The following is a 69,703-nucleotide window of genomic DNA, read 5'->3' on the forward strand; positions in this document are numbered from 1 at the left end:
TTTTTGGGGTTTTTTTGTTTTTTTTGGTTTTTTTTCTTTTTTTTCCCTTTTTTTTCCTTTTTTTTCTTTTCTTTTTTTTTCTTTTCTTTTTCTTTCTTTTTTTTTTTCTTTGAGGTGCGAGAGCATTAGTAACTGCCCTCCACGGCTTCATCAGCTTTTTTGCTGTCTTGTTGTCACTTATTACTTCATCAAACAACTTGTCCCCAAATTTTTTCCATTCAGTTTGTTCGAACATGGTATCTGGGTTAACAAAACACCCCTTAGCCACTCCGTAAGCTAATAGCCCTGGGAGTTCCTTATGACATTCTATTCCTTGAGTACCTCGCTTTTCTAAAAAGCATCTTAATAAATAATAAGCCGCTTGTCACTCCGTGGTTACTCACTTACCGTTGCAACCTTTGCAAGACCTGCGGCGAGACTTTCTGGCAGGACCCCGTCTCGTCCTGGGCACGGACCCCCTTTGTTTGTGTCCTCTCCACCTCCTCTGTAACTCTGGCACGTAGACCCCCTTTTGTGTCTCGTCGCCTTTAGCACAGCAGGACCAGCTCTCTCTAGCATTCTGTCGACTCCTGAGTTCTTGATCACCGAGTCCCTGACCGGCAGGGTCCCTGTTCGGGCGCCATTTGTTGGAAACTTGCACGGGAGGAGCCGACGGAGGGAAGACCCAGACGCTCAATATGAGTGATCAGCGTACTTCAACTTTATTAGGCGTGGTCTTTCTTTATATAGTATAGGACTAATCAGGCTCATACATATTGCAAAAGCTGAGCTCCTTATTGGTAACAGCAATTTTGTTTACCCAGCAACTTCTGCATTACATCACCCGCAAGTTCCCAGGACTAATCATTGATAACACATTGAAGCCAAGGACAATGTGTCCTTGGCTCTAGCTGTTTTTACTCTCATACGGGACTTGGCTCACATCAACTGTGTGCGATATGCACTTAGTTCTGCTTCCTTTATTTGTTCAATCTTCACATGACCTCTGCCCTCAAGCCAGTCCTCCACAGAGCCAAGATCGAGGAGGGAGAGGTTGAGGAGGAAGAAGTACATGGGGGTGTGGAGGCGGTGGTTGCAGGCTACGGCTGTGATGATGAGGATGTTGCCCAGGAGGGCAGCCAGGTAGATGCCCAGGAAGAGGGAGAAGTGCAAGAGCTGCAGCTGCCGGGTGTCCACAAATGCCAGGAGGAGGAACTCATTGAGGAAACTGCTGTTGGGCATTTGCTTCCTCTCAGCTTTGGGGACTGTCCAAGGAGGAAAAGGCATTGACAAGTTAGTTTTCTCTGAGCCAAGCCCAAACTATTCTAAATAGAAACCTCCACATTTCCTCTCTTCTCTCCTTTCATTCAGATCCCTTTTCTCATCTCTGGTTTATGCTGTCTGAGTGTGCCATGCACAGCAGGGCCCTCGGGGTGTGGGCTCGAGAGGAGACGGGTGCGACAAGCTGAGTGAAGGGGATTCAGTCCAGTGACCCAGTGGGAATATCCTCTTTTAATCCTTGTGAGAGACGAATACAGCACTCATGGCAGCTGTCTCTGAAAGAGAAGACCCTTGCGAGGGATTCATCTCCCCCAGCCTTGCCCTCCTGAACACAGGTGTCTGTATCAGAATCAGCCCCACCAGCTCCCACTCCAGCAAGCCACAGAAACACTGAAGGGAAGGCAGGGGATGACCCGACCCCTTCTAGACATCTCTGTTCCAGTGAGATGGACCCTCTCCCCACATCAGTTTACCCTCTGCACTCTTTCCCCAGGCACTGCAATGGGAGTGGGACATGACTAGCTCTGATGTACACACTCTGCAGCAGATTACAGCCACCCATTTTATGGAGAGTTCATTGAACAGTTTATTAAGAAAATGGGCTGCAGTGGAGGGATCTGATTCTTGAGTTTTCAGATGCCTCCATCGCACCGTGGGAGCATTCTTTGATGCAGTAGAAATCTTTGGCATTTCCGTTTCTCTCAGCATTAGAACTTAAGTGTCCCAGCAGGAAAAGGGCTCACGGTGTCTATATACTACAGACAGAGTCAGGGGATCTGGACTGTGCAGGAGTCTTGCTGCCCGCTGCCCTGTGCTAGCACCTCTCCCAGCTAAAGGACAATCCCACTCCCAAGTTACTCTAAGAAAGGACCTGGGCTGAGGTGAGAGTGGAGGAATGTAGCTCCAGAGGGAAGATTTCCCCATTCTTCCCTCTCAGAGCAGACATGGAGAGTGTGCTCTGGAGAGCTCGTCAGAGCAGGTGAGGAGGTTTCTGACTTGCATGACCAGCACAAAGACTCCCTGCTCTCACAGATATGCTATGGCAGAGCTGAGGTCTTGTGGAGGGCAGCTTGCAGCCTGGCAGGACACCCCAGAGAGACAGTCAAGAGATCTGAAGAAGGGTGAGGGGGGGCAGCCTTAAGCGAGAGTCAGATCACTCCCCAATCAGATGAAATGCATTGCCTAGAAGGTTAGAAGGGGCCTTGGGCACATCACTGCCATGAAGACAGCTCCACGCAGGACCCACAGGGTCAGTGCCTTAACTGCAACTGAACCCCTCTCCTTCACCCCAGAGAGCAGGGCAGCAAGAAGCAGAGCAGCACAGAGAGGAGAGGAAACAAGCAGCAGTACCATGACCCTGCCAGCAAAGGGAAAGCCAGGAGGGAGAGCCAGACGGGCAGTTAGGAAAGCCTTCCCGTCACCCAGCTCTGCACACCACCTCCCAGGCAGCGGCATCGCAGCACAGTCACTCTCAGCCCCTTTGCCGTGCAGTGGGAAATGGGCACGTCACAGCAGAGATGCCCCTCTGCTCTGCTGCAGCTCAGGCTGCTGAGGAGGGGGCTCCTGCCCTGCAGCCCATGGCCTTGAGGGCAGAGGCTGTGCTGGGTGGGAGAGGAGACACGGGGGGCTTGCTGAGAGGAAGATGTCTGCATTGCAGGGACTGACCGGGAGTTTTCCTAATTCCCCCTCCCACAGCATCAATGTTTCTACTTTCCCCTCATGCGCTGATCCTGTCTCCCCTGCCTGGAGCTTTTCCTCCTGGCAGCTGTTTCTCTGCCCCATCTCTTTTCCCTGCCAGCACTCACAGACCCCATCCCACCCTCTGGGCCCTCAGTCCTGCCCTGCAGAAACCTCCCAGCAGCAGGGCACTGCCCAGGGGCATCTCTGGCTTTGCAGGTGCTAAGGAGCAGGTCAGACAAATGCTGGTGAGGCCAGGCAAGGTGATGGTGGTGCTTTCTGTAGGCAGAGCTCTGGGTGAAAGGATGCAATGAGGTCCCTCACAGAACTACTGATCTCTCACTGTAATGGTCTGGGAGCATCAGCCTCTTGTCCAAACCTCACAGCTCCTTTCCTCCCCCGTTGCCCACCTCCACCTCTCAGCTCCTGCAAACAGTGGGAAACTGGAAGCAGAGCCTCAGGAAAGGTCCTTCTCTTTCAGGGAACCCCGGCCATGGCTGTCTGCTTGAAAAGGTCCCCTGCAAATATCCTGGGGGTGAGCGAGAGCTGAGAGCAGCCCTGACCCCCGCAGCACCCTCTCAACAGGAGGATGAAGCCACCCTTCTCGGGGTCGCTCCTTCCACCCAGAGCTTCTCCCTGCAGCGCCCTGGGCAGCTCCCTGGGCAGGCTGAGTGCTGACCCTCGCAGGCGGCAGAGTCCCTGCCCCGGGCACACAGCACCCTGGGTCGCAGGGACACTGCTCTCAATTACAGCCCGCGCACACCTGGGGGCACTCCCTGGCTTCACACCCCAGCACCGTCCCTGGCAGAAGGTAGCCGTGATGGCCTGTCCCTCTGACGGTGTGGCTGGGAAGCCCTGCTCTAAAGCACCACCCGCTCCAAACAGGAGGAGCTGGCAGAGCCGCCCTGACAGACCCTCTCAGCTGTGGAAGGTGCCAGCTTCAGAGGAACCCTCCGGCAGCCACAGCAGCAATGTTGCCCTGCAGCCAGAGACTTACTGTGTTAGGGGCTGGGAAGATTTCTCGCTGCAGGCAGCTCTCAGCCATCCTCTGATGCCCCACTCTCTTCAACTTCCGAGATGTCCATCTCATTCTGGCCCCTGCAGGCAGTGCCCGGAGTCCTGCTTCTCCAGGAAAAGGAGCTGCACTTGGACAGAGCTGGCTCTCTGCAGCGCCTGCCAGGTTGCCATGGGCTCCGGCAGCCCCAGGAGCCATGCCCAGCTCAGGAGCAGAGGCCCAGCTGACGACATGACTTTCTCTGTCCCCTGGGCACCCTTGGGACCTTCCTGGGGCTCCAGGGCTGACAGTTCCTGGAAGGCAGCAGGATCATCCCTGGGAAATAGCCACGGAAGTAGATGAAAATAATCACCGAGGGTCCCTCTCGAAACAGTGCAGAGACTGACTCTAGCATTGCAGTTGGTCTCACCAGAGCATGGCTGTCTAAGAGAGGTGGAAACGTCCCACTCTGGAAAGCCCTGCTCCCATCTCAGAAGAGCACAGGCACAAGAAGGGAGTTGGTTTGCTCATGCTTCAGGGATGATTTAGAGGAGTTAATCAATACATCTAGTGCTCACTGAGAAGCCCCGGGGCAGAATACAGTTCCCTCCCGTGCTCTCCACAAACTCACAGGAGGTGGGATTCCCCTTGCCCAAGTTTAGTGTGCACAAAATGCCTGTCTGCATGGCAGGTCCTTGTTTAAGCTCCCACTGGAATCAAGGGAGATGGAGGGAGGCACTCAGCTGGACACGCACACACACACACTCCGGACATCTGAAGGGCCAGAGGTGGTCCAAGACATGTACCACTTTCTCCTTCCTCTGATGGAAGAATTATGAGACCCATATCCTTCCAGGACATCAGCTGGTTGCCAGGTGCAGAATCTCCTTGGCCATCTGAAATGACACTTGATGCCGACTACTGCAAGAGCTCCGCTCACTCGGAAGCCAAGACATATGCAGATCCCGACATTTCAAACAGCTCATGCAGGGCCATGTCAGATGCACGGGGTGTCCAGCACAAGCACCAGGTTTCTAGCAGGTACAGCACAGGACCTGCAGGAAAAGTCCTTGCCTTTTTGGAGTGGTTGCTGGGCAAACACCCCAGGGCATCTCGCATTTCCTGCCTATTCCCAAACAAGGGATTCCCACCACTGCCTTTAGGCAAAGTCCATCCCATCTACATCTGAGCATGCTGCAAAGATGGAAGGCACATCACACCAAGGTCTCCACGCATGCCGACCCTCTCAAACCCCACTAGTTCGTCTCTCCCTAAACCTTTTCTCAGCTCTGATGCTATGAACAGGGACGGTGCTAATGCTGCAGCCACAGTGTGCCTGGCTTGCAGGCTGTTCAGGCCCAGGGAAGTTCTCAGTGGCACCTTGTCTTTCCTGGAGATCTGGTCACCTCCATTACAGGCCCCAAGGTGCTGCAGAGTCATCTCAGGGACCAAGCACCTCTCCTGCCACAGCTGCATGGCCAGCTCTCTTTCCTTCTGGCTTGTGAACAGGTATCATCATGACAAGTCTACGCTCAGCCCTGGTGCCACAGCTGAGGTTCTGCAGCCCAGATGTACACAAATGCACAAAGCCTGGGGCACAAAGAAGAGGAAGTGGAGATGCACAAGCTGTCGCAGAACTGCAAAGGCTTAGAGCAGCCTGAGGAAGTCTGTGGATCACAGACCCCAGTTCTTATGGGGGCACTTGAATCTCCCAGACATTCAGTGGGAGGGCAATGCAGCAGGCTGCAGAGAGTCCTGGAGGATTCTGGGAGGTGTGGAGGACAACTTCTTAGCACAGCGAAGCCTGATAGGTCAACAACGGTGACCCTTTCCTGGACCTGGAACCTGCCAACAAGGAACCACTGATGAGGGCTGCGATAATCAGTGTCAGCCTTGCCTGCAGTGGCCATGAGACAGTGGAATTCCAGACCCTGAGCAACATGAGGAGGAAGAGTAGCGGAGTGCACACTCCACACTGTCAAATGAGAGATGGGGACCAGGGAGAGGCTGCAAAGGAGGAATTGAGAAATGTTATCCAGGGAAGTAGGGAAGCTGTTTGGAAAGCCAAAGATCCTTTAGGGCTGATGCCTGCAAGGGATGTCAAGGGCAAAAAAGATGATCTGCTATTGCTTCAGTAAGAGTAAAAGCATGAACAAGGAAAATGTGGGCCCATGGCTGAGGACTGGGGCAGGCAATTTGGTAACAGCAGAGGTAGATAGGTCTGGGGAACTCAGTCCCTTGGCTTCAGGCCCCACCAGCAAGGTGTCCTGTGTCTGTCTGATTCACGGACTCCGATATGCTGGATCAGAATCAACTTTATTCAAGAAAGCAAGCCCTTTATATATCCTCTAGCCCAGGTCGGTGCTTTCCCGAAGGTCATGTTCCCATCATCACTCCTCCTCATTCCGTGCGGCTACTTCCTTATCTACATACTGCTATTTATTCCTCCCAAGGCTTTCGGCTCCTTAACTCTATCTTGTCCAATCCCTCGCTGTCTGCTCCTACAGCTTCAGGCTTCACCAGCAGTCTCCTAAGCTGTTGTGCATAGTGTCAGGACTCCAGACAAGAAAACCCACCCAAGGGATGAGTGAGGGGTGACTTGCAATAACTCAACCCATACAGATCTACGGGACTGGAAGGACTGCATCAGAGGGCATTGAGAGAGCTGGCTGCTGCCATAGCAAGGCCACTCACTATCACCTTGGAAAGGTTGTGGAGATCATACGAGGTCCCAATGACCAGAAAAAGGAATATGTTGTGCCCATCTTCAAAAAAAGGCTGTAAGGACAACAGGGGGAGTTCCAGGACATTCCGCCTCCCTGGAGTGAGGAGTGTGTCACGGAGCTCTTCATCTTGGATCACCTTTCTGAGCACATGAAGGAGAAGAAGGTGCCTGGGAACACTCAGCATGGATTTCCTGAAGGGAAATCATTCCTGACCAACCTGCTTGCCCTCAGTGATAACAGAACTGTGCTTGTAGCAGAGCAGAGAGCAGTGGAGGTCATTTACCCTGTTTTTAGGCAAGATGTTTGACACTGTCTGCCACAATGTTCTCATATACAAGTAAGGCATGTCAGTAGGCTGGGTAGACATCCAGATGGGTGTAAAACTGGTTGGATGATGGAGGTCAGAGGATTTTTGCAAATAGGCTGTGCTTTCCCAGGAAGCCAGTGACAAGTGGAGGGTGCAGGGGGGGGGGGGTCTATATGTGACCTGACCTGTCTAACAGCTTCATCAGTGACCTGGAGGACACACCCCTTGTCTCAGTTGAAGCCGACAGCTAATAGGGCAGAACTGTCATGTGCTTGAGGGCTGCCATTCAGAGGGACCTCAGCAGGCAGGAAGAATGGGATGTCAGGAACTCTGTGAAATGCAACAAAGAAAAATACCAGGTTCTTCACCTGGGATAGACCAACACCCCACAGTGGTATGGGCGGGAGTGTTTGGGTGGGCAGCAGCTCTGCAGAAAAGGACGTGGCAGTCTTTGTGGGCAGGGAGCTCAACATGAGCCAGCAGTGTTCCCTGGAAGCAGTGGAGGGCCCAGCAGCCTGGGTTGCATGAGCAGCAGCACTGCCAGGAGACTGAGGGAAGTGATTATCCCCCTCTACTCAGCACTCCTCAGTGCACATCTAGATACACCATCAGTTCAGGCCCCCTATAGAAGAACGCTGTTGGTCACTCAGAGTTCAAGATGTTTGGGGGCTGGAGCACTTGCCCTGTGAGGAAAGGTTGAGGGAAGGGGGCTTGTTCAGCCTGGAAAAGGGAAGGGGTTTAGGGGGACGCGTAGCAGCTTCCCAATTCAAGGTTACTGCCAAGAAAGAACCAGGCTATTTGCAGAGATTCATGGCAGGAATCTTTGTCTCTGTGGAAGCATAAGGGAGCTGGGCTTGTTCAGCCTGGAGAAGGGGAGATCTAATAACAGGCTGCCCATACCTACCAGGAGGTCATCAAGAAGATGGAGCCAGCCTTTTCACCACTGTGCACCATGGGAGGAGGAAGCCCAGTGGGCATGAGCTGAACTGAGGTTCAGACTGGGGATAAGCAAAAACATTTTACCCATCCACACAGTGAAGCACTGGGGCAGGTTGCCCAGAGAGGTTGTGCCACCTCCATCCTCAGAGGATCCTCTAGTCAGAGCAGTTCAGATTCAGGGCTGCTTGGCAGGTACCCCCAGGTGGCCCTGATTTTTCATTGGCTTCACCTTTTATTGCATTTTTCACTCCTGTCCACCTTACAAGGCCTTTTCTTCTATCATCTTTATCTCCTCCCATGCAACCAGCACACCTCTGTTTACCCTGTCCCCATTGACCCAGGTTTTGCTTGCTTTGTACCTGCCCTTGGCTTCTCTGAGATGGTGCCATGCTCATTTCAACTGTTTCTGGCAGTTCCTTTAAAACAGTACAGTTCTTATTGTCTGTAGTGTCCTGCAGTTGGTCGGGGTACAGCCTTACTTTGATGAGGAGAGTGACATGAAACTAGCCCCCTCTGATCACGTTTCCAGGTAAAGGAAGGAGAATGAGGTGCCTGGGAACAGTCAGCACAGATTTCCTGAGGAGACATCATGCCTCACCAACGTAATGGCTTTCTATGTTAAAAGAACTGTATTTGTGGATGAACAGAGAGCAGTGAACATCAGTTACCTCAACTTTCAGAAGGCTTCTGACACTTTCTCCCACAGTATACTTGCACACAAACTAGGCCTCTATGGTCTGAGTGGCTAGACAAGCAAATGGACAAAGAACTGCCATCATAGTGGGATGATGGGGCTCAGAGGGTGGCAGTGAATGGGTAGCGTTGTTCCTGGAGGCCTAAAGAGGAATGGAGCACCACAGGACCTCTCCTGGGACCTCTCCTGTTTTACACCTTTAGGAATGAGCTGCAGGGGCCAACTTTCATCATGGTTGTGGATGACCCCAAACTGAGTGGGCACCAGTCTCCATCTTGAGGGCTGCCACTGAGAGGGACCTAGACAGGCAGGAGCAATAGGCTGCCAGGAGTCTCGTGAAATTCTGCAAGGACAAATGCCACGCACCTGTGCCTAGGACAGACCAACTCCCTGCAGACATACAGGCTGGGCACTGTGGGGCCATGGAGCAGCTCTGTGGAAAAAGACATGAAGATTTTGGCAGACAGAAGGCCAAATATGAGACAGCCGTGTGGCCAGGCAGCAAAGGCAGCGAACAGCACCTTGGGCCGTATGAATAGGAGCATGGCCAGGAGGTCAAGCGAAGTGATCAACCCCTTCTCCTCCACACTCGTTGGACAACATGTACAATACTGCACCCGCTTTTTAGCCCCCCAAGACAAGCCCCCCCCCCCCCCCCCGTACAAGGAGATCCTCAAGAAGACAAAGCCAGGCTCTTCATAATGGTGCATGATGGAGGAGGAGAGACCACAGCCATAGGTTAAAACCAGAGAGGAGCACGCTGGAGGGAAGCAAATCTTTGCTGCTGAGAAGACAGGCAAGCACTGGAACATGTTGCCCAGAGAAGCTCTGCTATCTGCAGCCTTGGAGGTTTTCAAGCCTGTATCAAGCCCTCGGCAACCTGCTCCAACTCCAAAGCTGATCCTGCTGTGAGCACAAGGCTGGGCTACAGGCTGCCTCAGGTCCCATCCACCTGGAAAGATTCCTCCTGCTCTACTCTTGTTGATGTTAGGGAAAGCCCTCAGGGCTCCTTGACCATGGAAGCAACTCAGGCACAAGTATGAGCCAATCAACTAGCTTTCCTGTCCAGCTGCAGTCAGAGATGTCCAGATGCAGGGCTGCTTGGCAGGTACCCCTGAACAGCCCTGATCACTCCTTTGCTTCACCTTTTATTGGGGTTTTCTCTCCTTTACCCCTTCCATGTTTGACCCTCTTACCATCTTCATACCTGCACAGAGAAAGAGCCCACCTGGAGCTACCCTTTCCCCAAAGGCCCTGGCTGTGCTTGCTTTGTACCCTCATCTGCCATTTCTGAGAGGGTTGCCAGGGTCATTCCTACCTAGCTCAGCAATTCCATGAAACTAGGGCCTCCTCTTTTAGTACTTGAAGTAACTTGCAATTCTCCCTATTGTTATCTTGCTAGAGGCACCACAAGTCAGTGTGAGCCATCTACACACACACATTAACAGCTGACACAATGAGCTTCAGTGCGGGGGACCCTGAGCAACCTGGGGATTCAGCCAACAGGAACCTCATGAAGTTGTGCAAAGACAAGTGGCAACTCCTGCCCATGGGAAAGAAGAACCCTGTGCATCAGGACAGGCTGGGGCCTGACTGCCTCAGGAGTGGCCTGAGGAGAAGGGCGTGTGTGTTGTCATATGAGTCAGTGGAGCATGCTCACTGTGAATGAGTGAGCATGGAAAGGCCCCCTTGGAGAGAGGTCACTGCCTTTGGCACCGTCTGCAGATGTTCCTGATCAATTTCTCAGACAGTTCTTGAACAGAACTGGGGGGAAGGGAGGGGACTGCTTTGCAGGACAGGAGGGGAAATCGCTCTGCTGTCTCCCTGCCTCTGCCATCTCCATGGGGATGATCTACTGAGCCCCCAGATGACACCCGCTGAGGTCACAGTGGCACGTGCTGCCGCATCACGGGCAGGTCTCCCTGGTGCCACGGCAGAGCCCTCACTTCCCTGCGAGGCCCCGGAGCTGCTGGGCATTGCTCACGCGCTCCCCACCGCTGCCCTGCGGAGCCGCTCCACAACCAGGAGCGGGGACAAGAGGCAGCAGGGCCACGTTGGGGCCCCTCGCCGACAGGCAGAGGAGAGGGGCACCTTGGAGAGTTTTGGGTGACGAGACGCCAAGAGCGTCCTTTGTCCCTGGATGGACAGGAGAGCCAAGGGCAAGGGGGCAAGCGAGATGGAAGGCAGCTGGATCGAGACCATCAGCCCCGACCGCACTTCAGTGACTCTCCCTGGTGAGAAGGCAGTGGCCACTCTCCTCTGTTTTCTGAGAAGAAGCCTTCTTTAATGAAGGACATCCTAGAACTGCTAAAGCCCTGAAGAAACACTAAATCAAAATGTCTTATTTTCTATGTTAATATTGACACTTTGGTGAAAGAATTCAATGTCCATGTATCCCTAACTGAACTGTCCTCATTAGAATACAAAAAATCATGCCCAAAGCTCAAAAAGACCCGTGCCTGGGCGAGGACCCCTTCCCTGAGCATGCACAGTAGTAAAATGGTGCATAAGCAATATAATTGTATGTAAATCACTAAGCAATCAGTGTAAAAGGGAAAGTTGCAACCCTTGCAATTTGTTTGCATAAATGCTACTTGGAAAGCAGGCCAGGGTATGCTGGATTTGTGGGAAACCACCGAGCACCCAGGCTTGCGCAACTCTGAAAGAAATAAGCAAATGTCTCTCCTGAGTGTGTAATTATTGGCTTATTGCACACCGGGCAATGAATCCGCTTTCGGAAAAACAGAGGGAGGGAAGGAAAAGGGAAGGAGGAAGAGAAGAAGGGAAGGAGGGAGGGGAGGAGCAGAGGAGGCCAGGGCAGCCCTGGGGGCCCAAGGGCTGCTGTTGCTAGGCAGCACCTGGGGGGAGGGACAGGAGGAGACCACGTGACCTGCAGCCAGCACTGTTGCCAGGCAACGCTGGGCGGGGCTTCCCTCGGCCCTGGGGGAGGTGTCCCCACCCTGGGGTGGTTGGGCCTGGCCAGGGCAGCCGTGGTGGGGCAGTGTGTGGAGCCGGGAGTGTTGGGGAGCCGGGCCCTCTGCGGCCCCCGGCCCCGCTGCCCCGGCGGTCTGCCCGGCAGGAAGGGGCGGCCGAGGGCCCTCGCTGGGCGCCACAGGCCGGACCCGGCTCCTCCCAGCAGCTCTGGCGCTGACCCGGCTCTTCAGGGCAGAGCTGAGGCTCTTCACGTGCCTGGTCTTCCCCCTGGGGGCTCCTCGGGAGTGGGATCCCCAAATCCCCGTGGCTTGTGGTGCGGCTCCTGCTGCTGCCCTTAGACCTCCTCCGCACGCCCCGTGCACACGGGCTGGGGAGCCCCTGGGCCGGGAGCACAGTCAGGAGCGGGGCTGGAGGAGGAGACAGGCTGGGCTGCGCTGTCAGGGGCAGGGTGGGGAAAGAGCAGTGTGTAAGCAGCTGCCTGTCCACACGTGACCGGCCCCTTTTATCCCCTTTTCCTTCTGCTTTCCCTCACCTGTTCCTCCCCAAACCACCCTGATGCCTCCCTCTCCCTGCCCTTGGTTCCTCCCCTGAACATCCCGTACCAAGTCCTGCACCATCCCAGGCTGCTCCTCCCTCCATCATGTCCCGCTGCCCCGCGGGCAGTCACTTTCTGAGCCTGGCCAGAGACCCGGGGGCCTTTCTGGTGAGGCGTCGGGATGGGTGTCACCCATCACCAGCAGACCACATTAAAAAATACAATACTTGGCCCTGTCCCTGCTGGGAAGATCCTACTGCCTGGCAGCCAGGTGCAGGCCAGGAGGCAATGCGCGGCCCGGCGACCCTTGGCCTCCCCCGGCACCTTTGGCTCAGCTCTCCCTGGCCAGGTGCCAGCAGCAGCCTGGTCTTGCTGGGGGGGCCATGCCCCAGCTGATGGGGAGCAGGGGGCCTCCTGCCAGGCTAGGGCCTCCTTCTCCTCTTTGGTCCCTGGGGGAGGGCAACCGGGTGCGGGGTGGGCTGCCCCTCTGGGGGGTCCCCCTCCATGGGCTCCTCCTCCTCCTCAGGGGGGTCCAGCTCCATGGGCTCCTCCTCCTCCTCAGGGGGGTCCAGCTCCATGGGTTCTGGGGTGGCTGCACTGGTCTGGAAAAGGGTGGTGTGTTGGTCCCAGATGGTTGTGCCTGCCTTTCTCCACTCCCACAGCCGCTTTGCCTGGTTCATGGCTGGAGCTCTGCTGGCAGGCAGGAGTGGAGAGCTCGATCCTGGGCCCTCTCCCACCATCGGCCTCTTAATGGCTCTGGAACAGCGGTGCTGAGGTCACTGCTGACACGAGGAGGCCATGGTGACAGCATGCCTGGCTCGGTCCCCACCCGCAGGGGCCCTGCCTGGCTCTACTGCATGGTGGGGTGCTGGGGGCTGAAGGGTGCCTCCTTGGGGAAGGGGCTGTGGTGCTGGGGGCTGCTCTCCTGGAGACCCTTCCCATGGACCATCTCGCCTGGCTGAGGGAACGGCTGCTCCTGTGCCAGGGAAGTGCCTGCATCCTGCCCAGCGTGGGCCATGGGCTCCAGCCCCGTCCTGTGCTGGGCACCTCTGCTGCAGTCGCTCCCGGGTGTCCCTGCCTGTCCCAGAGCCCTGGGCAGCCCCTGCTGGGGGCCAGCCCTCCCGGCATGGTCTCACCAGTGCCGAGCAGAGGGGCAGCCCCACTGCCCTCGACCTGCTGGCTGTGCGCTGATGCCTCCTGGGAGGTGGCTGTCCTTCCTGCAGGGCATTAGCAAAGCCTTTTCCCACAGCTCTTTCCTCCTCCCCACAATCTTCTTGCTAATGGGTCAGTGCAGGAGAGGACTTTCCCCTCCCTTCAAGCCTGCTCAGCCCCTGCAGCAACCTCCTCTGTCGGGAGCTGCCTTTTCTGCAGAGGTGAAGAGCTTCTCTGCCAAGGAGTTTCTGGGTCCTGCCATGCTGTAGCTACTGCTGTCGATGTCTTGCCCAAAGGAAAGAAGTGGGGAAGTTGTGTAATAGAGACTATTTTCTTCCCCTTTCTCATTCTGCTGGTATCTGGTAAGATGAGCTGAGCAAGTGCAAAAGGCTTTTTGTCTCCCCGCATTGCAAGGGATTCTCAGGATGGTGGTGATGATGCAGACAGAAGAGGCCAGGCTCAGTAGAAATGGGAAAAGAGCTTCTATAAAAGAGATCAAGGAACTCAGCAGCAGGATCACTGTAGGATCATCACAGGAGTGATTAATGATGGGCATGAGTTCACACAAGAAACTGTCTGTCTCACTAGCACCAGAGAGACTTAGCTGTGACGTAAGGCACATGATTAGGGTACAAGCCACACATCCACCAATGTGGCTCACAGCTGCGAGGTCAAGATGGAATTTGATATTTGCTACTGAGATTCCTGCAGAGATTTGCCCCTTGCTCAGTACCAGGGGTAGACCCGTCTTGCCAGAAGATAACATTATGCACAGGCCAAGAAACCAAAACAATGAAGCTGTGCAATGCAGACCTACACAGAAACAGTGTACAAGGACACCAAGGCAGAAGACATGACCCCTGATGTGATCCTGCAGCTGACATGCCCCGGATGAGCACAGTGTCCCTGTGGAGATGGTCCCCCTCACGCCGTCCCTTCAGAGGCATGCCCTCAGGCCCCTTTAGGACTCACACCTGGAAACAGAGAGGAGGTGATCCTGGCCTCTGCTCCTCCTGGCATCTCTGCTGCCCCACAGCCTCGCTCTTCAGTGCCGTCCGTAGCTCCCGCAGCAGTGTTTCCTCCAAACGCTCCCCTCTGGCCCCAGGCTCACCCAGCCCCTTGCGGCCATTTCTCTCTTCCTCCCATCACCAACTCCTCCCTCAGTCCCTCTCTCTCTGCACCTCTTTTTGCTGAAATCCCACCGACAGTTAATGGGGGTGGGGGGTGGGGGATGACTAGGACAGGAGATAGCACACACTCTCACCCCCCTCCGCTCTCTCTAGGCCTCCCGAGGGAAAAGTGGACCAGGAAAACCTCAGGCAAAGAAGGCCCTGAGGGCCTCTGCCCTTTCCGTGGGGTTCAGGATACGGAATTATTAACAGGTTTCACCTTTCCACTTCTCATTTCTTTGCAGCAAAAAATAGTGTACTCAGCTTTACACACTGCATTTATGAGACATCTCCTTTCTGAAGTCTGGTTTCAAAGCTGGAAGTTGTGGATGAATACCTTCCTTTTGGAAAAGCTCTGAAGCATGGAGTGTTTGAGGTGGATTAATGCATAGGACAAGAAGAGCTGGAAGTCACTGCACAAAACATCGCTGGTTCAGCCCACTTCCAGTTAACTCCAGCTCACATTTGGTTTCCCAGTAAGAGCAGAGCAGGGTGTTACAGTGTTTCCCGGCCAGCGTAAGTCTTTGCTAGAGGCAGCTCAATCCATCGCCAGACATGTTAAGATGGAATGGCAGCTTTTAGGCTACAGTTGAAAACAGGAGTTTGGACAAGCACAGCATCCCCCTGGCACCCCCCGTCAGTCCTACATCAGGCAGCTGAAATTCCATGACCAAGTCAGTCTCTTTCCAAGGGAAAATCACAGAGGGAGGAGTCAGGGTTCTCAGCTGTGCTTTTTATTGTTAAAGGCAGGGTGAGCTCGGTGGCAAGTATTTGGCAGGCAAACGTCTTCCAGAGCGAGGTGGAGTCACAGCTGGCTGTGCAGTGTGCCTGCACATGCCATTCCAGATGTGTGCAGCGGTGCCCCGGGAGAAGGGTGGTGCTGCAGGGTTGGACATTTGCCGGTCTGCACGGCGCCCAGTGTCCCTGTCACTCTCCACCCCACGCAGTGCAAGGCCAGGGGTATCAGAAGGGTGGTGGCCACGCTGGGCAGCTCCCAAAGGTGGACGCCAGCCTGCAGGGCAGGTCCCGGCTGATGCTGTCCCTCGTGAGCAGGACCAGGCAGAGCAACACGAGCTGCAGGCAGGCGAGGAGCACAAACAGCTTCCTGCAGGCCAGGAGAGGGTTAAGACAGCGGAGGGGAGAAATCTGTCTCATCTCTTTCCAGACATCACCTGCAGATGCCACCAGGCCAGCAACTGGCACCCTGCATCATGCTGGGCACACCACCCCCCTGCCCCGTTCCTGGGCCTCAGCTTAAGGGCCCAAGCATCTCGGCTCTGCTCTTCATCTCCCTACTGAGCCCAGAAACAACCACCACCTCCGCAACCCCGGGAGAAGGGATCCTGAGCTGTGTCCGTGTTGAGAAGGGAGAAGCTGATGGATGCCTTGGGACCGCCAGCCTGGGCATCCCACCCCCCGCACACCAGCCCTGGCACGCCGAGCCCCACGCGGCAACTCACTGCAGCCAAAAAGTGATGCCCTGCCTCTTTGCCACCAGCTGCTCCTCCTGCAGGTCAAGGCACAGCAGGACACGTGTTGGTGTGGGCAAGACTGCTGGGCCTTGGGGGCTCAGACCCCCACCCTCATCCCCACTGAGACCAGTGCCCCCAAAGCCAACGGGTGCCCTGCACACCCTTTCTTCCCCAAGGCCCACGTCGGGCTTGTCCGTCCTACCAGCCTCACAGCCACCATCTCCCGCATAAGTGACGTGGACAGCCTGGCCGCCTGCTCCGTCTTCCCCCTGTTGTGGGCACCACAGGCAGTTGGGGCGTGAGGAGCGAGCTCGGCCGGCATTGGGACCACCAGATGGGCAACAGGGACCCGGGGTGCTGGACAGGCTCTGCTGGGGCTGAGGCAAGGCACCCCAGGCTCCCAGCATCAAAAACACCCTTCCCTCCACTCCCTTCCCACGTCAGGCTCGGAGGGCATTTAGGAGAGGCTTGGAGCTCTTCAGAGCTGTTCAGAGCTGCTTCAAAGAGCCAACCAGTGTGCGGGTTGTTTGTTTGTTTTCTTTCCATCAGGTACTTTGGAAAAGGCACTGGGCCCTTGTGAGAAGGTTTGGAGGACTCGAAGGGAGGCTGAAAGCTGTTGCAGAGCCCCTTAGGGCTGTCCAGAGCTGTTCAGCACTCGGCAGAGGATTTTAGAGCTTGCGCAAGTGGTCGACCGCTGCTTAGGGAAGGTCTGAAGCCACGCAGAGGCTGTTGGGAGTGCTCCAGAGGCATTCTAGTGGGGTTGGGAGCAGCTTAGATGTCATCGGAGGAGGATGAGATCAGGGGCTCTGTTGTCCGGGATTGGCACAGCCCTTCCCAAGCTGGGACTGGGGACACAGAGACCTGGGAGCTGCACAGAGCCCCGCCCCACAGGTTGGGCGCAGGGGCCTGTCCCCACTCACCCCACTGTCTGCCCTTGGAGGCCCTCGCGTCTCTCCCGGAGGCACTCGCGTTCTTTCCTCAGCACCTGGACGAAGGAAGGGCCCTGCTCAGTAGTCCACGCCAAGCCCACCGTGAGGGGGCTTTCCCCACACAAAGACCTCATCCCGCCTTGCTTCCTACGCCTAGTACCTTCTTGATCTCAGCCTGCTCCCGCAGGGCCTCTGCCAGCTTGGCTGCTGACTGCTTCTCCTGCAAAGCAACCGGGCCACGTTGCAAAGAGCCCAGGTGGGACTGGCGATGCCCAGTCAGTCTGCAGGGCGCTGCGAGGCCAGCCGGGGCCAGGGAGGCAGGGACACAGGCGTCCTTGGGGGCTGGCACCACACCCAGCAGCTCTGCCCACCTAAGCGGTGTTTTCACGGGGGTTACAGACCTGGTGCAGCTCCTTCCAGGCCGCGTCTCCCTCTGCCTTCACCTCCGTCAGCTCTGCCTGGGAGAGAAGAGGCAGTGGGAGCATCTCGGTGGGGGGAGCTGGAGGACCCCCAGGGACCAGTGTGGGCTCTAGGCCCAGGGCCCTGGCTGAGACTGGGCGTCCCCAAACCACGCAGTCCCCCCACCCCTCTCAGGGTCCCTGGGGGAGCCAGCTGGACAGCGGAGCATCTGCCTCACCTGGAGCTGCGGGAGGACTTCTTTGGTCCTCTCCAGCTGCTGGGAGCTCTGGGCATGCTGCGCTGCCAAGGCCAAGTGCTGTGGAGATGAACCGGGGGTGAGGGCCAAGCGCGAGGGGGTCGTGGGGCAGCCAGAGTGGTGTCCGAGGGGGTGTTGGCACGGGGCTCTCGGTACCTCGGTGGTGAGCTCCTGCAGGGTGGTGCGGAGCTCCTCTTTCTCCTGCTCCTGCAGGGATGGGGACAGTGCTGGGGAGCAGGCCTTGGAGCCCCCCGTGCACACGCCCGGGCATCCCCAGCACCTACCAAGCCCCGGAGCTGCTCCTGCATTGCAGCTGTCTCCTGCTCGCTCTCCTTCAGGCAGCTCAAGAGGGTGCTGAGCTCCTCCCTCAGCCCCACGTCGGGCTCCTCAGCCCCCTCCCAGGAGCGCTGCAGCCTGCGGGGTTGAGGAGAGGGGAGGCTGCTGAGTGCAGACCCCCCAGGGCAGAGATCAGGCACCCAGGCAGGCGGGTAGCACCCAGAGCCCTCCGGGACGGGTGGCAGGGCCCGCCCCCCACCTCCACCCAGCCCCGCAGGGCCCCCATCGAGGGCCAAGGCGTGCAGGGGCTGCAGACAGCCTCCGGGACCCGAGTCTCAGCCCCGAGCAGGATGGAGCCATGCCCACCTATCCATCCCTTCTTCCAATGCGCTGCTAGCTGCTCGCAGGACGCCACAAGCCTGCTCCTGCTCCAGCAGCTTCTCCAGCAGGTCCCGGCGTTCATGCTGGTGCCGCCGCAAGCAGAGCTGCAAGTCCTCCAGCTCCATGGGCACAGGCATGCACTGCAGGCCGAGGGGCCGGCAGCTCCTCTGGGCCAAAGGCGCTTCACCCCCTCAGCCCGAGAGAGCCCTTCTCCCAGGGGCCGCAGGCAGCTCGGTGTCCCGAATGCCAAGGATGCTGCTCTGCCCCACTGTGAGGTCGCCCCAGCCCGCCCCGCCTTGCCCTGCCCCAGGCTGCTGTGACACGGCTGCTCTTCTCTGACCTCACTGCTCCTCTCTGGCAGCACCGCTGTGGGGCTGCTGGAGCCCGAGGGGGACCTGGGGGTTGCAGAGGCCTCAGCCCCGCCCAGGGCTGTCTAGACACGGCCACCTCGACACCAACCCGCAGGGACGTGCATTGGTGAGGGCAAGACTGCTGGGCTTTGGGGGCTCAGACCCCCACCCTCATCCCCACTGAGAGCTTGTGTAGAGAACTGGTACTAAATGCAATTTTGTCTTGACATTGCTGCTGCTGCTGCAGAGCTGCTACTGCCAAGGCGCGTCGGGCAATGCTGCACCAGCGTCCCCGGGAGCCGTCCGCGAGGTAAACAGCCTCGTGCACCTGCATGGGGGAAAAAGGGCGTGAAAAGGGCAGAAGGTCGCCTCTAGGGGAACAGCATGTCTGGCACGAACTGCACGTACACATTTGCCATCTGCGCATGAGCAGGAGACCCCCCAGATGCCCCAGCCCGTTTCTGGAAGGTTCCGAGAGGGCGGACTGCGCATGACAGTTAATCTGCATGGGAAGCGAGGAAGCACCGCCCAGAGGTGGGGCAAGAACCTATAAAAACTGCAGACTGGGTGAATGGGGGGGTCGGGGGGCTTGCTTGGGACGACTGAAGAACTCGAGCGGAGTCAGCGGAACCAGATGGGAGCTTCCCGCCTCTGCCCCCCACCTCCGCTGCCGCCAAGACTCCCAAGAGAATAGGACCAACGGGACGCTGCTGGATCCACGGGTGGTGATATCTATCTTTCTCTCTCTCTCTCTCTGTCTTCCCCTTTTCCTCTCTTTTTCCTAAACGTGTGACACGAGACGTGTCTAGTTAGTTGATTCCATTTTGCCTTAATAAATCTTAAAAGTGGTTGGCTGGTGTCGTTTTCACCTTAATTCAGTCCAAGGGCATCACGAACTTGGTCGCTGGTCCTAAGGGGAGGGAGGTTGTCCTAAACGACTCCCTTCGGGCCGCAACACGGGAGTCCAGGGAGCCCTCTCAGATGGAGGCATCAACACGAGAGATGCACCTGCTTGGGGAGATGTTGCAGCATTCATTTCACCCAAGGGCAGAGGAGCCCAAGGCAGACACCTGAATCTACTCGGTGCTGCCAGCCCCCACTCTTTCTGGAAGGATAAGCACTCCTGGAGGAGAATCACCCTCCTGCCGGATCCACCCATGCTGTGAAGGGGGAAGTCTTGCATCAGAGGGACTGGGGTTTTGGCCAGCTTCCCTAAATTGGAGGATGGGACTTATGGATCTTTCTTGGAGACCGCCAAACACCTCCATAAAGAGATCAATGAGAGGGCAATGAATCAAGCCCCTCCACTGGACACAGTCTGCACTGGGGAACAGGAATCTCAGCCCTCCTGTTCTCTGCAGATTCTTGCAAAGCAGATCTGCGAAAGTCAGCCCGATAGTGCCAGCCCTGCTGGAACACTGCTGGGTTCTTTAGCAGAAATCATCACTAGCTGGATCTTGTTTGCAAAGTGTTTTACACGCAAAGCCTCATTCCCTCGTCCCCCCCTCTTCTGTTCACATCTCTATTTCTCCCTGATACAATTTTTCTTTTTTCCCCCACAGGAGAGGCATTGTGAAGAAATGCATGTCTCTTCCCTCCTGATATACTCATTTCTTCAGTGAGAATGTGTTTTGTGCTGGACTTCATGGGAGGGCACCAGGATTTAAGAACAGGGATGGTGGACGTGTTGAGGGAAGGGGTGATGTGGTGGCCTAGTGGGCTGAGGAGATGGGGGACAGTTGTGAAGGCCCAGCGTGGGGGCCAGTGCCATGCTCAGCATGTTTGGGGGTGGTTCCTGGCCTCGCTCCGAGGGCCTGGGCAGCACCGTGCGCAAAGGGGCACCCAGTGTCACCCAGGGAGAGGGCTCTGTTCAAGCCCTGGCAAAATGGGAGGATGCTGTTGTGGGAGGGGGAAGGGGTCTGTGCAGCACCCAGCCAAACTCGAGGGGCTCAGCTGGGGCCCTGGGGAGCTCCCCACTCCTGGCCCTGCTGTGATCTCCCCGGGCACGGTCTGGAGCAGGGTCTGCTGGGAGTGACCTGTGCAGCGGAGCTGAAGGATGCTCTGCCCCACGTGTGAAAGAGGCCCACGCTTGCTGCCCCACACGCGCACCCTCGGGCACCCCAGGCACAGGGACAGGGACCCCAGCCCTGCCTGCAGCTGTTACCCTTTGCAGCCCCCCTTGTCCTTGGGCCCTGGCTCCTGTCTCTGGACGGGGAGGAAAGCTGTGCCCCCGGCAGGCACAGGCGATTCCCTCGGCGTGGGGCAGGGCAGCAGAAACGCGGCACCTCCTTTTCATCACCCTTGGGGCAGAACAACCAGCTCTAATGAACGTCCATCACACAGCAGTCACCAAAGCCCTGACTAAATGGGACTAGTAGGGTGCAAGCGGGTAGAGCAGGTCAGAGGTACTTGGACGTTGGGCCGTATTCCGAGAAAATAACCCCGCAGGGGCCCTTTGACAGGCCTGGCCGCCAAATGGCCGCGGGGCCGCAGGGGACCATCAGTCAGGGCTCTGGCTGCAGCCCCAGCGCTGCCCAGCATCTCCCCCCTAGCCCCAGGTGTCCAGGGACAGGCGAGGGAGAGAGGGAAGGGGAGAGGGAGAGAGGGAGGGAGGAAGGGAAGGAGGGAAGGAGAGAGGAGAGAGAGAGAGGAGGGAGGGAGGAGAGAGAAAGGGGAAGAGAAGGGGGAAGGAGGGAGAGATGGAGGGAAGGAGAGAGGGAATGAAAAGAGAGGGAGGAAAGAGGGAGGGAGAGAGGGAGAGAAGAAGAGAAGGCAGGAGAGGGGGAGGGAGGAAAGGAAAGAGGGAGGAAGGTAGAGAGGGAAGAAGGGGAAGGAAAGAGGGAGGAAAGGAGAGAGAGAGGGGAGGGAAGGAGGAGAGCGAGCTTTCTCTCCCTGTTTTTAGTGCAGGGAGGAGGGAAGAGGGAAGGAGGGAGAGGTGGAAGGAAGGAGAGAGGGAAGGAAAAGGAACAGAGAGAAAGAGAGAGGCAGGGAGGGAGGGGAGGAGCAGAGGAGGCCAGGGCAGCCCTGGGGGCACACAATTGCTCCTTTGCTCTTCTCCAGGGATGTCCCTGCTCCCGGGAGAGTCTTTCCCCAGGAAAGTGCATGGGTGCTGCCTGCCCAGCCATTCCTGGATCCAACCCTGTGCTCCTCATGGGGCTCCGAGCTGGCAGTGCTGCTCAGCAGAGCAAGTGGGCTGTGGTGCCCTGGGGCCACAGGGTGACTCCTCACTGGTCGTAGTTTTGCGTGTTGGATGCAGACCCAGCTGGATGGGCATCACTGCACCTGGTAATCCCCTACCGAGGCATCTCTTGCCCTATGGCCATGGATGATGCTCTGAGCAATCACAGGGCATTTCAAATGGCTCAGGCTGTGTTCAGGCGTGTCGCGAGATCCGGCCCATGGCTTCTCATCGAAGGTGACATGGACCACTCTGCAGGATCCCTTCCCTGGGCCTCCGCAGTCCCCGCTGCCTCTCGTGGGACTGCAGAGCTCTCACTAGCCTGCACATTCACTGCTTTAGCCCTTTCCCTCTGGATGACTCCACTGGATTTTGTGAAGCTCCATTCACTGCCCACCCCTAAGCACACGGTGCCCTTGGGGATGCCCTGTGCTCTCCTGATGGATCCATACTCCCTTCGAGAAGGACAGGCACTGGTGTCCAGCCATGTCATATGGGAGATACCACTTGACCATTCACCATCTCCAGAAGCACTGGGCACCCACAAGTGAGAGCTGAATCCAGCCCTCATTCCCTAACACATCACCTCTAAGCTCATTGCCTTGAGCCCAGGGAGAGCCCCGGAAAAGCAACAGGCCCTTTCAGGGGGAAAGTCCTTGAGCACATCCTTGGCTCCAGCTTTTGAAGGAGAGCCAAACCTTCAAGCACTGCACTGAGGAAATCCCCTTTTATTGCAGAGAGGACACCTGTGACACTGTGACACACATTTACAGAGGACCTCTGGGTCAGGCAGACTGGGTTCATGGCTGTAAGGAAGTGGGATGAATTCCAACACTTCTGCACAAACATGATGATCACAGCAAGAATGCCCAAAGCACAAGACTTGTCTGAGGTACTTAGAAACCACTTGTGAAGAGGGATGGGCAGCTCATTGCTGCTGCACTAAAAGCAGGTGAATCAGTTTCTTCAGGGCATCCCTGAGCTCCCTGTTCCTCATGCTGTAGATGACAGGGTTCACTGCTGGAGGCACCACCGAGTACAGAACTGCCACCACCAGATCCAGAGGTGAGAAGGAGATGGAGGAGGGCTTCAGGTGGGCAAATATGATAGTGCTGACAAACAGGGAGACCACGGCCAGGTGAGGGAGGCACATGGAGAGGGCTTTGTGCTGTCCCTGCTCAGAGGGGATCCTCAGCACAGCAGAGAAGATCTGCACATAGGACACCACAATGAAGATGAAACACCCAAAGCCTAAACAGATACTAACCACAAGCACCCCAGGTTCCCTGAGGTAGGAGTCTGAGCAGGAGAGCTTGAGGATCTGGGGAACTTCACAGAAGAACTGGCCCAGGGCATTGCCATGGCAGAATGTTACTCCAAATGTGTTCCCAGTGTGCAGCACCGCACTGAGAAAACCACTGGCCCAGGCAGCTGCTGCCATTTTGACACACACTCTGATGCCCATGATGGTCCCATAGTGCAGGGGTTTACATATGGCAACATAGTGATCATAGGCCATGACTGTGAGAAGAGAATACTCAGCCAAAACAAAAAAGGCAAGAAAAAAGACCTGTGCAGCACATCCTGAGTAGGAAATGGCCCTGGTGTCCCACAGGGAATTGGCCATGGATTTGGGGACAGTGGTGGAGATGGTGCCAAGGTCAAGGAGGGAGAGGTTGAGGAGGAAGAAGTACATGGGGCTGTGGAGGCGGTGGTCGCAGGCTACGGCTGTGATGATGAGGATGTTGCCCAGGAGGGCAGCCAGGTAGATGTGTCAGCCTTGCTTGCAGTGGCCATGAAACAGTGGAGTTCCAGATCCTGAGCGATATGAGGAGGAAGAGTAGCAGAGCCCACACTCTGGATGTCAGAGGAGCAGACTTGGACCTACTGGTAGAGGGATCCTGTGGTAGGTAGGTCTGAAGGACAGAAGAACTCAAGAAAGGTGGCAGGTCTTTAAGGACAGCATCCTCTAAGCTCAAGAATGGCCCATACTGATGTGCAGGAGAGCAAGCAGACATCTCAGGAGACAGAGTGGCTGAACAGGGAACTCACAACTGAACAACAGGACAAAAAGGCAGCACAGGGATGGGGAACAGAAAGCAGGGAGAGGCTGCAAAGCAGGAAGTGAGAAATGCTGTCCAGGGAAGTAGGGAAGCTGTTAGGAAAACCTAAGCGCCTTTAGGACTGAGGCTACAAGGAATGTCAAGGGCAAAAAGATGATCTGCTATTGCTTCAGTAACACTGAAAGCCTGAAGAAGGATAACGTGGTCCCATTCCTGACTGGGGCAGGCAATCTGGTAACAGCAGAGGTAGATGGGTCTGGGGAACTCAATCCCTTGGCTTCAGCCCCCACCAGCAAGGTCTCCCAGGCCATTGTGCCTAGAGTCAGGAGTCCTGAGGAGAAAAACAACCAGCAGGGCCTGAGGACTAAGGCAGGAATTATTGGTACGTGTACAGGATTGGATGGGGTGCAGCTGAGGATGCTGAGAGAGCTGGCCTCTATCTAGCAAGGCCACTCTCTGTCATCTTGGAAAGCTGTGGAGACTCAGGGAGGACCCAATGACTGCAGAAGGGCAAATGTTACATCCCTCTTCCACAAAGGCCACAAGCACAACCTGGGCAACTACAGGCCGTTCAGACTCACTTTGATGAGGACAGTGTCATGCAGCGAGCCCCCTCTGATCACATTTCCAGGTAAAGGAAGGAGAATGAGGTGCCTGGGAAGAGTCAGCACAGATTTCCTGAGGGGAAATCATGCCTCACCAACGTGATGGCTTTCTATGTTAAAAGAACTCTATTTATGGACGAACAGAGAGCAGTGAACGTCAGTTACCTCAACTTTCAGAAGGCTTTTGACACTTTCTCCCACAGTATACTTGCACACAAACTAGGCCTCTATGGTCTGAGTGGCTGGACAAGCAAATGGTCAAAGAACTGCCATCATAGTTGGATGATGGGGCTCCTCTCGCTGCTGAAACAGTGCTGATTAGGGGGGGGTCTGGACTATCTCGGGGTCCAGATTATATTCCCTTTGTCTGGACCTTGGGAAATAACACCTACTATCACTGCTGGGGCAGTACTGATTTGTCAGGGCCTTGAGAGACAAGGGCAGGACCCGAAGAATGAAGACACATCCACCAGCAGAAACCGCAACAGTAAACAACCTACCAAGGCACCCAATAGGGAGCAGGAGACCCCAGACCTAAATATTACTATTGGTCCAAACTACTGTGTGAAGGGTGGAGAGCTTAGATTGGAAAGTATCATTGCCCAGGGATTTCTTTGTTCGGGGTCCCTCTTCGGAGGCACCCAGCCTGAGCTGTAATTCGAACGGAGTCAGCAGAACATCATTTGACTTGGACTGGTGGTAGCCAGCTCTTTCTCTCCTTTTCCAGCTTTCTCTGTCTTTTCCCCTTACCCTTGTTCCCCTCTTCCCTTCGCCTCTCCTTCACCTTTCCCCACCACCTTTCCTCCCCACTTTGTGGAAAATAATGTTAAACGGTTGTACGATATTTGACCGGTTTTAGCGTCTTAATCACGTCCTTGGGATCGTAACGAAACCCCCCCGATATTGGATCGGGACAAGGGATGGGGTTGGATTTTAAATTCTGCGCCCCGATTGCTACATGAGCAAACTGTAAACCCTGACTGATAAAGAGTGAGCCCCACAAAAGAAAGGAATAACCCGTAACTCCTGCGTGAGAGACCCTCAGCAGCAAGCTAAACAATCAACCTTAAGTGAAAAATTCCAAACCCTCAGCTTTAAGCAACAAGCACCAAAGCACCCAAAGCTGTTTCCAGAGCATGGAAACAGTCAAGAGAAGCCAAGGAGTTTTGCCCGCAGCTTAGGAAGCTTTCCCTTCCTTTAGAAGTACAGCAGAACAGGAAGACAAGCACCAGAATTGCGTTACAGTTGCTGTTTAGAGGCTTGGTTTTAGCCACCATTCAAATGTGAGCATGTGCAAGCGTCACTCCACAGGACTGCACTAAGCTGCACTTGCACTGAACCTACCTGAAAGCCTGCAAGCACTAATTCATCTCTGGGTCAGGCAATTAGTATGTTTGGTCCTCTCAGCTCCGTGGGCAAACGGCCACAGTGACCACGGCTAGGGGACGAACGCCTCGCACCTCCCAGCCCCACTCGCGTACGATGCAGCCCAGGACTTAGCCGTGTCCATGCCGCAAGTCAGAGCTCATCCTCCACAGCCGGCCACGCATCTCCGCAGAGCTCCCAGCTGCGATGAGGCTCCTTCGACTGCCCGACTGGGCTTCAGCACCTGCAAAGAGGCCAGAGCGGTTACCGAGAGGCCAGGCAACTGCACAGCCCTCCTACTAGAACTGCTCCCTAGTCCAAGGCCCGTGATTGTTCCCACAGTCGTGACCGACCCTCCCGTGCTGCTTCAGTCACCCTCTCTGGCACTGCTTCATCGCAAAGATGTCAGAGCGGCTCTCACGCACGGGCAGGCTCGCTCAGGCACCCGGCCACCTCCAGCCTTCGCTAGATGGTCCTCTGCAGGGAAACTGCCTCTGACGGACACTCTCAGAAAGCACTGTCCAGCCAAGGCAGGATAAAAACTGAGGCCTCCAAAAACTCCAAACTCCAGAGAGACAGAGCTGACGGGTTATGGTAGGTTGTGGTTTTGCTGTGTACTCTGGCGCTGTTGCTCGTACACACGTAACCCCATTTCTCTGCTATAGCAAAGTTACTTTTGTAGCTGGCTCCTAAAAGGAACCGTAACTTGCGACAGCAAAAATCCCGTCTGACGGCAGTGGTAACCGGTAGCTCTTCGCGGCAGCATATAGTCGTTGCCCGAAGTTCCGAACACCTAGGATTAACACAATCCATAAATACAAAAATACTGCCGCTACAGAGTGTAAAGCCAAGCCAAGATTTCTGCAACCGAAAAAGAAAAACCTCTTTGTGTCTGACAGAACGAGCCGTACGCACCAGCGCCTGTAGCTCAAGGCTAGCGACCCCTCCCGGGCGACGCTCTTCTGGCAGGCTGCGGATCCGAACTCCTCCCGTCCTGCCTAAGAGTCTCCGCTGGGACACGACGACTTTGCCAGCCAGCGCCTGTTGATGGAGGCAGAGTAAAATCCATCGCCCTGCAAAAGTACAGAGCAAAGAAAGAAGAAAAAAAAAAATCAAAGCTCTGCAGAAAATCGTAAGAATCCAAAGCTGTCTGCAAGCACAAAAGCGGATCTAATACGCACACGAGCAAGGTAAATGAGAATACACGAGCCACGAATACCACTTCCCCCAGCCCCTGGTTTGGAAGCTACGGTGACAGTCGGGCTTGCCGTGACAGGGAAGTTAGACTAAGCAGCTGCTAGAGATTAATCTTTCAGAAACCTTCTGCGTCCGCATCTCTGGCACAACCGTGCTCTGCCCCTCCATCCATTCAGGCACACGCCAGAAGATCCACTGCTTGTAACACTTGCACAGTAACCACCCCTCTGCCCCCGCTCGTTAAGATCAGCGCCCGCTGTGCCACTTGGATAGAGGATACTCTGCTGTCTCTTCATTTCCCTGACGTTACTACTTTAGAAGTAACTGAACAGATTGGATTGCCCCTGTGCGATCAAAGCTAAAAGTCTCAAAGACGCTTATCAGCTCAGATTGCTGCTAAACAGTCTTTCTCACAGCCAGAGAATTTTTGTTCTGGCCCCAAAGGGGACGTAAGGGTGAGGCTACCGGCACTCACTTTCCTTTACCGCCATTTTCTAGCGGTGCTGCTCCCACGGAGTCAGCAGATGTGGAAAGCATTACCGAAAAAGGCTTTCCTTGCCCTGGGAATTTGAGGGCAGCAGGTTTTACAGCCACTTCTCCCAGTTCAGTGAAAGCAGCGTCACGTTCCGTGTCCCAGCTCCATTCATGACTCCCTCCCACTACTTTCCACCACGGTCTGCTGATACCGGCAAAGCCACGTTAACGCTGCTGGAGGAAATTAAATCTTCCTAAAATTGCTCCAAGTTGGAACTGATGAGATGGAGCCTTAATTCCACAAGGCTTTAACCCTTCTTCTATCCACCGTCTTCCTGTTTCCCCAAATACCATTGCCAGGTAACTAACCCGGGGCTCGCACTCATTGAGCCTTCCTGAAATTGATCTCTTAGTTTTACACTTCAGACACTTCTCTCTCGCTCCCTTCCTCTTCAGTAAATCTGGTCACTTGACTACCAGTCCCCTAAGACAATAATTTGCTGTCTCGCAGCTCTTAAAAGTATGATGCTTCACAGACACGTAAAGTCACACGCAGAGATGAATGTACGCAGCATACGTCTCGTAATGCGTACAGACCTTCCATTATATGTTGGTGATCTATTATTCCAATCACTATTAACAGCGATCCTTCCTCACCAGGAGGAACGGGCTTTCCCTTTTTCTAGCAGAGGGAGACAGCTTTCACTTGGCTCCATTTGATTTTATTACTTCAGCTTGCTTATATTCATATATAGTCTCTTCAACTTCAGCCACGGCAATTAATCTAAAAAAGTAAGTATTACATCTTTTCCTTTCCATAGCTGCATGGACGATAACAAAACAAAAGAGAAACAGCCAAAGCAAAGCTAAGGCACATACAGGTAACAGCAGCCACAGGGTAGGAATGGGTTACTTAGTCCTCAGCGCTGCCTCGGGGAGGCCGAAATAATGACTAACAGTCATTATCGATAGTTACCTTAGTTACCCGTGCCAGAACGCCGCCTCCTGTAGCAGTTCCTGGTGATATCGAGGGTCCACTGCATTTTGGCTTCCTTGTTTCATCCCGTCCCTTCGGTATTAATCACAAGAAAATGCTTGTCCGTCTCTTCTCTTTGTCAGCATTTGCTGTCCTTGGTGCCATCTCTGTAAGAAAGCGATAAACTCGCGTTTTACTTTCAGGGAAACACTTAGGTTTACGCATGATCTTTTTCTCTTTACCCTGTTTTCTCCCCCCCCTCCCTTTTTTTTCCTTCTTTCCCTTAAAGGAAAGATATTAATACGGCACGTTACATCATACGTTACAGGGTAAACAGTCTGGAAACGTTACATACAGCAATTAGGGCTAGGTTATTAGGCAGGCGGGCACGTCGCCTAATACTTACCCAACGCCATCTTCCATGAAACCTTATTTTTATTCTGCTTCGGTATTACTGTGACTGTTCTCAAACCCTTGTAGACGCGCACTTAACCGACAACACTCTCGATCTTTAACTACGTGGAAGAACGATAGCCCTTGATTTGCCTGTCTCCGTTTCAAACCTATTACCTTTTCGAGACAGCGCCTAGATTCCTCTTACGCTCGGATGCTGGCCTCACAGGCGACGACCAAAACGAACAACCGGATCCCCAGGTCTCGCTGCTTCTCTTCGAGATGTCCCCCTTCGGTGGACTACCCTGCCAAACAAACCAAAAAGACTGCCGAGGCCGCGAGGGTATCAGGTGTTTGCACCACTTCTCCGAGGCTTTCGGGGTGATTGACGTAACCGCTTCGCTTCACGTTACTCACAGCTACCTTCATCGAGTACTTAGGGCTAAACCTGTTCCTATTTGCAGAGGGGCTTGTTGCTTGTTTAAACTTGACATATAGTCCACAACCTGCTCTGCGTGCTCCCTAGTCCCTTCTGCTTTTGCAACACTTGTGGTAATTCAAGGCGGTAATTAAGAGTCCCCATTGTCCCACAGGCTGGAGCAAGGCATTGCTGCTGCTCTGAGGAGGTGCCTAAAAGCCACGCTCTTTTCTGTAGCGTCACTGGGGCTTCCCAGAGCCCATCAGTGTTCTCTTTGGCTTTTCCCGAGCCTTTTAGGTTTTTTAGGCTATTCCTTAGCCCACCATTTCATGGCAATGTTCTCCTTAAACATTGTGCACAGCACGATTATCCCAGATCAGCCACATCGTGTACGTACAGAGGCTTCTCAGAGGCGGCTCAGAAGAAAAGAGAGAAAAATCTCCTTGTCATCTGCGCATCCACCCGTCAACACTCTTCACCAGGAAGCGCTGTAAACTCCCGGTTCCCTAAAGCGGGACTGAGTCGAGGCGGAGACGCAGATCACATCCCATCTTTGTTAGAATGCCTCACTGCTGCGGGGCCCGGGCCCGGGAGTGGTTTTAGGAATGTTTGGGGCTTTGGACAGAGTGCAGGGGACGGTCTAGAGGCAGTGACAATGTTGCGGCAGGGCTCAGAGGCGTTGTGGGGCCTGTGGGGGTGTTGGAGCAGGATTTATGGGTGGTTTAATGGCTTTGGGGGGGGCTGGTTGCAGGAAGGGTGGGACTCTGCGGGGCCCTCGGGGTGGGGGTGCCATCCCAGATGTGTAGGGAGCGCACAGGGGTGCCCCACGTGGCTGTCAGCTCGGCGGGAGGAGCCACCGGTCTCCCACCCCACCAGACGGGGGTGGGGGGGGAGGGGAGAGGAGGAGGAGGGATCTAGGAGCTCGCACAGAACGCCAGAGGAGGCAGCAGGGAACTCACCAAGGGCCCCGCATCCCAGAAGAGCTGCCAAGGAACCCGCGTCCCAGACGAGAGGAGGCATCAGGCTGCCGTGCCGCTGCTGGACACATCCAGACCCCCGCGCAGACACCCCCACACACACTCCTCCAGGCTGCGTCCGCAGGGGCGAGCGCACGCCCTGGCCCGCGCTGGGGAGCAACCGGGGCCCTACAGGCGACACACGCAAAAGGGAGAGTCAGAGCCGCGCTCCGGCAGACCCGGCGCGGCGCGGCGCAGCGCGGAGCCAGGCCCGACCCCTCCCCCCGCCCCGCCGCCTCCACGCAGCGACGGCCCCACCAGCCAGGACACAGCCCGACGCCCGCGGCCACCCAAAAGTACACCCTCGCCTCACCAGGGCCCCCACATGCTCGACTCCAGGCGGCCTCTGCCCTCGCCCGCCGCCGCCCAGCCAAAACACCCGCTCTGCTCGCCGCCATCTCGCTCCCTGCTGCCGCGCATGCGCCGCCGGCCGCCAAGTGCGCGCAGCCGCACCGCGCACGGGCTGGCTACGGACCGCGCGGGAGGGGCGGGGGGGAGCGGCAGCGGCAGCGGCAGGGAGGCGAGACCCGCAATGGCGCCCTCGCGTGGTCGCAGCGCCGCGCTGCAGCCGGCCGGCTCCCGCGGGCGACCCCGGCGCTCAGGCCGAGCAGCGAGCGCCCCGAGGCTGCTCTGCCCGCGCCCGAGAGAGCGGCGGGGATCCGCGAGCAGGCGCCGGGGCTGCGCCGGGGAGGGAGTGCCGCGGAGCAGCTCCGAGACGGCACTGCCCGTCCCCGCGCCCCCAGGAAGCGCCGAGAAGGAAAAGCCCTCTCGGGAAAAGCGCTCCCGGTCCGCGAGCACCGGGCAGGGGGCACGAGCGCGGCCCCTTCGCTTACCCGTCCCCGAGAGAGCGGAGAGTAGCGGCCAACGCGGCGACCGGCAGCGCACACGTGTGCGCCGGCTGCCTGCACTGCTCTTCGCACGCAGCGGTGGCCGGCGGCGGCTGCAGTGCTGCCTCGTCGGCACGCGAGGACAGCGGTGAGCGGGGCGGAACGCAGTGCGCGTGCGCAACGCCGCTGAGCGTGCGGTGCCGCTTTTCAGACCCGCGATGGCAGCAGTGAGCGCGGCGGAACGCAATGCGCATGCGCGCTCCCTTTCGCTGCAGTACCGCCTTCTCCCCAGGGTCAGGGTCCACTCAATAAACAAAATGGTGTGATAAATGTTGTAATCTGCTCCAAGTGCCTTCGTATAAGAGAACGACATCAAAATGAGGTATTGTTGCATTTAGTCTCCACTACACGTGCTACCCCAGCACCACGGACTTGCTTTAAAGGATCAGTGACGTACGCGGTCTGGCAGTAATTAATATGCACAGAATAAATATGCACTCGATAAAGTAGGAGTGTGTTGGAAACTTGCACGGGAGGAGCTGACGGAGGGAAGACCCAGACGCTCAATATGAGTGATCAGTGTACTTCAACTTTATTAGGTGTGGTCTTTCTTTATATAGCACAGGACTAATCAGGCTCATACATATTGCAAAAGCTGAGCTCCTTATTGGTAACAGCAATTTGGTTTACCCAGCAACTTCTGCATTACATCACCCGCAAGTTCCCAGGACTAATCATTGATAACACCTTGGAGCCAAGGACAATGTGTCCTTGGCTCTAGCTGTTTTTACTCTCATACGGGACTTGGCTCACATCAACTGTGTGCGATATGCACTTAGTTCTGCTTCCTTTAGTTGTTCAATCTTCACATGACCTCTGCCCTCAAGCCAGTCCTCCACAATTCCCCCGTTTTTATTTTGTGCGAGAAAGACCTTTTTAGTTAATTGTTCAAGCTTTTGTGTTAAGCAGCTAAAAATCACTCTTACAACAATTAAAACTAATACAATTATGAATAGAATACGTAGCCCTTCTTTGATCAAGCTCAAAATCCAGGTACTCACATTACCAAACATCTTTCTAAACAGATCATCAAACCAATTATACTGTACGGTGATTCTCTGGGTGTGGTCCTTTAGCCATTTCAATTGCTCATAGATTGACTGTCCATGATCAGAAAGATTAAAACAACACATTCCTTCAAAATCCTCACACCCGCGTCCCTGTGCTAAAAGCAGAAAGTCTATAGCTGCTCTATTTTGCAACACTGCATGTCTCAGGCTATCCATATCCTGTGACATTTCAGAGAGAATTTGTGTAGTAACATTTGATTGCCTAACAGCCCAACAAGCAAGTTTATTTAGATTAGACATGGCATGCGCAACTGCAACGTTAGGAGCTAAAGCTGCGGCGAAAAACCTTTCCGCAGGCCCCCATAATTCTACATCATCAGCGCAATCTGAACCTAGTTTTTTCAATTCACGCTTGCCTCGACGATTCTCACTTCTTCTATGTTTGATTGCTGCAGTCAGATTTGACCAACGCTGATCATGTAAGTCAGGGGCGAAGAGTGTCAGACGTCCTATATAACAAGGTCCCCCATAAGCGTTTCCTGGCATGCCTTGCCATGCTCTGTCACCACAAATTAGAAAAATACCAGGAGGCAGTGCCTTAGGGGCACTCATAGGCCACATTGAGTTGTGATCATTTACTCCATAGGCCCCAAGTGGCTCACTATTATTGGAGTTATTCCACCCACAATAATTACCATTGGCGTTAAACCCTAAAGTTCTAGACGTTATGTTCGTCCAATGAGTCTTATTTTGTTTACCTTTATTTAGTATAAAACAGGTTTGTGTCCAATTATCACTAGTGTTTCCTACTGCTACTGACCCTAACAAATCTAATTCTTGTGGATCCCATGGCAACGATATATTAAGATGTTGCAGTGCAGCAACCACTCCGTCTGAGAGGTTGCTCGAGAAGGACCCACTTAAAAGAGTGAGTGAAGTTGAGTATGGGCCTAACAGCTTGACCAATTCCTTTGGAGCTCCTATAGACACCCCAAATAGACACGTCCGGAAGGGATCGCTTCCTAAGGCTAGAGACAAACAAAAGGTGCACTGGTTAGTTTCGTTAGCCCATGTAACCCACATATTCTGTTGAGTATCAATCTGAGACAACATTGTAGACCCTTCAGCAATTATCATAATCAATAGGACAATTTTGCGCAGAGTTGTCTGTCCGATTCCGAGCATGGTCTTTGTCCACAGTCGCTCCTTCGTCTATCACAGGTTTCGTAAATCTGCTGGGAACCCAAACCGGTCCTGTGGGAGAAGATATACACACATAACCACGCCCTACATATATTACCTCTGCTGGACCTATCCATACTCCCGTTTTCATGTCCCGGTATTTTACTCTAAAGGTCCGGCTACCAGCCTTTTCTTCTTCTATATGATGTTTGATTGCTGGTGGTTCTTTGTCGTCCCCGAATACACACAAATAGTTTAGTACGAATAGGGTCTTATCAATTTTTTCCTTGATGTCTAGGATGTCCTTAAACTTCTCTATATATTGTTTGACAGTGCTGTTTGCTCGTTCAACAACCGCCTGACCATTCTAGGTCGTTGGGTTTCAATGGCAGCCAAATGGTATTCGGTGGTGCTCCCTCAATTTGCAATATTCGGTTTCTTCCTTTCCTAATGAGTTCGGCCATCGTTGAAATTTTTTCTTGAATAGTTCGTTTTGGTTGTAACGGTGGTGCTATCCATTCTAGTACAATGGGTTCCGCCAACCCTCTTTTTTCCCCGTTTTTATTTTGTGTTGTGTAATGGCTCCCATTAGGTATTGTGGGCCACATAAAATAGTAAGATCAAGTGGCTGATTTTCCAGGCGTCGATGCGTAGCACGCGTAGTAATTAGCGATGCAATTTCCTGGAGTACCCGTTGCTGTTCCTCTGTGAGCGTGACGGCAGCCGCTGGGTCTGTTCCCTTCAGCAAGGGGCGTAGCAGATTTAAAAGTTCATTAGGAATGCCGACAACCGGACGGATCCATTGGAGGTCTCCTAATAGTTTTTGAGCATCATTGAGTGTTCTTATGTCAGTCCTGATTGTCAATTTCTGTGGTCTGATGGTGGCATTCGAAATATGCCAACCTAGATACTGCCAGGGGCTGGATTCTTGTACCTTTTCCGGGGCCACTACAAGTTCCTTTTTCTTTAATTGTGTGATTAGATCAAATTTTTGTTCAGGAGAAAAGGGGGTTTTTTGTGCCAACAATATGTCGTCCATGTAGTGATATATCATGGTCTCTGGCCACTGTTGACGTAACGGTTGAAGTGCCGCATCGACATAGAGTTGACAGAGGGTTGGTGAGTTTCGCATACCCTGCGGTAGTACTGTCCATTCAAATCTTTGGTCTGGCCCCTCTCTATTGATAGCAGGGAGTGTAAATGCAAATCGCTGTTTATCATCTTCATGGAGGGCTATAGTAAAGAAACAGTCCTTTAAATCTATGATTAGCAGGTGCCAGCCTTCTGGGATCATTGCTGGATTGGGTAATCCCGGTTGTAAAGCACCCATGTCATGCATCTGTCTGTTTACAGCACGTAGATCGTGTAAAAGTCTGTATTTGCCGGATATTTTCTTGATCACAAATATTGGGGTATTCCAAGGGCTGGTAGATAGTCTTAGATGACCTTGTTTGTACTGTTCCTTTACTAGTTCATGTGCTTGAATGAGACTTTCCTGTTTAAGCGGCCATTGCTCTACCCACACAGGCTGATCAGTCCTCCAGCTGAGTGGGATTGGGAAAGTCCAGGCAATGGCCGGTGCTATAAAGGGTGTTCCGAGGTAAGCACCATACCCATCTGGGCAAGGATATCGCGCCCTATTAATGCTTGCACTCCTTCAGGTAGGGGTAAAATGGAAACGGAGCAATTAACCACCTTGTTCCCTATAGTCCATTGTAGCATCGATGATTTCCGGGCGAGGGTGACCCCGCCTACTCCAGCTACCGTGGAGCTGGTCTCTCGGGTTGGCCAATGCTGGGGCCAAATCTTAGTGCTAATTATTGATACATCCGCTCCAGTGTCCAATAAGGCATTAGTGCGTATAGATTCTTCCTTATACTTTACAGTCACGGTTTGTCGGGGCCTTTGATGCATTCCGACAGTCAGTAATACTACACTTCCAGTGGAACCAAAAGCACCATAGCCTCGTGGTTGCTCTTTCGCTGGTGCCACCCCTACAGTCAGGTGGGGAAGCGGAATAAGCTGGGCTATTCTCGATCCTTGCGGTATGTGCATAGGTGGAAACATTGCTGAAACCACAATTTGTACTTCCCCGAAATAGTCCTTGTCGATCAATCCTGTCAAAACTTGTAATCCTTTCATTGTAGCGGGCGATCTTCCAATCAGTAAGGCACCTACTGGCTCATGATGATTAATAATTACTGGTCCGTAGACATTCGTCCGGATTCTTGTTGGCTTTGTATCCAATGAGGTGGCGTCTACTGCTGTTGCCAAGTCCAGTCCGAGACTCCCTCTGGTGGCTGGTCGAAGACAAAGGGGTTCATGGCGTTCGGAGTGGAGCTGGGCGCCGGCTGAGGTGGTTGTGTTAACTGCGGGGGTTGCTGAGTTGTTGTGGTGAAGGCCGCCTTTTGTGTCGTCGCGGGGCGGCTCGTCCCGCTTCTCTGGGCGTTTCCCGAGCCAGCCTTCCAGCAAGCCGCTCCATCATGTTTGCTGCTTTTGCAGTTGGGACACCATACTCTACTAGCTTGGCATTCTCTGCGAAGATGACCAACAATGCCGCATCGGTAGCAGTGTGCCGATCGTCGATTAGGGGGGATATTTCCGCCGGGATTTTGCAAAGGAGCAAGGGCAGCGAATACCTGTCTTTGATTCTGTTGCATATTATCCCGCAACGCCTGTGCTTGCTCTCTCATGCTCTCTCCTAATTGTTTCACCGCCTCTACTAGCATAGCTTGCGGTCCTACAGGTACCTGCGCCATTCTTTCTAGCCCCTCCTCAATAGTCCATGTTCCCGGGAGCGTGGCTAAAATACTACGCGTTGAAGGGTTACTATTCTGTATTGCACATTGTTTCAAGATAGTCCCTTTCAGATAATCTGGTACCCCTGCTGCTTGTATAGCATTGGCTACTCTGTCAATAAATAAGCCGAAAGGCTCTTCCCGGCCCTGCTTTATTCCCATATAAGATGGGATACCCCCTGGCTCCTTTAATTGATCAAGCGCCCGCCTTGCTAGTTTCATTGATTCTTTAGCTTTATCTGGTCCCAGCAGGGCCTGCGCTTCTAAGCGGAAATACGCGCCTATCCCCATCAACTCATCTAACGTTACTCCATACAACGGGTCCCCTGGAGCCCTTATAACAGCTACCGCTTCCTGGCATACTGCGTGCCAATGCGCGTTAAACAGCAGCTGCTGATGCTGTGTTAGTATTAACTTCATTATGCTGCGTATGTCCCCCGGCAACAATATATTTGTCCCCCAAATATAGTCCAACATCTGTTGGGTTGGTTCCCCCTTTATTCCCGAATTTTTTTTTTTCTTTTTTTTTTTTTTTTCTTTTTCAAACTGCTTTTATTAGTGGTTTCTGACCATTAATATCATAGAGAAAAACTTATTTCACATTGATAGCCTGAGATGGGTGTCCTCAGATAACTGTGGCCAAAGGAAGAGGAGAAGGAGGAGAGGAGAAAAAGGGGGGGGGGGAGAGAGGGGGGGGAGAGAGAGAGGGGGGAAGAGCGAGAGGGGGGGAGAGAGAGGGGGGGGAGAGAGGGGGGGGAGAGGGGGGGAGGGGGGGAGGGGGGGGGGAGAGGGGGGGAGGGAGAGGGGGGGGAGGGAGGGGGGGGGAGGGAGGGGGGGGGAGGCGCTGAGGGAGGAGGGGGGATCTGCCGCATGGTCAATGTTGCTCCTTTTGGCAGGCCTGTGTTCCCAGACCCTCCCTGGGCAATAGTAAAGGTTCGAGGGGGGTGATGGGTATGGGGACACAGGGGACACCTCTGCATGCGGGGGTTCCTTGAACCCATCGGGGCTTCCCAAACGCTCCGCGGTGGTGACAGCTACTTTCTTTTTTTTTTGTTTGTTTTTGTTTTTTGGGGTTTTTTTGTTTTTTTGGTTTTTTTTCTTTTTTTTCCCTTTTTTTTCCTTTTTTTTCTTTTCTTTTTTTTTCTTTTCTTTTTCTTTCTTTTTTTTTTTCTTTGAGGTGCGAGAGCATTAGTAACTGCCCTCCACGGCTTCATCAGCTTTTTTGCTGTCTTGTTGTCACTTATTACTTCATCAAACAACTTGTCCCCAAATTTTTTCCATTCAGTTTGTTCGAACATGGTATCTGGGTTAACAAAACACCCCTTAGCCACTCCGTAAGCTAATAGCCCTGGGAGTTCCTTATGACATTCTATTCCTTGAGTACCTCGCTTTTCTAAAAAGCATCTTAATAAATAATAAGCCGCTTGTCACTCCGTGGTTACTCACTTACCGTTGCAACCTTTGCAAGACCTGCGGCGAGACTTTCTGGCAGGACCCCGTCTCGTCCTGGGCACGGACCCCCTTTGTTTGTGTCCTCTCCACCTCCTCTGTAACTCTGGCACGTAGACCCCCTTTTGTGTCTCGTCGCCTTTAGCACAGCAGGACCAGCTCTCTCTAGCATTCTGTCGACTCCTGAGTTCTTGATCACCGAGTCCCTGACCGGCAGGGTCCCTGTTCGGGCGCCATTTGTTGGAAACTTGCACGGGAGGAGCCGACGGAGGGAAGACCCAGACGCTCAATATGAGTGATCAGCGTACTTCAACTTTATTAGGCGTGGTCTTTCTTTATATAGTATAGGACTAATCAGGCTCATACATATTGCAAAAGCTGAGCTCCTTATTGGTAACAGCAATTTTGTTTACCCAGCAACTTCTGCATTACATCACCCGCAAGTTCCCAGGACTAATCATTGATAACACATTGAAGCCAAGGACAATGTGTCCTTGGCTCTAGCTGTTTTTACTCTCATACGGGACTTGGCTCACATCAACTGTGTGCGATATGCACTTAGTTCTGCTTCCTTTATTTGTTCAATCTTCACATGACCTCTGCCCTCAAGCCAGTCCTCCACAGAGCCAAGATCGAGGAGGGAGAGGTTGAGGAGGAAGAAGTACATGGGGGTGTGGAGGCGGTGGTTGCAGGCTACGGCTGTGATGATGAGGATGTTGCCCAGGAGGGCAGCCAGGTAGATGCCCAGGAAGAGGGAGAAGTGCAAGAGCTGCAGCTGCCGGGTGTCCACAAATGCCAGGAGGAGGAACTCATTGAGGAAACTGCTGTTGGGCATTTGCTTCCTCTCAGCTTTGGGGACTGTCCAAGGAGGAAAAGGCATTGACAAGTTAGTTTTCTCTGAGCCAAGCCCAAACTATTCTTAATAGAACCCTCCACATTTCCTCTCTTCTCTCCTTTCATTCAGATCCCTTTTCTCATCTCTGGTTTATGCTGTCTGAGTGTGCCATGCACAGCAGGGCCCTCGGGGTGTGGGCTCGAGAGGAGACGGGTGCGACAAGCTGAGTGAAGGGGATTCAGTCCAGTGACCCAGTGGGAATATCCTCTTTTAATCCTTGTGAGAGACGAATACAGCACTCATGGCAGCTGTCTCTGAAAGAGAAGACCCTTGCGAGGGATTCATCTCCCCCAGCCTTGCCCTCCTGAACACAGGTGTCTGTATCAGAATCAGCCCCACCAGCTCCCACTCCAGCAAGCCACAGAAACACTGAAGGGAAGGCAGGGGATGACCCGACCCCTTCTAGACATCTCTGTTCCAGTGAGATGGACCCTCTCCCCACATCAGTTTACCCTCTGCACTCTTTCCCCAGGCACTGCAATGGGAGTGGGACATGACTAGCTCTGATGTACACACTCTGCAGCAGATTACAGCCACCCATTTTATGGAGAGTTCATTGAACAGTTTATTAAGAAAATGGGCTGCAGTGGAGGGATCTGATTCTTGAGTTTTCAGATGCCTCCATCGCACCGTGGGAGCATTCTTTGATGCAGTAGAAATCTTTGGCATTTCCGTTTCTCTCAGCATTAGAACTTAAGTGTCCCAGCAGGAAAAGGGCTCACGGTGTCTATATACTACAGACAGAGTCAGGGGATCTGGACTGTGCAGGAGTCTTGCTGCCCGCTGCCCTGTGCTAGCACCTCTCCCAGCTAAAGGACAATCCCACTCCCAAGTTACTCTAAGAAAGGACCTGGGCTGAGGTGAGAGTGGAGGAATGTAGCTCCAGAGGGAAGATTTCCCCATTCTTCCCTCTCAGAGCAGACATGGAGAGTGTGCTCTGGAGAGCTCGTCAGAGCAGGTGAGGAGGTTTCTGACTTGCATGACCAGCACAAAGACTCCCTGCTCTCACAGATATGCTATGGCAGAGCTGAGGTCTTGTGGAGGGCAGCTTGCAGCCTGGCAGGACACCCCAGAGAGACAGTCAAGAGATCTGAAGAAGGGTGAGGGGGGGCAGCCTTAAGCGAGAGTCAGATCACTCCCCAATCAGATGAAATGCATTGCCTAGAAGGTTAGAAGGGGCCTTGGGCACATCACTGCCATGAAGACAGCTCCACGCAGGACCCACAGGGTCAGTGCCTTAACTGCAACTGAACCCCTCTCCTTCACCCCAGAGAGCAGGGCAGCAAGAAGCAGAGCAGCACAGAGAGGAGAGGAAACAAGCAGCAGTACCATGACCCTGCCAGCAAAGGGAAAGCCAGGAGGGAGAGCCAGACGGGCAGTTAGGAAAGCCTTCCCGTCACCCAGCTCTGCACACCACCTCCCAGGCAGCGGCATCGCAGCACAGTCACTCTCAGCCCCTTTGCCGTGCAGTGGGAAATGGGCACGTCACAGCAGAGATGCCCCTCTGCTCTGCTGCAGCTCAGGCTGCTGAGGAGGGGGCTCCTGCCCTGCAGCCCATGGCCTTGAGGGCAGAGGCTGTGCTGGGTGGGAGAGGAGACACGGGGGGCTTGCTGAGAGGAAGATGTCTGCATTGCAGGGACTGACCGGGAGTTTTCCTAATTCCCCCTCCCACAGCATCAATGTTTCTACTTTCCCCTCATGCGCTGATCCTGTCTCCCCTGCCTGGAGCTTTTCCTCCTGGCAGCTGTTTCTCTGCCCCATCTCTTTTCCCTGCCAGCACTCACAGACCCCATCCCACCCTCTGGGCCCTCAGTCCTGCCCTGCAGAAACCTCCCAGCAGCAGGGCACTGCCCAGGGGCATCTCTGGCTTTGCAGGTGCTAAGGAGCAGGTCAGACAAATGCTGGTGAGGCCAGGCAAGGTGATGGTGGTGCTTTCTGTAGGCAGAGCTCTGGGTGAAAGGATGCAATGAGGTCCCTCACAGAACTACTGATCTCTCACTGTAATGGTCTGGGAGCATCAGCCTCTTGTCCAAACCTCACAGCTCCTTTCCTCCCCCGTTGCCCACCTCCACCTCTCAGCTCCTGCAAACAGTGGGAAACTGGAAGCAGAGCCTCAGGAAAGGTCCTTCTCTTTCAGGGAACCCCGGCCATGGCTGTCTGCTTGAAAAGGTCCCCTGCAAATATCCTGGGGGTGAGCGAGAGCTGAGAGCAGCCCTGACCCCCGCAGCACCCTCTCAACAGGAGGATGAAGCCACCCTTCTCGGGGTCGCTCCTTCCACCCAGAGCTTCTCCCTGCAGCGCCCTGGGCAGCTCCCTGGGCAGGCTGAGTGCTGACCCTCGCAGGCGGCAGAGTCCCTGCCCCGGGCACACAGCACCCTGGGTCGCAGGGACACTGCTCTCAATTACAGCCCGCGCACACCTGGGGGCACTCCCTGGCTTCACACCCCAGCACCGTCCCTGGCAGAAGGTAGCCGTGATGGCCTGTCCCTCTGACGGTGTGGCTGGGAAGCCCTGCTCTAAAGCACCACCCGCTCCAAACAGGAGGAGCTGGCAGAGCCGCCCTGACAGACCCTCTCAGCTGTGGAAGGTGCCAGCTTCAGAGGAACCCTCCGGCAGCCACAGCAGCAATGTTGCCCTGCAGCCAGAGACTTACTGTGTTAGGGGCTGGGAAGATTTCTCGCTGCAGGCAGCTCTCAGCCATCCTCTGATGCCCCACTCTCTTCAACTTCCGAGATGTCCATCTCATTCTGGCCCCTGCAGGCAGTGCCCGGAGTCCTGCTTCTCCAGGAAAAGGAGCTGCACTTGGACAGAGCTGGCTCTCTGCAGCGCCTGCCAGGTTGCCATGGGCTCCGGCAGCCCCAGGAGCCATGCCCAGCTCAGGAGCAGAGGCCCAGCTGACGACATGACTTTCTCTGTCCCCTGGGCACCCTTGGGACCTTCCTGGGGCTCCAGGGCTGACAGTTCCTGGAAGGCAGCAGGATCATCCCTGGGAAATAGCCACGGAAGTAGATGAAAATAATCACCGAGGGTCCCTCTCGAAACAGTGCAGAGACTGACTCTAGCATTGCAGTTGGTCTCACCAGAGCATGGCTGTCTAAGAGAGGTGGAAACGTCCCACTCTGGAAAGCCCTGCTCCCATCTCAGAAGAGCACAGGCACAAGAAGGGAGTTGGTTTGCTCATGCTTCAGGGATGATTTAGAGGAGTTAATCAATACATCTAGTGCTCACTGAGAAGCCCCGGGGCAGAATACAGTTCCCTCCCGTGCTCTCCACAAACTCACAGGAGGTGGGATTCCCCTTGCCCAAGTTTAGTGTGCACAAAATGCCTGTCTGCATGGCAGGTCCTTGTTTAAGCTCCCACTGGAATCAAGGGAGATGGAGGGAGGCACTCAGCTGGACACGCACACACACACACTCCGGACATCTGAAGGGCCAGAGGTGGTCCAAGACATGTACCACTTTCTCCTTCCTCTGATGGAAGAATTATGAGACCCATATCCTTCCAGGACATCAGCTGGTTGCCAGGTGCAGAATCTCCTTGGCCATCTGAAATGACACTTGATGCCGACTACTGCAAGAGCTCCGCTCACTCGGAAGCCAAGACATATGCAGATCCCGACATTTCAAACAGCTCATGCAGGGCCATGTCAGATGCACGGGGTGTCCAGCACAAGCACCAGGTTTCTAGCAGGTACAGCACAGGACCTGCAGGAAAAGTCCTTGCCTTTTTGGAGTGGTTGCTGGGCAAACACCCCAGGGCATCTCGCATTTCCTGCCTATTCCCAAACAAGGGATTCCCACCACTGCCTTTAGGCAAAGTCCATCCCATCTACATCTGAGCATGCTGCAAAGATGGAAGGCACATCACACCAAGGTCTCCACGCATGCCGACCCTCTCAAACCCCACTAGTTCGTCTCTCCCTAAACCTTTTCTCAGCTCTGATGCTATGAACAGGGACGGTGCTAATGCTGCAGCCACAGTGTGCCTGGCTTGCAGGCTGTTCAGGCCCAGGGAAGTTCTCAGTGGCACCTTGTCTTTCCTGGAGATCTGGTCACCTCCATTACAGGCCCCAAGGTGCTGCAGAGTCATCTCAGGGACCAAGCACCTCTCCTGCCACAGCTGCATGGCCAGCTCTCTTTCCTTCTGGCTTGTGAACAGGTATCATCATGACAAGTCTACGCTCAGCCCTGGTGCCACAGCTGAGGTTCTGCAGCCCAGATGTACACAAATGCACAAAGCCTGGGGCACAAAGAAGAGGAAGTGGAGATGCACAAGCTGTCGCAGAACTGCAAAGGCTTAGAGCAGCCTGAGGAAGTCTGTGGATCACAGACCCCAGTTCTTATGGGGGCACTTGAATCTCCCAGACATTCAGTGGGAGGGCAATGCAGCAGGCTGCAGAGAGTCCTGGAGGATTCTGGGAGGTGTGGAGGACAACTTCTTAGCACAGCGAAGCCTGATAGGTCAACAACGGTGACCCTTTCCTGGACCTGGAACCTGCCAACAAGGAACCACTGATGAGGGCTGCGATAATCAGTGTCAGCCTTGCCTGCAGTGGCCATGAGACAGTGGAATTCCAGACCCTGAGCAACATGAGGAGGAAGAGTAGCGGAGTGCACACTCCACACTGTCAAATGAGAGATGGGGACCAGGGAGAGGCTGCAAAGGAGGAATTGAGAAATGTTATCCAGGGAAGTAGGGAAGCTGTTTGGAAAGCCAAAGATCCTTTAGGGCTGATGCCTGCAAGGGATGTCAAGGGCAAAAAAGATGATCTGCTATTGCTTCAGTAAGAGTAAAAGCATGAACAAGGAAAATGTGGGCCCATGGCTGAGGACTGGGGCAGGCAATTTGGTAACAGCAGAGGTAGATAGGTCTGGGGAACTCAGTCCCTTGGCTTCAGGCCCCACCAGCAAGGTGTCCTGTGTCTGTCTGATTCACGGACTCCGATATGCTGGATCAGAATCAACTTTATTCAAGAAAGCAAGCCCTTTATATATCCTCTAGCCCAGGTCGGTGCTTTCCCGAAGGTCATGTTCCCATCATCACTCCTCCTCATTCCGTGCGGCTACTTCCTTATCTACATACTGCTATTTATTCCTCCCAAGGCTTTCGGCTCCTTAACTCTATCTTGTCCAATCCCTCGCTGTCTGCTCCTACAGCTTCAGGCTTCACCAGCAGTCTCCTAAGCTGTTGTGCATAGTGTCAGGACTCCAGACAAGAAAACCCACCCAAGGGATGAGTGAGGGGTGACTTGCAATAACTCAACCCATACAGATCTACGGGACTGGAAGGACTGCATCAGAGGGCATTGAGAGAGCTGGCTGCTGCCATAGCAAGGCCACTCACTATCACCTTGGAAAGGTTGTGGAGATCATACGAGGTCCCAATGACCAGAAAAAGGAATATGTTGTGCCCATCTTCAAAAAAAGGCTGTAAGGACAACAGGGGGAGTTCCAGGACATTCCGCCTCCCTGGAGTGAGGAGTGTGTCACGGAGCTCTTCATCTTGGATCACCTTTCTGAGCACATGAAGGAGAAGAAGGTGCCTGGGAACACTCAGCATGGATTTCCTGAAGGGAAATCATTCCTGACCAACCTGCTTGCCCTCAGTGATAACAGAACTGTGCTTGTAGCAGAGCAGAGAGCAGTGGAGGTCATTTACCCTGTTTTTAGGCAAGATGTTTGACACTGTCTGCCACAATGTTCTCATATACAAGTAAGGCATGTCAGTAGGCTGGGTAGACATCCAGATGGGTGTAAAACTGGTTGGATGATGGAGGTCAGAGGATTTTTGCAAATAGGCTGTGCTTTCCCAGGAAGCCAGTGACAAGTGGAGGGTGCAGGGGGGGGGGGGTCTATATGTGACCTGACCTGTCTAACAGCTTCATCAGTGACCTGGAGGACACACCCCTTGTCTCAGTTGAAGCCGACAGCTAATAGGGCAGAACTGTCATGTGCTTGAGGGCTGCCATTCAGAGGGACCTCAGCAGGCAGGAAGAATGGGATGTCAGGAACTCTGTGAAATGCAACAAAGAAAAATACCAGGTTCTTCACCTGGGATAGACCAACACCCCACAGTGGTATGGGCGGGAGTGTTTGGGTGGGCAGCAGCTCTGCAGAAAAGGACGTGGCAGTCTTTGTGGGCAGGGAGCTCAACATGAGCCAGCAGTGTTCCCTGGAAGCAGTGGAGGGCCCAGCAGCCTGGGTTGCATGAGCAGCAGCACTGCCAGGAGACTGAGGGAAGTGATTATCCCCCTCTACTCAGCACTCCTCAGTGCACATCTAGATACACCATCAGTTCAGGCCCCCTATAGAAGAACGCTGTTGGTCACTCAGAGTTCAAGATGTTTGGGGGCTGGAGCACTTGCCCTGTGAGGAAAGGTTGAGGGAAGGGGGCTTGTTCAGCCTGGAAAAGGGAAGGGGTTTAGGGGGACGCGTAGCAGCTTCCCAATTCAAGGTTACTGCCAAGAAAGAACCAGGCTATTTGCAGAGATTCATGGCAGGAATCTTTGTCTCTGTGGAAGCATAAGGGAGCTGGGCTTGTTCAGCCTGGAGAAGGGGAGATCTAATAACAGGCTGCCCATACCTACCAGGAGGTCATCAAGAAGATGGAGCCAGCCTTTTCACCACTGTGCACCATGGGAGGAGGAAGCCCAGTGGGCATGAGCTGAACTGAGGTTCAGACTGGGGATAAGCAAAAACATTTTACCCATCCACACAGTGAAGCACTGGGGCAGGTTGCCCAGAGAGGTTGTGCCACCTCCATCCTCAGAGGATCCTCTAGTCAGAGCAGTTCAGATTCAGGGCTGCTTGGCAGGTACCCCCAGGTGGCCCTGATTTTTCATTGGCTTCACCTTTTATTGCATTTTTCACTCCTGTCCACCTTACAAGGCCTTTTCTTCTATCATCTTTATCTCCTCCCATGCAACCAGCACACCTCTGTTTACCCTGTCCCCATTGACCCAGGTTTTGCTTGCTTTGTACCTGCCCTTGGCTTCTCTGAGATGGTGCCATGCTCATTTCAACTGTTTCTGGCAGTTCCTTTAAAACAGTACAGTTCTTATTGTCTGTAGTGTCCTGCAGTTGGTCGGGGTACAGCCTTACTTTGATGAGGAGAGTGACATGAAACTAGCCCCCTCTGATCACGTTTCCAGGTAAAGGAAGGAGAATGAGGTGCCTGGGAACAGTCAGCACAGATTTCCTGAGGAGACATCATGCCTCACCAACGTAATGGCTTTCTATGTTAAAAGAACTGTATTTGTGGATGAACAGAGAGCAGTGAACATCAGTTACCTCAACTTTCAGAAGGCTTCTGACACTTTCTCCCACAGTATACTTGCACACAAACTAGGCCTCTATGGTCTGAGTGGCTAGACAAGCAAATGGACAAAGAACTGCCATCATAGTGGGATGATGGGGCTCAGAGGGTGGCAGTGAATGGGTAGCGTTGTTCCTGGAGGCCTAAAGAGGAATGGAGCACCACAGGACCTCTCCTGGGACCTCTCCTGTTTTACACCTTTAGGAATGAGCTGCAGGGGCCAACTTTCATCATGGTTGTGGATGACCCCAAACTGAGTGGGCACCAGTCTCCATCTTGAGGGCTGCCACTGAGAGGGACCTAGACAGGCAGGAGCAATAGGCTGCCAGGAGTCTCGTGAAATTCTGCAAGGACAAATGCCACGCACCTGTGCCTAGGACAGACCAACTCCCTGCAGACATACAGGCTGGGCACTGTGGGGCCATGGAGCAGCTCTGTGGAAAAAGACATGAAGATTTTGGCAGACAGAAGGCCAAATATGAGACAGCCGTGTGGCCAGGCAGCAAAGGCAGCGAACAGCACCTTGGGCCGTATGAATAGGAGCATGGCCAGGAGGTCAAGCGAAGTGATCAACCCCTTCTCCTCCACACTCGTTGGACAACATGTACAATACTGCACCCGCTTTTTAGCCCCCCAAGACAAGCCCCCCCCCCCCCCCCCGTACAAGGAGATCCTCAAGAAGACAAAGCCAGGCTCTTCATAATGGTGCATGATGGAGGAGGAGAGACCACAGCCATAGGTTAAAACCAGAGAGGAGCACGCTGGAGGGAAGCAAATCTTTGCTGCTGAGAAGACAGGCAAGCACTGGAACATGTTGCCCAGAGAAGCTCTGCTATCTGCAGCCTTGGAGGTTTTCAAGCCTGTATCAAGCCCTCGGCAACCTGCTCCAACTCCAAAGCTGATCCTGCTGTGAGCACAAGGCTGGGCTACAGGCTGCCTCAGGTCCCATCCACCTGGAAAGATTCCTCCTGCTCTACTCTTGTTGATGTTAGGGAAAGCCCTCAGGGCTCCTTGACCATGGAAGCAACTCAGGCACAAGTATGAGCCAATCAACTAGCTTTCCTGTCCAGCTGCAGTCAGAGATGTCCAGATGCAGGGCTGCTTGGCAGGTACCCCTGAACAGCCCTGATCACTCCTTTGCTTCACCTTTTATTGGGGTTTTCTCTCCTTTACCCCTTCCATGTTTGACCCTCTTACCATCTTCATACCTGCACAGAGAAAGAGCCCACCTGGAGCTACCCTTTCCCCAAAGGCCCTGGCTGTGCTTGCTTTGTACCCTCATCTGCCATTTCTGAGAGGGTTGCCAGGGTCATTCCTACCTAGCTCAGCAATTCCATGAAACTAGGGCCTCCTCTTTTAGTACTTGAAGTAACTTGCAATTCTCCCTATTGTTATCTTGCTAGAGGCACCACAAGTCAGTGTGAGCCATCTACACACACACATTAACAGCTGACACAATGAGCTTCAGTGCGGGGGACCCTGAGCAACCTGGGGATTCAGCCAACAGGAACCTCATGAAGTTGTGCAAAGACAAGTGGCAACTCCTGCCCATGGGAAAGAAGAACCCTGTGCATCAGGACAGGCTGGGGCCTGACTGCCTCAGGAGTGGCCTGAGGAGAAGGGCGTGTGTGTTGTCATATGAGTCAGTGGAGCATGCTCACTGTGAATGAGTGAGCATGGAAAGGCCCCCTTGGAGAGAGGTCACTGCCTTTGGCACCGTCTGCAGATGTTCCTGATCAATTTCTCAGACAGTTCTTGAACAGAACTGGGGGGAAGGGAGGGGACTGCTTTGCAGGACAGGAGGGGAAATCGCTCTGCTGTCTCCCTGCCTCTGCCATCTCCATGGGGATGATCTACTGAGCCCCCAGATGACACCCGCTGAGGTCACAGTGGCACGTGCTGCCGCATCACGGGCAGGTCTCCCTGGTGCCACGGCAGAGCCCTCACTTCCCTGCGAGGCCCCGGAGCTGCTGGGCATTGCTCACGCGCTCCCCACCGCTGCCCTGCGGAGCCGCTCCACAACCAGGAGCGGGGACAAGAGGCAGCAGGGCCACGTTGGGGCCCCTCGCCGACAGGCAGAGGAGAGGGGCACCTTGGAGAGTTTTGGGTGACGAGACGCCAAGAGCGTCCTTTGTCCCTGGATGGACAGGAGAGCCAAGGGCAAGGGGGCAAGCGAGATGGAAGGCAGCTGGATCGAGACCATCAGCCCCGACCGCACTTCAGTGACTCTCCCTGGTGAGAAGGCAGTGGCCACTCTCCTCTGTTTTCTGAGAAGAAGCCTTCTTTAATGAAGGACATCCTAGAACTGCTAAAGCCCTGAAGAAACACTAAATCAAAATGTCTTATTTTCTATGTTAATATTGACACTTTGGTGAAAGAATTCAATGTCCATGTATCCCTAACTGAACTGTCCTCATTAGAATACAAAAAATCATGCCCAAAGCTCAAAAAGACCCGTGCCTGGGCGAGGACCCCTTCCCTGAGCATGCACAGTAGTAAAATGGTGCATAAGCAATATAATTGTATGTAAATCACTAAGCAATCAGTGTAAAAGGGAAAGTTGCAACCCTTGCAATTTGTTTGCATAAATGCTACTTGGAAAGCAGGCCAGGGTATGCTGGATTTGTGGGAAACCACCGAGCACCCAGGCTTGCGCAACTCTGAAAGAAATAAGCAAATGTCTCTCCTGAGTGTGTAATTATTGGCTTATTGCACACCGGGCAATGAATCCGCTTTCGGAAAAACAGAGGGAGGGAAGGAAAAGGGAAGGAGGAAGAGAAGAAGGGAAGGAGGGAGGGGAGGAGCAGAGGAGGCCAGGGCAGCCCTGGGGGCCCAAGGGCTGCTGTTGCTAGGCAGCACCTGGGGGGAGGGACAGGAGGAGACCACGTGACCTGCAGCCAGCACTGTTGCCAGGCAACGCTGGGCGGGGCTTCCCTCGGCCCTGGGGGAGGTGTCCCCACCCTGGGGTGGTTGGGCCTGGCCAGGGCAGCCGTGGTGGGGCAGTGTGTGGAGCCGGGAGTGTTGGGGAGCCGGGCCCTCTGCGGCCCCCGGCCCCGCTGCCCCGGCGGTCTGCCCGGCAGGAAGGGGCGGCCGAGGGCCCTCGCTGGGCGCCACAGGCCGGACCCGGCTCCTCCCAGCAGCTCTGGCGCTGACCCGGCTCTTCAGGGCAGAGCTGAGGCTCTTCACGTGCCTGGTCTTCCCCCTGGGGGCTCCTCGGGAGTGGGATCCCCAAATCCCCGTGGCTTGTGGTGCGGCTCCTGCTGCTGCCCTTAGACCTCCTCCGCACGCCCCGTGCACACGGGCTGGGGAGCCCCTGGGCCGGGAGCACAGTCAGGAGCGGGGCTGGAGGAGGAGACAGGCTGGGCTGCGCTGTCAGGGGCAGGGTGGGGAAAGAGCAGTGTGTAAGCAGCTGCCTGTCCACACGTGACCGGCCCCTTTTATCCCCTTTTCCTTCTGCTTTCCCTCACCTGTTCCTCCCCAAACCACCCTGATGCCTCCCTCTCCCTGCCCTTGGTTCCTCCCCTGAACATCCCGTACCAAGTCCTGCACCATCCCAGGCTGCTCCTCCCTCCATCATGTCCCGCTGCCCCGCGGGCAGTCACTTTCTGAGCCTGGCCAGAGACCCGGGGGCCTTTCTGGTGAGGCGTCGGGATGGGTGTCACCCATCACCAGCAGACCACATTAAAAAATACAATACTTGGCCCTGTCCCTGCTGGGAAGATCCTACTGCCTGGCAGCCAGGTGCAGGCCAGGAGGCAATGCGCGGCCCGGCGACCCTTGGCCTCCCCCGGCACCTTTGGCTCAGCTCTCCCTGGCCAGGTGCCAGCAGCAGCCTGGTCTTGCTGGGGGGGCCATGCCCCAGCTGATGGGGAGCAGGGGGCCTCCTGCCAGGCTAGGGCCTCCTTCTCCTCTTTGGTCCCTGGGGGAGGGCAACCGGGTGCGGGGTGGGCTGCCCCTCTGGGGGGTCCCCCTCCATGGGCTCCTCCTCCTCCTCAGGGGGGTCCAGCTCCATGGGCTCCTCCTCCTCCTCAGGGGGGTCCAGCTCCATGGGTTCTGGGGTGGCTGCACTGGTCTGGAAAAGGGTGGTGTGTTGGTCCCAGATGGTTGTGCCTGCCTTTCTCCACTCCCACAGCCGCTTTGCCTGGTTCATGGCTGGAGCTCTGCTGGCAGGCAGGAGTGGAGAGCTCGATCCTGGGCCCTCTCCCACCATCGGCCTCTTAATGGCTCTGGAACAGCGGTGCTGAGGTCACTGCTGACACGAGGAGGCCATGGTGACAGCATGCCTGGCTCGGTCCCCACCCGCAGGGGCCCTGCCTGGCTCTACTGCATGGTGGGGTGCTGGGGGCTGAAGGGTGCCTCCTTGGGGAAGGGGCTGTGGTGCTGGGGGCTGCTCTCCTGGAGACCCTTCCCATGGACCATCTCGCCTGGCTGAGGGAACGGCTGCTCCTGTGCCAGGGAAGTGCCTGCATCCTGCCCAGCGTGGGCCATGGGCTCCAGCCCCGTCCTGTGCTGGGCACCTCTGCTGCAGTCGCTCCCGGGTGTCCCTGCCTGTCCCAGAGCCCTGGGCAGCCCCTGCTGGGGGCCAGCCCTCCCGGCATGGTCTCACCAGTGCCGAGCAGAGGGGCAGCCCCACTGCCCTCGACCTGCTGGCTGTGCGCTGATGCCTCCTGGGAGGTGGCTGTCCTTCCTGCAGGGCATTAGCAAAGCCTTTTCCCACAGCTCTTTCCTCCTCCCCACAATCTTCTTGCTAATGGGTCAGTGCAGGAGAGGACTTTCCCCTCCCTTCAAGCCTGCTCAGCCCCTGCAGCAACCTCCTCTGTCGGGAGCTGCCTTTTCTGCAGAGGTGAAGAGCTTCTCTGCCAAGGAGTTTCTGGGTCCTGCCATGCTGTAGCTACTGCTGTCGATGTCTTGCCCAAAGGAAAGAAGTGGGGAAGTTGTGTAATAGGCACATGATTAGGGTACAAGCCACACATCCACCAATGTGGCTCACAGCTGCGAGGTCCAGATGGAATTTGATATTTGCTACTGAGATTCCTGCAGAGATTTGCCCCTTGCTCAGTACCAGGGGTAGACCCATCTTGCCAGAAGATAACATTATGCACAGGCCAAGAAACGAAAAAAAGGAAGCTGTGCAATGCAGATCTACACAGAAACAGTGTACAAGGACACCAAGGCAGAAGACATGACCCCTGATGTGATCCTGCAGCTGACATGCCCCGGATGAGCACAGTGTCCCTGTGGAGATGGTCCCCCTCACGCCGTCCCTTCAGAGGCATCCCCTCAGGCCCCTTTAGGACTCACACCTGGAAACAGAGAGGAGGTGATCCTGGCCTCTGCTCCTCCTGGCATCTCTGCAGCCCCACAGCCTCGCTCTTCAGTGCCGTCCGTAGCTCCCGCAGCAGTGTTTCCTCCAAACGCTCCCCTCTGGCCCCAGGCTCACCCAGCCCCTTGCTGCCATTTCTCTCTTCCTCCCATCACTAGCTCCTCCCTCAGTCCCTCTCTCTCTGCACCTCTTTTTGCTGAAATCCCACCGACAGTTAATGGGGGTGGGGGGTGGGGGATGACTAGGACAGGAGATAGCACACACTCTCACCCCACTCCGCTCTCTCTAGGCCTCCCGAGGGAAAAGTGGACCAGGAAAACCTCAGGCAAAGAAGGCCCTGAGGGCCTCTGCCCTTTCCGTGGGGTTCAGGATACGGAATTATTAACAGGTTTCACCTTTCCACTTTTCATTTCTTTGCAGCAAAAAATAACGTACTCAACTTTACACACTGCATTTATGAGGCATCATCTCCTTTCTGAGGTCTGGTTTCAAAGCCACAAGTTGTGGATGAATACCTTCCTTTTGGAAAAGCTCTGAAGCATGGAGTGTTTGAGGTGGATTAATGCATAGGACAAGAAGAGCTGGAAGTCACTGCACAAAACATCGCTGGTTCAGCCCACTTCCAGTTAACTCCAGCTCACATTTGGTTTCCCAGTAAGAGCAGAGCAGGGTGTTACAGTGTTTCCCAGCCAGCGTAAGTCTTTGCTAGAGGCAGCTCAATCCATCGCCAGACATGTTAAGATGGAATGGCAGCTTTTAAGCTACAGTTGAAAACAGGAGTTTGGACAAGCACAGCATCCCCCTGGCACCCCCTGTCAGTCCTACATCAGGCAGCTGAAATTCCATGACCAAGTCAGTCTCTTTCCAAGGAAAAATCACAGAGGGAGGAGTCAGGGTTCTCAGCTGTGCTTTTTATTGTTAAAGGCAGGGTGAGCTCGGTGGCAAGTATTTGGCAGGCAAACGTCCTCCACAGCGAGGTGGAGTCACAGCTGGCTGTGCAGTGTGCCTGCACATGCCATTCCAGATGTGTGCAGCGGTGCCCCGGGAGAAGGGTGGTGCTGCAGGGTTGGACATTTGCCGGTCTGCACGGCGCCCAGTGTCCCTGTCACTCTCCACCCCACGCAGTGCAAGGCCAGGGGTATCAGAAGGGTGGTGGCCACGCTGGGCAGCTCCCAAAGGTGGACGCCAGCCTGCAGGGCAGGTCCCGGCTGATGCTGTCCCTCGTGAGCAGGACCAGGCAGAGCAACACGAGCTGCAGGCAGGCGAGGAGCACAAACAGCTTCCTGCAGGCCAGGAGAGGGTTAAGACAGCGGAGGGGAGAAATCTGTCTCATCTGTTTCCAGACATCACCTGCAGATGCCACCAGGCCAGCAACTGGCACCCTGCATCATGCTGGGCACACCACCCCCCTGCCCCGTTCCTGGGCCTCAGCTTAAGGGCCCAAGCATCTCGGCTCTGCTCTTCATCTCCCTACTGAGCCCAGAAACAGCCACCACCTCCGCAACCCCGGGAGAAGGGATCCTGAGCTGTGTCCGTGTTGAGAAGGGAGAAGCTGATGGATGCCTTGGGACCGCCAGCCTGGGCATCCCACCCCCCGCAAACCAGCCCTGGCACGCCGAGCCCCACGCGGCAACTCACTGCAGCCAAAAAGTGATGCCCTGCCTCTTTGCCACCAGCTGCTCCTCCTGCAGGTCAAGGCACAGCAGGACACGTGTCGGTGTGGGCAAGACTGCTGGGCCTTGGGGGCTCAGACCCCCACCCTCATCCCCACTGAGACCAGTGCCCCCAAAGCCAACGGGTGCCCTGCACACCCTTTCTTCCCCAAGGCCCACGTCGGGCTTGTCCGTCCTACCAGCTTCACAGCCACCATCTCCCGCATAAGTGACGTGGACAGCCTGGCCGCCTGCTCCGTCTTCCCCCTGTTGTGGGCACCACAGGCAGCTGGGGCGTGAGGAGCAAGCTCGGCCGGCATTGGGACCACCAGACGGGCAACAGGGACCCGGGGTGCTGGACAGGCTCTGCTGGGGCTGAGGCAAGGCACCCCAGGCTCCCAGCATCAAAAACACCCTTCCCTCCACTCCCTTCCCACGTCAGGCTCGGAGGGCACTTAGGAGAGGCTTGGAGCTCTTCAGAGCTGTTCAGAGCTGCTTCAAAGAGCCAACCAGTGTGCGGGTTGTTTGTTTGTTTTTCTTTCCATCAGGTACTTTGGAAAAGGCACTGGGTCCTTGCGAGAAGGTTTGGAGGACTCGAAGGGAGGCTGAAAGCTGTTGTAGAGCCCCTTAGGGCTGTCCAGAGCTGTTCAGCACTCAGCAGAGGATTTTAGAGCTTGCACAAGTGGTCGACCACTGCTTAGGGAAGGTCTGAAGCCACACAGAGGCTGTTGGGAGTGCTCCAGAGGCATTCTAGTGGGGTTGGGAGCAGCTTAGATGTCATCGGAGGAGGATGAGATCAGGGGCTCTGTTGTCCGGGACTGGCACAGCCCTTCCCAAGCTGGGACTGGGGACACAGAGACCTGGGAGCTGCACAGAGCCCTGCCCCACAGGTTGGGCGCGGGGGCCTGTCCCCACTCACCCCACTGTCTGCCCTTGGAGGCCCTCGCGTCTCTCCCGGAGGCACTCGCGTTCTTTCCTCAGCACCTGGACGAAGGAAGGGCCCTGCTCAGTAGTCCATGCCAAGCCCACCGTGAGGGGGCTTTCCCCACACAAAGACCTCGTCCCGCCTTGCTTCCTACGCCTCGTACCTTCTCGATCTCAGCCTGCTCCCGCAGGGCCTCTGCCAGCTTGGCTGCTGACTGCTTCTCCTGCAAAGCAACCGGGCCACGTTGCAAAGAGCCCAGGTGGGACTGGCGATGCCCAGTCAGTCTGCAGGGCGCTGCGAGGCCAGCCGGGGCCAGGGAGGCAGGGACACAGGCGTCCTTGGGGGCTGGCACCACACCCAGCAGCTCTGCCCACCTAAGCGGTGTTTTCACGGGGGTTACAGACCTGGTGGAGCTCCTTCCGGGCCGCGTCTCCCTCTGCCTTCACCTCCGTCAGCTCTGCCTGGGAGAGAAGAGGCAGTGGGAGCATCTCGGTGGGGGGAGCTGGAGGACCCCCAGGGACCAGTGTGGGCTCTAGGCCCAGGGCCCTGGCTGAGACTGGGCGTCCCCAAACCACGCAGTCCCCCCACCCCTCTCAGGGTCCCTGGGGGAGCCAGCTGGACAGCGGAGCATCTGCCTCACCTGGAGCTGCGGGAGGACTTCTTTGGTCCTCTCCAGCTGCTGGGAGCTCTGGGCATGCTGCGCTGCCAAGGCGAAGTGCTGTGGAGATGAACCGGGGGTGAGGGCCAAGCGCGAGGGGGTCGTGGGGCAGCCAGAGGGGTGTTCGAGGGGGTGTTGGCACGGGGCTCTCGGTACCTCGGTGGTGAGCTCCTGCAGGGTGGTGCGGAGCTCCTCTTTCTCCTGCTCCTGCAGGGATGGGGACAGTGCTGGGGAGCAGGCCTTGGAGCCCCCCGTGCACACGCCCGGGCATCCCCAGCACCTACCAAGCCCTGGAGCTGCTCCTGCATTGCAGCTGTCTCCTGCTCGCTCTCCTTCAGGCAGCTCAGGAGGGTGCCGAGCTCTTCCCTCAGCCCCACGTTGGGCTCCTCAGCCCCCTCCCAGGAGCGCTGCAGCCTGCGGGGTTGAGGAGAGGGGAGGCTGCTGAGTGCAGACCCCCAGGGCAGAGATCAGGCACCCAGGCAGGCGGGTAGCACCCAGAGCCCTCCGGGACGGGTGGCAGGGCCCGCCCCCCACCTCCACCCAGCCCCGCAGGGCCCCCATCGAGGGCCAAGGCGTGCAGGGGCTGCAGACAGCCTCCGGGACCCGAGTCTCAGCCCCGAGCAGGATGGAGCCATGCCCACCCATCCATCCCTTCTTCCAACGCGCTGCTAGCTGCTCGCAGGACGCCACAAGCCTGCTCCCGCTCCAGCAGCTTCTCCAGCAGGTCCCGGCGTTCATCCTGGTGCCGCCGCAAGCAGAGCTGCAAGTCCTCCAGCTCCATGGGCACAGGCATGCACTGCAGGCCGAGGGGCCGGCAGCTCCTCTGGGCCAAAGGCGCTTCACCCCCTCAGCCCGAGAGAGCCCTTCTCCCAGGGGCCGCAGGCAGCTCGGTGTCCCGAATGCCAAGGATGCTGCTCTGCCCCACTGTGAGGTCGCCCCAGCCCGCCCCGCCTTGCCCTGCCCCAGGCTGCTGTGACACGGCTGCTCTTCTCTGACCTCACTGCTCCTCTCTGGCAGCACCGCTGTGGGGCTGCTGGAGCCCGAGGGGGACCCGGGGGTTGCAGAGGCCTCAGCCCCACCCAGGGCTGTCTAGACACGGCCACCTCGACACCAGCCCGCAGGGACGTGCATTGGTGAGGGCAAGACTGCTGGGCTTTGGGGGCTCAGACCCCCACCCTCATCCCCGCTGAGAGCTTGTGTAGAGAACTGGTACTAAATGCAATTTTGTCTCGACATTGCTGCTGCTGCTGCAGAGCTGCTACTGCCAAGGCGTGTAGGGCAATGCTGCACCGGCGTCCCCGGGAGCCGTCCGCGAGGTAAACAGCCTCGTGCACCTGCATGGGGGAAAAAGGGTGCAAAAAGGGCAGAAGGTCGCCTCTAGGGAAACAGCATGTCTGGCACGAACTGCACGTACACATTTGCCATCTGCGCATGAGCAGGAGACCCCCAGATGCCCCAGCCCGTTTCTGGAAGGTTCCGAGAGGGCGGACTGCGCATGACAGTTAATCTGCATGGGAAGCGAGGAAGCACCGCCCAGAGGCGGGGCAAGAACCTATAAAAACTGCAGCCTGTGTGAATGGGGAGGGGGGCTTCCTTCCAACGACCGAAGATCTCGGGCAGAGTCAGCAGAACACCATGGGACTCGGAGTGGTGGTAGCTAGTTTCTTTTCTCCTTTTCCAACTTTCTCTGTCTTTTCCCCTTACCCTTGTTCCCCTCTCCTCTTTGCCTTTCCCCACCTTTTCTCCCCACTCCGTTGAAAATAAAGGTAAAAGGTTGTACGACATTTGACCGGTTTTAGGGTCTTAATCTCGTCCTTGGGATCATCACGAAACCTTCCCGATATTGGATCGAGACAACAGTCACATGCTTGAGGGCTGCCATTCAGAGGGAGCTCAGCCGGGAGGAGGAATGGGCTGTCAGGAACCTTGTTAAATTCAGAAGGACAAATGCCAGGCCCTGCACCTCGGAGAGACCAACACCCTGGAGCGATACACACTGGGGAGTCCCTGGCTGGGCAGGAGCTCTGAGGAGAAGGACCTGGGAGTCTTTGTGGGCAGCGAACTGAACATGAGCCAGCAGCATTCCTTGGCAGACATGGAGGCCACAGCATCCTGGCCTGCATGAACCTGAGCAAAGCCAGGAGATCAGTGGAAGTGACTATCCCCCTCTACTCAGGCTTCTTAGAGCACATCTAGATCCTGCATCCAGTTGGGGCCCCGTGCAGAAGAATGCTGTTGATTACTCTGAGTGATTTCAGTGGCCAGACCCCAAGGTGCTTGGGGACTGGAGCACTTGCCCTGGGAGGAAAGGCTGAGGGAACGGGGCTTGTTCAGCCTGGAGAAGGGAAGGCTTTTGGGGTGACTCTTAGCAGCTTCCCAACTCAAGGTGGCCACTGATAGTGAACCAGGCTTTTACAGGGATTCATGGCAGAAGAATGAGAGGAAATGGTTAAAAACTAAGATGGGATAGCAGGGAGAAAAATCAGTGAGGATAATAAAGCATTTGAAGAGGTTATGGCCTCTCTGTTCTTGGAGGCTTTCAGGACACTGTTGGACAAAGCCCAGAGGAACTCTAGTGTGACTTCAGTGTTCATCCCGATGGGAGCAGGAGGTTGGACTAGAGACCTCCCAAGATCGCTTCCAACTGAAAGGGATGGGTGATTCTGGCATCTCTGGCGATAGCTGCTGCGATTCTTGCACTCCTGAATTCCTTTTCTGTATGTGTTTTAGCACCACGCATGGCATCCCCAGAGCCAGGCCTTCCTCGTGGTGCGAGGTTACCTCTTTTTAATTATGGATGACTGCTTGTCCTCCTCACCATCTACAACACCTGTAACCACAACATGATGTCAAATGGGTGTGACGTATGCAGAATGTCATGGCATGAGGCTGATTGCACTCTAACAGGCCTAAGGTATACTGCAGATCCTGTAAAATCCAGAAGGATTGGGAGATCCATTAAACAACCTAGGCACACATTTGTAAGCTTGACTTTGTCAGTGTGGGAGGCTGAGGGAGCTGGGTTTGTTCAGCCTGGAGAAGAGGAGGCTTTGGGCAGACCTAATGACAGCCTGCCCATACCTACCAGGAGATCATCAAGAAGATGGAGCCAACCTCTTCACCCTTGTGCACCATGGGTAGAGGAGTCCCAGGATGAGGCATTAGTTGAAACAGGAGAGGTTCAGGCTGGGGATAAGCAAAAACGTTTTACCCATCCAAAGAGTGAAGCACTGGGGCAGGTTGCCCAGAGAGGTTGTGCCACCTCCATCCTCAGAGGTTTTCAGGTCCTAAATGACTAAAGCCCTCAGCAACCTGCTTGGAGCTGACAGCTGAGCCTGCTGTGAGAAGCAGGTTGGGCTAGAGACAACCGGAGGTCCCTTCCAGCCTGAATGGTTTGGCATTTCCTTCTACCCTGGGTCTTCGCTTGTTGACCTTAGGGAAAACATTCAGCTTCCCCATGGCCATGGCCAGATTCAGGGCTGCTTGGCAGGTACCCCCAGTGGCCCTGATTTTTCATTGGCTTCACCTTCTTTGCATTTTCCCCTCTTTTCCACCTTACAAACCCTTCTCTTTTACCACCCTGATCTCCTCCCATGCAATCAGCACACCACTGTTTACCCATTGACCCTGGTCTTGCTTGCGTTGTACCTTCCTTTGGCTTCTCTGAGATGGTTGCCACGCTCATTTCAACCGTTTCTGGCAGTTCTTTTAAAAGTGTGGCCTTTATTGGTTGGTCATGCTGTTATCCTGTCAGAGGCATGGCAAGATAGGATGAGCCATCTGCACACACACATTCACAGCTGACACAAAGGAGCTTGAATTCAGAGGGACCTTGAGAAGCTTGGATGTTAGGCCAAGAGAAACCTCCTGAAATTGTGCAAGGAGAAGCGGCAGGTCCTGCCTTGAGGGAGTGATCCTGAGGAGAAGGGCCTGGACATCAGGAGGGATGCCATATGAGCCTGTGGTGCATGCTTACCACAGATCAGGCCAGCTGCATACGAGGCTGCATTAGGAAGCGTGTGGCCCCCCAGACAAGGACAGTTATTATCCCCCTCAACCCAGCACTGGGGTGGCCACACCTGGAGAACAGTGTGTCCCAGTGTGGTACACCCAGTGCTGGAGGAATGGGGAGGACCTGGAGAGAGTGCAGAGGAGGTCTGCCAAGAGGAGGCTTGGGTCATGCAGCACATGAGCTGTACAGGGAGGCCGAGGGACCTGGGCTACATTATCCTGGTGAAGTGGAGGCTAAGGGCAGTAGAGTAGCAGCCCATGAGTGCTTGAAGGGAGGTTTCAAAGATTTTGGTGCTTTTTTTGGTGGTGGGAAGCAGCACGAGAAGGGGAAAGAGCTACAGTCTTCAGCTTGAGAGGTTCAGAATGGATGTTAAAAAAAGAAATGCCCCTTGAAGGGTAGTGCTGTGGTGCAAGAGGTCAGGCAGAGGGAGTCTGTGGTGAGCCCCTGGCTTTGTGTTTGAAGGAAAAGCAAGGGAGGGTGGAGAGGCATCAGTAAAGGTGGGCAGATCCCTGGGTGAGAGCAAGGAGGGGAAGCAGGCTGGGTGTCTACAGGCTGCAGTGGAGCAGGTGCAGGCATGGGACAGTGTAGGACAGCCTGGTGTGGAGATGGCCGGGGCACTGCCAAGGCTGAAAGCTTCCGACAGAACTGAGATCTTTGTCCTCTTGGCTATGGCTGCTGTACCTGCCACTGAGGCCTGCCAGAAGACACCATGTCCTTGTAGTCCAGGGCCTTGTTTCCTCCTCCTGCAGGGAGTCCTCTCGCTGTCCCTCACTCAGTGTGGCACACCCCCAGCCTCACACTGCCCCCACAAAGAGCCCTGAGCAAAGCAGGAGGGAAAGCATCACCCTACTCAGGGGCTGGGTGTCAGTGATGGCCATGTGGTATGATAAAACACATCCATGTGTTCTAGGCATCAGAGCTACTCGCACATTTTCTTTACCTACCTGTAACAACTGCCTCTGTTCTCATCAGCCCCTGGAGAGGCTCTGTGAGTAATGGCCCTCAGGGGGACTCATTAACACTCCAAGAAACTTTGGGATTTGCTTCTGAATTCAACTTCTTGAGAGGTTGGTTCATTCTCCTCTCAGAATCTGAGGTTCATGGACTCAGCACCAAATACCCCTGCTGAGGGGTCACTGCAATGCAAAAGCCCTAGGGAGCCACGTCTATCTCCATAATTTCCCTCAGTTCTTCAGATCTGGAGTGGCTAATTGGAGAGGTTTCAGGAGTGTCTTTACAAGAGGAAGATATAAATGAGCACCTAAAAAAAGACAAAATACTCCAGCTTTTAAAGTTTTCTTTACTTTTCAACTTACAGAACAAGTGATATCTACATTCTCTGATTCATAGTGACTCTGAGGGTCTCCCAATGAATCCTGATGTGTGAGAAAAGCAGGATTTTTGACAGCAGACATGTACAAACAGCCTTCCTCCCACCTCCCCAGCCTCGTCATTTCTCTCTTCGGCCACTGGGGACCTACATCACCCTTGTAAAAATCAACCCTTTTTCCACTGGAGTCTGTAGCTGAGTGTTACAGCCTCTATGCACCAATTCCCACCTGCTTTCCTTTGAGAACTAGCTGCAAAGAGACATAGGAGGATAATTCTGAGCTGTGATCAAAACAACAAAACATGATACATTTGAATGAAAAAATAAAATACACTCCTTAACTGCATGCTAAGTCCAAGGCGCCTCCAGTAATGTTCACTTTCCACAAGGAATAACCTTGCTAGAAATATTTTTGACAGCCAGACAGGAAAGGAGAGATAGCAACACAATTCAGGAGTTGTCTAAAGAAACAATGAGACTTCTGGAAGAGGAGGCAAGGTGAACTATCTGAGTTATTAAAGAGTAAGAGCAGGAGGAGAAATGGAAAACTATGGAAAGTTGCTTTCTACACATAGTCTGATGCAAAGATGACTGTAGAAATAATCAAGTTAATCAGGGCATGGGGAAAGATGTGAAAGATTGGTGAGGTTAAAAGCACAGTAGAAGAGACAGAGCAGTGAGAATGCAAGTTTGAGGGAGATCAGTATTTCTTCTCCTGAGATTCATACCCTTCCTGAAGATTTCCAAGAGTTTCTCAAGGGAAAACGTGGAGAATTTATTTAAATTATTGAATTATTGCAGCTGAGGAAAAGGTGCTCATATTTTTAAAACAGTTTTAAACAGTCCTTCACCTTTTCATACAGAGCTCAGGTGTCTAACCACAAGCATGCAGTGGCACTTGGAGAGGCCCTGGTGTATGTGAGGTACTTGCCTGGGCCTGGCAGCTCTCAGAGTTGACCTGCGGGAGACCAGAGCCCCTCTGCGCTGCAGACGGAGGCTGGGCAGAGGGGACCAGGGCTCCTACAAAGGCCCCACATGTCCGTGTCCCTGTCACTGCATCTCACCCCAGGTCTGGAAATCACTTTCCTTTAAAAAAAAAAAACACACACACACACACAATCCGCCCCAAACACCAACAAGGAGGATTATAATAATACAAAGAGTGTTAAAAGCTGAAGAGTGTAAAAAAATATTCTTTGCTTTAGGGTTTTTTTTATTTATTTCATGTTTATTGTCATTTTCTAAACATTTCTGTTATAATCAGGCCTACACCATTAAAAAAGATGACTCTCTTTTTCACACACAGTCCAGTGCTCACCAAAACCACTCCCTGCCAGGGCTCTCCATGCCACTCCTCACTCTTTCCAAAGAGCAAGGCGCACTCTGAGGGCTTGAGTTCTCTTGACCAGTAGTGGAAAACAGGGTGACCAGCTTCAATGAAATGTGATATATTTGGATGGCCAAATTGGCGCCAATCTCAACATACCTGTGTTGCAGTGCTGTTTTAAAGGAGGCCCTAAACATCTAGCTGCATGGTCAATGAAGTGTAACCGATTTTAGGCAGCAACAGGGAGGAGGCTGATCTCACCCAGTGCCAGACCCTTCCATGCAGATGTCTCTGCCTAATCCAGCTGCCTGCACTTCCCTTTCTAGGCAATAGAGAGAAATAAGGTGTCTCCCTGAGAGGTGTTGGGAGACTTCTGCTGGTGACCAGCTAGTGCTCCAGAAAGGTTCCCGTAGCTCCTGGATCACACTCCCCAGCACTGCCTGCGAACACAGCATTTCCAGAACTTCAAATATTATTTGTCAATTCTTACGAATTTTTCCTTTCCTTTTTATTGGCAGCACCATGTCCATGCACTACAGTAACTACTTCCTCTGATTGAGTATATACATGCACATATACAGCTATTCGTCATGCCATATTTGCTCCCAACACTCTCAATGGGGAAATTTTCTGCCAAGGAACAACTATAGTTAAATGGACATACTTCTGTCTTTCAGTTTGCAGATCTCAACAGTTTGCTACAGGTAGAACATGGACAACTGTGTCAAAGGCCTTGCCAAAATGAAGGCACACAAATTCCCCTGCTTTCCCCTCGTGCCCACAGTCTTATGGTAGAAGGCAATCAGGTTGGTCAGGCACAGTTTCCATTTCCTTTTCATCAGCCCATGCTGGCTCTGCCAATCCTTGCCCTCCATGTGCTTGGAGATGGTTTCCAGGAGCATTTGCTCCATCACCTTCCCAGGGACTCGCATGAAGCTGACCTGCATTCTTCCTCTTGCCCTTCTCTGGAAATGGGTGTGATGTCTGCCTTTTCCCAGATAGCAGGAACCTCCCTGCTTGCCCCGACATTTCAAAGACAATCAAGAGCAATGTCACACGGGCACTAACAGCCTTAGGGACCAGGGGGGCCTGGGGGCAGATCTTACCAGTAGCATGGAAGGTAGAAAAGACAAGGAGATATCCAGCTTTTTTGTCATTATGTCCCCTGCCCCACTGAGCAGTGAGAGCACATTCTCCTTAGCTGCCTTCCTTGTGCTGCCAGCATGCTTACAAAAGCCCTCCTGGTTGCCCTCCCCACCCCTTGCAAGCTCCAGCTCCAACTCCAGCTCCAGCTGAGCTTTGGCTTCCCTAACTCCATCGCTGCACCCACAGGCAACGTTTCTATCTGCCTCCTGGGCAGCCTCTTCCCCCTTCCACCCTCCGGGAACTTCCTTCCTGTGGCTGAACTCCTAAGTCAGGGTGCCCCTGGTCATCCATGCGGTTCTCCTGCCAGGCCCTGCTTGACTCCCATCACATCACACTGGTTTGTTCCTGGGCTTTGAGGACGTTGTCCCTGAAGATCCACGAGGGATCCATGGCCTCTCTGCCCTCCAGGACAGTCTCCTGTGCCAATTAACCTGGTTCTGGCCTAACAGCAGCACAGGCACAGGTGACTTCCAGGAACCTACACCAACCAATCAGGTACTGAGGCAGAAGTGACCTCACAATCAGCACTGAAGCCCTTTGCCGGCTTCTGAGGTAGCAGTGACCTTACAGCCCCATATGTGAGCCCTGTGCCTGCTGCTGGCCTAGCAGCTCCTGGGGCAGAAGTGACCTCACAAACACAAACCCCAGCCATGTGCCTGCTCCTGGCCTGTCATGTTCTCTCACAGAAGTGACCCTCTCCTTGACTCCCAGCAGTGTGGGGAAGGTTGTTCTCTGGGATTTGCTTGCTTCTGCAATAGCTTCTCAGGAGCTAGGAGAGGGCCTCGGAGGTGGCAGTGCCCTGGCCCCAGGCACACAGCAGCACCTTCACTCTGCCAGCCATGGGACCTCTCTTTCCTCCCCCCAGGTCTCTGCTCTCCAAGCTGCTCTCCAACAGGGTGACAAGTGCCTGAGGTCCCCTTGCCCACCCAGAGGACATGGTCCTGATGGATTCCCATGAGCACTGCCAGATGGTTGTCCCCAAGCGCCTGACCCAGGAAGTGTTTGCAGGAGGGAGACAATCGGTTATCACAGCCACAGGCAATGCAGTGCCATGAGGATCCCTCCAGGCCTGTTCTTCCAGCACTTCCTTGAATGACATGCTTGGGGGGAACAGCAAGGGCCAGGTCCCATCTGTGCCCATCCAGCCGGCTGCAGGGAGTACCACTGGCCGTGGTGGTCAGGGCAGACCCAGCTGGACGAGCACCATTGCGCCTGTCCACCCCCTCCCAGGGGCTGTGGCTGTGGACGATGCTTGAAGCAAACACAAGGCAGTCCAAATGGCTCAGGAGGGGTTCACGTGTCATTTGGCAGAATGAATGTTTTTTTCATTTTAGATGACATGAACCAGTCTTGAGGCTCCCTTCCCTGTGCCTGCTGGGTCTCCTCTGCCTCTCCTGAGATTTCTGAGCCCTCAGTCAGTGCATTCTTTGGTTTAGCCCTTTACCTTTGGGTGACTCCACTTGGTTTTGTGAGTGTCCCCTCACTGCCCATCCCAGGCACATGCTGTCCCAGGAGATCCCCTGTGCTCTCTGGGTGGATCCATATTCCCTTCCAGAAGGACGGTCATCTGTCGCCAGCCCTGTAATATGGGAGACAGTCCCTGGCAGATACCACTTGGCCACTCGTCCACCCCGGGGGCACTGGCCACTCACAAGTGACAGCTGACTCCAGCCCTCATTCCCAAGCACATCACCCGATGAGTTCATGCCCCTCAGCTGATACAAAAACCAAGCACAGCAAAGGGCCTCTTGGGGTGCAACTCCCTGAGCACATTCTTGGCCCCAGCTGGGGAAGAAGAGCCCAACCTTCAGGCACTGTACTGAGGAAATCCCCTTTTATTACGGAGATGCTACCTGGGAGGCCAGCCCCGACACAGAGACAGGCAGATTTAGGGAAGGCCTCCAGGTCAGAGAGATGGGCTTTGTGCTGCTGGAGAAGTGGGGTGAATTCAAGCATTTACAAACATGATTGTCGCAGAGAGAATGCCCAAAGCATGAGAGTTGCCTGAGATAAATTAGAAATCACTCGTGAGGTGAGATGGACAGTTCATTGCTGCTGAAACAGTACTAATTGAATGAGTTTCTTCAGTGTGTCCTTGAGCTCCTTGTTCCTCATGCTGTAGATGAGGGGGTTCACTGTTGGAGGAACCACTGCGTACAGGACAGCTGCCACCAGATCCAGAGATGGGGAGGAGATGGAGGGAGGCTTCAGGTAGACAAACATTGCGGTGACAACAAACAGGGAGACCACGGCCAGGTGAGGGAGGCACATGGAGAAGGCTTTGTGCCGGCCCTGCTCAGAGGGGATCCTCAGCACAGCAGTGAAGATGTGCACATAGGAGACAACAATGAAAACAAAACATCCAAAGCCTAAACAAACACTAACCACAAGAACCCCAAGTTCCCTGAGGTAGGAGTCTGAGCAGGAGAGCTTGAGGATCTGTGGGATTTCACAGAAGAACTGCTCCACAGCATTGCTTTGGCAGAGTGGTATTGAAAATGTGTTTCCAGTGTGCAGGAGAGCATGGAGAAATCCACTGCTCCAGGCAGCTGCTGCCATTTTGACACAAGCTCTGCTGCCCATTATGGTCTTGTAATGCAGGGGTTTGCAGATGGCAATGAAGCGGTCATAGGCCATGATTGTGAGAACAGAATACTCAGTTGACAAGAAAAAGGCCAACAGAAAGACCTGTGCAGCACATCCTGAGTAGGAAATGGCCCTGGTGTCCCACAGGGAATTGGCCATGGATTTGGGGACAGTGGTGGAGATGGTGCCAAGGTCAAGGAGGGAGAGGCTGAGGAGGAAGAAGTACATGGGGGTGTGGAGGCGGTGGTTGCAGGCTATGGCTGTGCTGATGAGGCCGTTGGCCAGGAGGGCAGCCAGGTAGATGTCCAGAAAGAATGCAAAGTGCAAGAGTTGCAGCCCCCAGGTGTCTGCAAATGCCATGAGGAGGAACTCATTGAAGGTGCTGCTGTTGGACCTTTTGCTTCCTCCAAGCATGTGTGACTGTCCAAAGAAGAAAAGACATTAAGAAGTTAGGAAACTTTTTTAAGTAAAAACCCCCCAAATCATCAAGTTCTTATAAAACCCCCCCATACTGCCTCTCCCTTTACTGAGAGGATCTGTGTGTAGCACCCTTCCTTGAGCTCCACTTTGCACTGCCTGGGTGTGCTGAGAGGATCAGGGGCCTCTGTCCATGGGCTCCAGAGGAGTCAGCCCTGCCATTCAGTAGTGGGAACATGGGAATGGGGGTGACCAGCTCTGACATTTGCAATTTCTCTCAGGTGAAATCCCCTTGTCATATGGAAGGGCTCTTCAGTGTCTTCAACACCAGTTCTAAACAATGAAGGTTGAGGAACAGAGTTTTAACGACGTTTTAATAATGCTTATCTTCTTTGAGATGCTCCTGTCACACCTGGGGAGTGCTTCTCAAGGGCAGAAATTCTCAGCATTTCTACTGTGAATCCTGAGAAAAACAATTCATTGTCTCTTTGTGCAGAGTGAGCACAGCTTGTCTGTCTATTAGCCTTGTTCCCAGCTGTCCTTTGCTCACACCTCTTTGAGCTGGAGGATGATCAGTCACCTGTTACCCCAAAAAGAAACCAGCCACTGCTGAGAGCAGAGGAGTCCAGTTTCAAACTGTGGAGCACCAAACTTCTCACCCTTTCTCAGGGCACCAGAGCGAGGTCTGCACACTCCCCCGCTAGCCAAGGACACACAGGGCTCTTTTCAGCTGCTCGTATACAGCTTCCCACCACCATTTCCGTACTCTTAGCATCTCTGCAGCTTCTTCGGATGTCTTTGAGACATCACAGAGATGCTATGAGGCAGCAGTTCCCTTCCGGAGCACAGCTCAAAGCCGGGCATTACATGGCAGGGAAATGGTCAAAGGACGGTTAGGACAGAAGATGGGCTCTCCTTAAAGGAGGGTGAGCTCATTTCACACCCCTATCAACTGCATTTCCTGGAGCTGCACAGGTACAAAGGAGGCTGAGGACTCGCAGGGCAGGTGTCTGAACTGCAGCTGAAAACCCACCAGCCCCAGGGACCCCGAGAGAACAGAAGCAGCACGGACAGGAGGGGAAACAAGGAGCAACACGATAATCCTGCTGCAAAGGGAGACAAGGAGAGAGAAAGACAGACAGACAGGCACCTTGGGAAAGCCTTCACCTTCCCCAGGTGCACACACTGCCTCGCAGACGGCAGCATTGCAGGGCAGTCGCTCTCAGCCCCTTTGCCAGGCAGCATGAAATGGGCCCGTGGCAGGAGAGATGCCCCTCTCCTCTGCTGCAGGTCTGGCCACAGAGGAGGTGGCTCATGGCCTGGACTCCATGGCTGTCAGGGCAGAGGCTCTATGGGGTGGGAGAGGAGACACGGGGGGCTGGCTCGGAGGAAGGTGTCTGTATCGGAGGGACTGACCATGATTTGCTCCAGTCCATCTGCCCATGGCGATTCTGTTTGCAGTTCCCTCTCATTCCCTGCCCGTCTCTGCTGCCTGCAGCTGTCCCTGCTGGCAGCTCTTTCTCTGTCCCAGCGTCTTTTCCCCGCTGGTGCTCACAGACCCCATCCCACCCTCTGCATGCTCCGTTCTGCCCTGCAGAGACTGCCTGGGACAGGGCATTAGGTAGGGCTATCTCTGTGCTTGCAGGTCCTAAGGAGCAGGTCAGAAAAACCCTCTTGAGGCCATAAAGGTGGTGCTGGTGCTGTCTGTAGGCTGACGTGGGGTCGAGGGGGTTTGCTGAAGTTTCTCACAGACCTACTGATCTCTGGGAGTGAAGGTCTGGGAGTCCAAGTTCCTTGCAAAACCAGAAGACTCTTCCCTTTTTTGCCCCTGCCAAGATTAGGATCTAGTTTTTCTAGGTTTTTTAGTCCTAACTGGCTTTTACCAGAAAGGAAAGCTCCATCCCTTTCAATTAGCCTTTTTCTGACCTTTCTCTGAAAAGACCCTCAGACACGTCCTGTGCATGAGCTAGAGTACCCCTGAGCCATGTAGCCCCTTCTCGAGGAGAGAATGAACCTGTCCTGTCAGAGGTCGCTGAATTTGTGCCTGAATCTATCAGCTGTAGAATGGGATGGGTTTAGAAGATCACTCCAGGAACCTCAGTAGTATTTCCCTGCAGCCAGAGACTTACCATGCAAAGGCTGTGAAGACTTTTCCCACAACGAGCTCTCCTCTGTCCTCCCACTCCACACTGCCGTTCATTTCTCTCTCTCATCTCACCTTATGCCAGCAACAACAGGCAGTGCCCGGAGCCCTGCTGCTCTTTGCAGAGGAGCTGCTCCTGGACCCAGCAGTCTCTCAGCAGTGCTGCCAGGTTGCCATGACCTCCCTCTGTCCCAGGAGCCTGGTCCCACTCAGCAGCAGAGGCCCAGCAGAAGGCACAGATTCTTCTGTCCCTTGTGCTCCCTCCTCCTGGGAAATGTTCACTGAAGTAGACGAAAATAACCATCTGTGGTGCCTCTCTAAATAATGCAGAGGGACCAGTTACAGCATTGTAATTTCTCTCATCAGAGCCTGGCCATGCTATGGTAACTGCTGAGCCTCATTTTCCCTAACACTGACCTGCTATGCCTTACGGTGATCAGCCTGTGTACCCCTTACAGTGCGGTTTATTACCGAGCCAGAATATAGAATTTAGGCGGGAATTTAAGACTCACCCTTTCGGTGCCTCCCGTTGCTGAAGATCCCAGGTCAACTCACCCGATGGCGCCAGATGATCGTTTGGAGATGAGAGGCCCCGACAGTGGTGGCCTAGGGTCCCACCTGGGGTGCCAAACTGTTATGGAAAGTTAGGCTCAGCAGTTACCATAACAGGGTCCGACCCCAGGTTCTCACTGAGACAGAAGTTCGAAGCCAAATCGGAACGAAATAAATTTTAATAACATACGTGCAGTAATTACAGATCAAGCTGAGTGCCTTCGAAGAGGAGGGGACCCCAAACAGGGAAATCCCTGGGCAACTATACCCTTACAATCTAAGTTCCCCCACCCCTGATGCAATAGTTCAGACCAATAGTAATTTTTAGGTCTGGGGTCTTCCCGTTCATTGTTGGGTCCTTTCATTGTCTCTAGGCGGGCCACCTCTTTTCTTATCTCTACGGTTGCAGCTTCTGCTGTCGGCTGTAAGTTTCTTCTCTTCCAGCTTGAACCCGCCCTGGGGCCTTCCTTTATGTAACTAGGTAAAAATTCAACATATTTTCTCAGTGCAGCCTAAGGCTTCAGCAAATTTAGCTGCTAATGCTAAGCAAGTATTATCTAAGTAGTGTTAACTCATGCATGTTTGCACAAGCATAAGGGTTCATCTCTAGTTCTCTTTCATGGCCTAATGCTAAGCAACTAACTCTAGGCAGCTTCAGTCCAATATTCTTTAACAGGTCAGCTATGAGAGATGGAAACGTCCCCCTTGGGAAGACCCTATTTCCATGTCCTAACTATACAGGACACCTAGACAAGGACAAGGAGGAGGTGATTTTCCCATGGCTCAGGTATTGATCCAGATGAGTCAATCTGGGCATCACATGACAGTTTAGAGGCCCCTGGAATGGAGTGGGATTCAGCTTCCTCCTGTGAACTCCACAAACATGCAGGAGGTGGGATTCCCTTTGCCCAGCCTGAAGTGAGCACAACAGAGATGGCTGCATGCAAACTCCTTGTCTGTGCTCCCATTATAATCCCCGGAAGTGGAGGGTGGAGCTCAATTGCATGGCAACACCTGCTGCCATTTGAAGATACAGAGGTCCAAGGCATGTGCCAGTGTCTGCTTGCTCTGATGGAGCAGCTATGAGACCTACATCCTTCTGGAGACCCATGTGGGGCCAGGTGGGGAATTTCCCAGGCAATGTGGAATGACACCAGATGCCTGCTACCACTAGAGCTCCACTCATGAAGCTGAGTCAAAAGCAGATCCCTACACTGAAAACAGTTGATGTCATTCAATGCAGGTGCTTCCTTTAATGACAAAAATAGGCCTGCAGTCCATGTCAGATTCCTGGGGCTTCCCGTACAGACACATGTCTCTCACCGATATAGCATGGGACCTACAGGAAAGCCAGGCCCTTTTGGAGTGCTTGCTGGGCAAGTGTCCCAGGGCCTCTCAGGTGTCCTACCTGTGCCCAAACAACTGAATGCCATCTACTACCTTCAGGCCAAGGCCATCCCATCTACATCCAAGAATGCTTCATAAATGAGAGGCCCATCACACCAAGGTCTCCACTCATGTCCCTGCACTCTTAAAACCCTTCTAGCTCTCCTCTCTCTGAACGGCTTTTCTCCCCCAGATGATATGAACAGGGACTGTGGTAAGCATGTCCACAGGCTGGCTGCATCACAGGCTTTCCAGGCCCAGGGACTTTCTCTGGGGCACCTTGTCCTCCCTGGAGATCAGTTCACCTATGTCATAGGCCCAAGGTGCTGCAGGGTCAGCCTGGGCAGCAAACCCCTCTCCTGCCATTCCAGCACGGCCCAGCTCTGTTTCCTCCTGGCCTTGGGCACTGCAGGCTTTGCTCTGTTAGTGGGAACCTCATGTCACCATTACATTGCCACCTGCCATCTATGCCAGCATGTCTCTGCTCTTAATCAAAGCTTGTGCATGCAGCAGGTCCTTGGTAACAGGTTTGCCTCTGGCAAATCTCCAGTCGGTGCCACAGCTGAGGTGCTGAA

General features: G+C 54.5%; 1 protein-coding gene and 3 long non-coding RNA genes across 6 annotated transcripts in view; all 4 read right to left on the bottom strand.

Annotated features, from left to right (window-relative positions):
- The window catches only part of LOC135324552 (uncharacterized), a 5,335-nt gene extending 4,337 nt beyond the window's left edge, over positions 1 to 998 (bottom strand). Inside the window, exon 1 of the long non-coding RNA XR_010385889.1 lies at positions 388 to 998. This is a non-coding gene — a long non-coding RNA (uncharacterized LOC135324552). The remainder of the gene's footprint in view (positions 1 to 387) is intronic.
- A 24,117-nt stretch (positions 999 to 25,115) lies between these two features.
- LOC135324572 (uncharacterized) lies at positions 25,116 to 30,248 on the bottom strand. 3 transcript variants are annotated; one of them, XR_010385902.1, is made up of 5 exons: positions 30,079 to 30,248; positions 28,879 to 29,006; positions 28,309 to 28,475; positions 26,577 to 26,734; positions 25,116 to 25,905 (listed from the first exon to the last, which is right to left on the bottom strand). It is a non-coding gene; the product is annotated as an uncharacterized LOC135324572 (long non-coding RNA). The 3 variants fall into 3 exon arrangements; XR_010385904.1 differs by having other exon boundaries at positions 28,879 to 29,001; positions 30,079 to 30,247; XR_010385903.1 differs by lacking the exon at positions 25,116 to 25,905 and adding an exon at positions 25,975 to 26,454 and having other exon boundaries at positions 30,079 to 30,247.
- Positions 30,249 to 32,742: 2,494 nt separating this feature from the next.
- LOC135324551 (uncharacterized) lies at positions 32,743 to 38,073 on the bottom strand. The gene is made up of 2 exons (XR_010385888.1): positions 37,463 to 38,073; positions 32,743 to 33,286 (listed from the first exon to the last, which is right to left on the bottom strand). It is a non-coding gene; the product is annotated as an uncharacterized LOC135324551 (long non-coding RNA).
- Positions 38,074 to 64,090: 26,017 nt separating this feature from the next.
- On the bottom strand, positions 64,091 to 65,017 carry LOC135324579 (olfactory receptor 14C36-like). The gene has a single exon (XM_064501160.1). The coding sequence runs from the start codon at positions 64,988 to 64,990 to the stop codon at positions 64,091 to 64,093; it is 900 nt and encodes a 299-aa protein (XP_064357230.1). The 5' UTR covers positions 64,991 to 65,017.
- Positions 65,018 to 69,703: the final 4,686 nt, after the last annotated feature.

This window comes from Dromaius novaehollandiae, chromosome 32 (genome assembly GCF_036370855.1).
Source record: "Dromaius novaehollandiae isolate bDroNov1 chromosome 32, bDroNov1.hap1, whole genome shotgun sequence".
NCBI classification, from domain to species: Eukaryota; Metazoa; Chordata; class Aves; order Casuariiformes; family Dromaiidae; genus Dromaius; species Dromaius novaehollandiae.

What these genes read in the sequence shown, in the direction of transcription:
- LOC135324579 (XM_064501160.1), bottom strand. Translation starts at nt 64,990, where the DNA reads ATGGCATTTGCAGACACCTGGGGGCTGCAACTCTTGCACTTTGCATTC.